Below are 71,311 nucleotides of genomic sequence, written 5' to 3' on the forward strand. Positions count from 1 at the left end.
GCTATCAAAGAAGACCCAATGAATAGGGCTCCTTCTATTCCAGCCCCCCGTCATGATGCCTCCCAGAGGTGACCGATGTTTCTCGATTCCTGTGTATCTTCCCAGAGATAGTCTCTGTATATTAAGGCATATATACTTTTCGTCATTTTTTTTTTTTTGGAAAAAAATTCTAGTACATCGTAGATACCATTGTACTTTGCTTTTTTCATCTATTTGAAAATATCTCTTGGAGATCATTTCCTATCATGAGGAACCTCCTCCTTGTTTCTGCGACTGTATGGTATCCACGGTATCCATGGTTGTGATTTAACTAATTGGTCTCCAATTAGTGGTCATGTAGATCCTTTCCAAATTTTTCCCATTATAACATACATATAAAATGTATAACATCCACATGAGTATAGCTGCAGGTTAAATTCCTACAAGTAAGAATTGTTGGCTACAAGGATGTGAGCTTTGAGAGTTTGATGGACACGTGACTGCCTTCCACTGAAGTACTAATTGACATGTCCACCAACAATGTGTTAATGTAATTGTACATTTTGTCACACTCTTCCCACCATAAGAATCAATTTTTTGTCATTTGCAATCCTGTAGGTAAAAAAAACAAAAGGTATCCCATTGAAATTTTAATCTTCATTCCTCGTGTTATAAGTGGATTTCAACATCCTCTGTATGTTTAAAATCTATTTTCATATTCTTTTGGAGGAATTTTGCTCCCCCCGTATCCATTTCTCTTTTTTTATTGGGTTACATTATTTTTTCCTTTTTATTTACAAGGAGCACTTTATATATTAGGCCAGATTAGCTCTTTGTTAGTGATGTGAGTTGCAAATGTATTTTTTCATTTGTCATTTAGTTTTACTTGCATTGGTTTGCTTCAGGGACTTTAAGAAATTTGTATACTGTTGAATGAATCAATCTTTTCCTTTATGGTGTCTGTTGTGTTTCATAGTTAAAAAGATATTCTTTATACCAGGATTATTATTGTTGCTATTTTTGAGACAGTTTCTCACACTGTTGTCTGGGCTAGAGTGCAGGGGCGTATCATAGCTCACTGCAGCCCCAAACACAGGGATCCTCCTGCCTCAGGCTCCTGAGTAGCTGGGACTACAGGAGTGCAACATCACACCTGGCTAAGTTTTTTTTTTTTTTTTTAAATTTTGTAGAGATGGGGTCTCAGTATGTTGCTCAGGCTGGTCTTGAACTCCTGGCCTCAAGCCATCCTAACACCTTGGCCTCCCAAAGTGCTAGGATTACAGGTGTGAGCCATTGCACCCAGCCAATACTAAGATTATTAAAAATTTTTCCCATAAAGTCTTTTAACACTTTCATAATTTAATTTTTTATATTAAAAATTTAAATCCATATTAAATTTATCCTGGTATAAGATGTGAAGTGTGAATTCATCTTCTGTTTTTTTGTTTCCTTTTTCCATCTGCTTTTCAATATTTCCTAGTGAGGTGTGAATTCAAATTCATGTTTTCCTCCAGATGGTTATCCAGTTATTTCAGAAGCATCTTTTCTGCACTAATTTGAAGTGCTGTCCTTTTCATATACTACATTTTCATTTATGTGTGGATTTATTTATGGATTTTATATTCTGTCCCATTTATCTATTTATCAATATCCTACTATTTCAGTGATTAATTGTAAAATGTCAATATTTGGCTGGGCTGACCCATTATTACTTTTTTTTTCCCAGAAATTTTTTGACTATTTTGCTTGTTTATTTCTACATATGATTTTTAGGATCAGCTTATCTACTTAAAACACCTCATTATTTTATTGGGATTTTTTAATTTATGAGCTATTTATAGAGTAAAGGAAAAATGGCATTTATGATGTTTCCATTCCAAGAATATGCTATGCCTTATTATTTGCTCAGGACATTTATTATGTGTCCAATAGTATTAATAACATTTTAAAGTTTTTATTTCATATAGATCTTACCTATTTCTTGTTATTTCCAAGTAGATTTTCTTTTTGCTATTGTAAATTCCTGTTTAGTATATTTTCTAACTGGTTGTAATTTGTATTTATTGAAGGATATTGAGTTAATCATTTCTGCATGTTAATTTTGAATTTTCTTGTTTGTGAAACAGGCAAACTAAATGAGGGTTTTAAATCATTAGAAATTAATTTGTTCCCTCTTCTTTTTAATATTTATTCATACAGTAAATTCTTTCTTTATTACTGGTCAATTCAGGTTTTCTTGTGCAGTAGCTAATGTTGAGTATCCTTTACTTTGACAGAACTTATTAACAGATTTGTCATGGATATCCCTCTATGTGTATAGTGTATTAGGAGTTTTTTGTTATTTATGTTGATGCCACCATTTTGTGTTAAATCAACAAAAAATTTAAATATTTTTCCAATGAATCGTGATTGATTCCTCTTCACCAATTGAATTATCACCCAACACAAGAGCCTATTCATCATAACTCATTACTTCTACTATTGATCTATTTTTTTCCTGTTTAATGAATTATTGCTTTTGGTATGATCTGAAATTTGTTTTGGTTACAATTTCCTTCTTGATGTTAGAACAATTTTTATCAATTTCTTTGCTTCTATTTGTCACTTTTGTTTCATATGCCATTAATTTTATATGTGGATTTCCTCTAAGCTTTTTAATAAATTTAAAGATGAGAAAATAAAGTCCTTTTTATATATGCCCAAATCAGGAATATATAATTATGTTCCAAAACATCTTTCAATTATAGTGATAATGGCATATTTAAGCTTTTTTTTTTTTTTTTTCAGAATAAAGTGCTTCATTTATTGATGATTAAAATGTCCCCAGCCCCCTGCCCCAGGGCCATGGGCCTCACAGGGAGGTCAGAAGGGTTCAGCGCCCCCAACTATGCCCCTTGGGCCCAGGCCCCTTCCCACCCCGGCCACGCTGGGAAGGTGGTAGCGTGGGGGAGTAGTGGGAGTTTAAGGTGCAAAAAGTATAACAAACAAAACTGTATAAACACAAGAGGAAAGAGCTTAACTAGGAAACATGTAGTTTACGGAACCTTCCACTCCATCTTAAAAGCAGAAATGAAGACATTAAATGACAACAAAATAGGATTTCCTGTCACGCCGCACTCGCCTGCAAGGACGACGCAACAAACTGGAGTTCTTCCAACAGCAGTTTAATGAGGCATCTAGTCTAGTTACATGGCGAGAGACCCCGAACAGGAAGGACAGTGGGCTTATATACCATTGCAGGTAGTCGTGGTGAGAAGTGATTGGTAGAGGGCCCTGACAAGGCTCCCAGCAATGATTCTATTGGCTATGTGCTCACCCGTAATCAGAGACCGCTCCCAACAGCTCCCCCTTTTGTTTTGCAACACAAGCTTTGGGGACTCCAACCTCAAGGTCCGGATCCAGGGGGTGGAGTCCCTGAAGCAGGTGCAAAGGCCACCGTCTCCCGTGCAATGAGCAGAGACTCTGGGAGGTGCAACGGCTGGCAAGGGGGTGACACGCCACAATCTGGTGCAATGGGGAAACCCCTCAGAGTGCATGGGCCATGTCACGCTGTGCAAGAGGGGAGGCGGTCTTGACCTTCGGAGCGTAACATTTGTAGCCAGATGCCAGGGGATTGACCACACTCGAGGGCGGCTAGGGCTTGGGTAACCACCACTCGGTCCCTGCGGCGCTGTGCACGAACGCGCAGGAACCCCCAGATCACGAAACCTGCTCCCAGGATCCCCATGAACCCTAGGGACCCCAGGCCAGCCCAGTCCCGAAGTCCTCGGACTATTGACTGAAATGTAGGAAAGAGACCATTGGTCACTGTCAAGTCCAGGCGTGTGGAGTTAACTGCCGGGTCAAGGCGGTAAATTGACTAGACCAGTGTCCTGTCAACATAGCAGATAATTGACGAGACTTGTTGGCCGCGGCGGAAGCATTATCAAACGGTACCGCGGTAATGCATAGTCCTGTGAAACGCCATTCGCAGCCCAGCTGTGCCAGCTGCCATAAGGCATCTATTTGCTCCTGGACCAAGTCCACATGTTGGTTCAGTATCATGATACCACCCTTCAGATGCGCGTTGACGGCGGATTGTGTGTCCAGAGCTGTAGCCACAGATGCCGATAGGTTGTTCAGCGTCTGTGCTGTCTGAACAGAGCCTACCGCTGCAGCCGTAGTGGCTGCCAGTGCGGCAGTCACTGCCAATGTGGAAATTACAGCTGCAGTAACGCCAAAATCTCTTCGCTGTCGGAAAAGGGTCAAGAAGCTAGGAGCCTCCACCGGCCAAGGAATATGCCGAGGCATACGGGCAACAATTGCCATGGACTGGCTGGAGGCATTCCAGCAACGGGCATAGGAGCAGTTTGCCGTGGAGCAATTGAGAACACCAGGACCAGAGGAAGTAGCAGTGATCCAGATAAAAGGGGGCCAGAGGCAAACAGGTGTGGAGGGGAAAGACAGATTACGCTGCTGAATAGCGTGGACCGACGTCTCAAATGTTGAGGAGGAGTTCCATGTAAGATTGGCAAGGCCCAAAGAGGCATTAGTAGCGAACAGCCGGGGGAAGATCTGGGCATCATGGGTCACCGGCATCGGTCTCGGGAACACCGACAGGATGGCCCAGCGCCGGTCCGTCGTCACCGATGCGGCCAGCAGCAGAAAGGTCAGGAGCAGCAGCATCCCCGGCAGCGGACGCCCCATCATCTGCATCCTCCACATCCGCCAACCGCTGCACTCGCCGCGTTAAGCGTGCCGGGACCCACACTGGATCAGGAGTGTCCTGCGGGAAAACACAGACAGCTCCCCTGGACCGGCTCACAACCGGATCCGGGCCTTTCCATTTGTTAAGCAGGACATCCTTCCACAAGACCTGCTCTGATAAAGGGGAACCGGGGTTGGCGTGGCGGTCCGCAGCAGAGCGCCCCTGATCATCCAGCAAAAGAAAATTTAAAGTGAACAAGGTGAGAGAGAGCACAGGCTTAGGGGTACGTAAGCCCAAAGGGCTCGTCCCCGTCTCCCCCTTTTGTTTTTTGAGATAGGCCTTTAAGGTGCCATGGGCACGCTCTATGATACCCTGGGCCTGGGGGTTGTAGGGAAGGCCCGTGCGGTGCTCCACGCCTAGGCGTGTGCAGAATTGACGAAAAGCTTGTGAGGTATAGGCAGGGCCATTGTCAGTTTTGATAACCTGAGGTTTACCCCAGGCAGCCCAAGCCTCTAAGCAGTGGGTGATGACATGACTTACCTTTTCACCTGTCAAGGGAGTGGCATGAATTATGCCAGAGCAGGTATCAACAGAAACATGGACATAAGAAAGAGTGCCAAAGGAGGAGTAATGAGTGACGTCCATTTGCCACAAGTGGAGTGGCCGAAGACCACGAGGATTGACACCTACATGAGGTGCTGGACGAAAAGGTGCACAGGCCGCGCACTGCAGCACAATATCGCGTGCGGCTGCCCGCGAGAGGCCAAATTTGAGACGTAACGTCAGTGAAGGAGTATGGTATAGAGAATGAAACTAGCGAGCTGCCTCCAACGGAGAGTCAACCCAATAAGCGTGAGTGGCATGATCCGCCAGGGCATTGCCGCGCGCCATGGGGCCCGGCAAAAGGGAATGGGCCCGAATGTGCGTTATAAAAAATGGGGACCGGTGCGAATGGATGGCAGCACGGATAGCACAGAATAAGGAGAACACCGTGCTGCGAGAGTTAAGAGAATGGGCTGTTTCCAAGTGACGGACAGCCTGAACAACATAAGCAGAATCGGAGATTATATTAAGGGGCTCTGGCACGGTTCGGAGAACCAATTAAGCTGATTATTCTGCCAATGACCCTGTCCTAAGAGCATATCGGCATCCCAGGCAGGCTGGCCCTGCTGCGTGTTCTGCCGAGCTTGATTAATACAGGCTTCTTGATATATGGATTTCCAATCTAAATATTGCCCCATGGATAGACAGGCCCGCGCGGTACCAGCCCAATCACTGGGGGTCATGGCATGCGCACTTAGCCGTTCCAGTAGGCCACGGGTGTAAGTGGCATTGCACCCATAAGCCTTGACAGCTTCAGCCAAAGCTTTTAGTTGCTTGTAATCTAGGTGTTCGTGAAAGCGATGTTGATTAGCGTCCTCAAAGACGGGGAAAGCAAACTCCCTCTGTATCTTCTTTCTAGCTCGGGGAGGCACAAAGGAGGTTCCGCCCTCCATATTTAGAGGGGCGGATCCCGCAACGGGAAAAGGAGGGGCAGTAGCGTACGGGGGCGGGCGATTACGCTCCGCCTCATATCTAGCCGCCGCCTCCTCCAGCTCCGCCTTCTCCTGCGGAGACAGCCCCTCCTCCGCCTCGCGAGAACGCGAACGGGAAGAAGAGCGAGACGATGAAGAAGAACAGGAAGAAGAAGGACGAGAGGAAGAAGAAGCCGACATGTGGAGGGAGGCCATTTTGAGAGCCACCTCCTCCATGTCCCTTTCAGGCGGCGGGCGTCCCCGCCGTTCCTGTTTACCCGCGGACTTACGTTTCCTTTCCGGCCTTTTCCTCGGCCGCCCCGGCCGAGCCAGACCCACTTTGCCTCTCTCAGACATACTATCTTGATAATCACGGAGTACTTGCTGACCTTCCCGGACCAGACCGCTGCAACGGTCGTCCTCTAAACAGGCGCGCACCAGTGCCCACACAGGGAGAACACACTCCCAAAGGGGACCAGACTCTCGGGCACGGCGAAGGTCCTGCTCTAGCTTATCCCAACTCGGAATCGTTAAAGACCCCGAGTGGAGAAACCATGGGGCCACCCGGTCCACGTCCTGCACAAAATGGCGCAGGACACGGTCAGGGATAACTAGGAGAGTTCCCCATGGGGTAGGTCACAAGCACCCGGTGCCGGCGTCAGAAGAGGGCAGGGGTCCAAAATAAAACCGCCCCAGCTGCTGTGGTTCTGAACTCACCTCCAAAGAGGTCGTCTCCGCCGGTGCGAGAAGTTCCCGGGTTTCGGCACCACTTGTCGCGCCGCACTCGCCTGCAAGGACGACGCAACAAACTGGAGTTCTTCCAACAGCAGTTTAATGAGGCATCTAGTCTAGTTACATGGCGAGAGACCCCGAACAGGAAGGACAGTGGGCTTATATACCATTGCAGGTAGTCGTGGCGGGAAGTGATTGGTAGAGGGCCCTGACAAGGCTCCCAGCAATGATTCTATTGGCTATGTGCTCACCCGTAATCAGAGACCGCTCCCAACAATTTCCTATTAGTGCAGGCCTCATGAGGGCAAGCACCGGGCACAGGCTGGGGTCCCCTGTCCCCAGGGGTTTCTCTCACCAGCAGTGCTGTGAGCGGCCCACCCACCTGTGCAGAGGCCCGGGAGGAGCCAGGATGCTGGAGCCGGCCAGGGACAGGCTGTGGCTGCCCTAGTGCGGCCACAGGGGAGCAGAGATGGACACAGACAAACACATCTCCTTCTGGTGTGAAACACGTGCCAGGGTAGCTGGTGAGGAGCGGAGGTGCTCTGCGAGCAGCAGCCCTGCCCCCTGTCCCACCGATAGCACCTTGAAACCCCAAAACACTTGTCCAAGTGGTCCTCCTTGGCCCCTGCCCCTGGGGTCTAGCCTGTCTGCAGGGGTTCCTTGACTCCAGCCCCTGGGAGCTGGTGCTGAGGGAGGCACCTGTCTGCCCACCTAGGGCCTGGCCCACAGCACCAAGGCCTAGCAGCTTCGGGGGACATCGCCGGGACTCAAGACCCACGGTGCAGCCTGGTGCAGGTTGGGGGGCCCTGGGCCTGCCGGCAGGGATGTGGGTGGGGAAAGCAAGCCCCTGGGGTCCAGCCCCTGCCTCCCCCACACTACTTGGTGCAGAGCCCGGACTGCAGTTCCCGCTGCTCAACGCTCCCCACCCGCACCCGCCAGTGTCCAGTCTCAAGCCCTGGCGGGGTGTCCACAGCCCTCAGACTGGGTCCACAACTCTTCTACGGGGCGGCACCCCAACTTCTCCCCAAACCCTGCAAGAAGAAGGAGCAAATTAGGGGCACGAGCACGTGGGGCTAAACCGCTGAGGCCGCTCCAGGCTGGGCCTGACCAACCCTCTCCGGCTCCGGCCTCAGCAGCGTGACCGGCCACTACACCTGTCCCCGGGCCCCTCCGTCCCCGCCGGACCTGCCGCCTCCAGCATCCCCCTCGCCTGGAGGGGTGCTGCAAACAGTTTCCTCTCTTTTCTTTTTCCTTCACTTCCAAAAAAAACCCAAAAAGTAAAGGCTTCAGGGAGCCGCAGAAGGGGGGCACTTGCGAGGGAGGCGTCCTCCACCGGCTCTGGGGGCTGCCGGCCCGCGCCCCCCGGGTCGGGGTCTCAGGCGGAGCACATCCAGCCACCTCTGGAGGAGGGGGCGGCGGCCCAGGCCCGAGCTGCTGCCCCCCAGCAAGGGGGGAGGGCAGCGGGGTCCCCCCCGGAGCGGGCCCTGGGCTCCAGGTCGCAGCAGGTGTAGCTCGGCAGCTAGTTGGTGGCGTTCATGCCCCGCCAGTGCCGGCAGCGTTGGGGACGAGGGGCGGCGGGGCGGCGGGGTCTGGGGGAGCCCGGGGAGCAGGGGCAGCGCGGGCCTGAGGCTGGGCGGGGGGCAGGCCCGGGCCGGGGCGGGCGGTCGCCGGCCCGCGGGCGGCTGACAAGGAAGCATTTCTCCTTGTGGGCCTCGAGCACGTCGGGGCAGCGGCAGCGCGGGCCGCACACGTCGCAAGGCTCCGGCTTCTCCCCGTGTGCGGCGCCGGCGCCGCTTCACGCTGGGCGGGCTGGGGAAGCTCCTGCCGCAGATGTCGCAGATGTCCGGCCTCTCCCCTGTGTGGGTCTTCGTGTGCTCATCAAAGCACTGCTTCATGTTGAAGTCCTGGCCACACCACTGGCACAGGAGCTGCTTGTGGCCAGTGTGGATGCTCATGTGTGACGGCAGCTGGTACTTGTACTGGAAACGCTCCTTGCAGTTGTCACATCTGAATGGCTTCTCCCCGGAGCGCTGCAGTGAGTGCACCTCGAGGGACATGCTGCGCTTGAAGGACTTCCCGCAGGCTTCACAGGTGGAGGGCATGTCCTTGGTGTGGGCAACCATGTGCGAAACATGGGCCATGGTATAGAACTCACAGATCTCACATGAGAACTTCTTCTCTGCGTACCCATGCACAATCTTCTTGTGCTCATGGAGGGACCAGAGCTTCTTGAAAGCTTTGCCACACGTCACACACTGGATGATGCGCTCGCAGTCCGTCTGCCGCTGCAGCAGCCGCTCACTCTCTAGCAGGAAGCGCTTGCCGCACTGGTCACAGATCTGCATGTGGCTGTGGGTCACATTCATGTGTTTCTCCAGGTACCAGCGGTTGTTGAAAACTCGTGGGCACTTCTGGCACGGGTGGTGCTGCTTCTCCTCCAGCCTCACGTTGGCCCCCCGCCCATCAGTGGCTGGAGGCCCTCGGACTGGTGCAGAGGCCACTCTGGGGGACAGCTTGGGTCGCTTCCCACTACGTGGCCCAGCCTCCTCAGGCTCAGAGGTGCCTTGGCGCCAGGCATTCTCCCAGGACCGCGTGGCCATGCGACTGTGGGGAGGGGGGTCAGCACGGCTGCCCCGGCGCCCTGGCGGCCCCTGCATGCTGCCAGCTTCCCCCTCCTCTGCTTCTTCCTCCTCAGAGCTCTCTTGATCCTGCTCACTGGGCCCTTCCTCCTCCTCCTCTTCTTCCTCTTCCTCCTGCTCACTGTGCCCTTCCTCTTCCTCCTCTTCCTCTTCTCCCTCACTGCCACTTTCTTGATCCTCCTCCTCCTCTCCTCCACTGCCACCATCCTCCTCTTCCTCATCCTCTTCTTCATCCTCCTCCTCCTCCTCTGAGTGTCTCTGCAGCGCATCCTCCCGGCCCAGCATCATGGTGGCCGGCTTGTCCCAGGGCCTGGCTTCCCCTCGGCCAGTGGACACGTGCAGTGTCTGGTTGTTGAGGTTCACCTCCACAATGATCTGGGGCTGCTCCTGGCGGCTGTAGGTGCCAGAACCCCCAAGCTCTTCCTCCAACTCGCCCCCACCCTCCAGCTTACACAAGCTGGCCGGGGGCCTGCCGGCCTCCTCGACAGCACCCTCCTTCTCCTCCTTGAAGAAGGGCTGGGCTGGCCCAATGGTGGCAGGCACTGTGCCTCCAGCGGTCCCTGCCCGTCCTCCAGGCGCACTGAGTAGGGGTCAGGACCCTCGCGGGCACAGATCTTGGGCAGGCCTGGGGTGTCCGCCTCCTGCTTGATGTCACAGTAGTAGGGTGGCACAGCTGGGGTGCAGCTGGCAGCCGGCTGGGCCAGGGCCACAGTGCCGGGACCTGGTGGGCCTAAGGAGCGGGCGTCCAGCAGTTCCTGGCGGGACGCGGCGATGCCGGCCATCTGCAGCAAGGAGGCGGCACTGAGCACCTCATGGGCGCTGGCTGCGTTGACCAGCAGCTCGGGCGTGTAGATGAAGCTGAGAATCTGCTGCAGGCCACCAGGCGCCAGCGCCTCCAGGGACAGCTCCACACGCCACAGCTGCTTGTTCTGGGTGAAGAGCGAGTGGAAGAACCGGCTGTGGGCAGCGCGCGCGCCCGTGTGCGCCGGGAAGACGCTGCGCTGGGGCACCCGCACCAGGCCCACGTCGCAGGGGTCGGGCTGGAGAGGCGCTGCTGGGTCAGGCGGCCCGTCAAGCAGGCGAAGTGCGGCGCCCCGTGCTCCGCCAGCGAGAACTCAGCGCCGGTGAGTCAGTGTCGTCCCAACCTGCAGCGTGGCGCGTGCCCCGGGGGCGAGTCCAGCGCCGAGCAGCTCTTAGGCTTTAATAAGTTTTGAATAAGCGTTTTGCTTTTTGTTTGTGTCCAAGTTTCTCGTGCCTGTCTCTGAAAACACATTTTAGAGCCATGTTAAAATGTTGGTTGGTCACCTTGCAGGGCTTGAATGGCACATCGCTGGGACCCTGAAGGGAGGTGGGGACTCATCCGGTTTGAGTTTAGTGGGTCACAGTCACTTCCTCACTCTCAGCTCCTGGTGGCCGTCGTGGTCTGGGACGCCTCCCGGGAATGTCTCGCTGCGCGTCTCCGCTGCTGACCGCGGGCGCAGGAACCGGTCCTGTGGCCCCGCCCAGCGCCACCAGGCAGGAGTTAAAGTCAGCCTGAGAGACTGTTCCGAACTGACGACAGCTGAGCTGTCTAATTTTCGCAATGTCTGATGACACAGGGCCACGCACATGCTGTCGCCGGAGCCCTTCGCGGGCCCCGGGGCGCGGCAGGAGCGAGGCCGAGGCGCGGCCCCTCCAGCCAGGTCGCCCTGCTGCGGGCTGTGCCTGCGCAGCCCTCCGGCTTCTCCGGTTTCTCTTAGAAAATCCCCAAGTGCATCTCAGCTGGGTGACAATGAGAGCGTCCAGGCCTGCGGAACAGCGAAAGCTTCTAACTCCATTCAGGTCCCGCCAGCTCCAGCTTTTCCTGCCGGGGCCTCTGCAGGTAGGAACCTGGGTCGGGGCTCTAGCCTAGTTCGCTCCAAGTAGAAATTTCATTTTGAATAATTTTCGGTTGATTTTCTTATTCTTTTTCAGGTCAACAACCATACGGTCTGGAAATACAGTTGGCCCTTGAACAACACGGGTTTGAACTGCACAGGCCCAGTTACCTGTGGTTTCTCCTCCGCCTCTGCCGCCCAAGACAGCCCGACCACCCTCCTCCTCCTCCTCCTCAGCCTGCTCAGCATGGAGACGACGGGGATGAAGACCTTCCTGAGGCTCCACTTCCACTTAATGGATAGTAAATATATTTTCTTTTCCTTATGATTTTCTTAATAACATTTTCTTTTCTCTAGCTTACTTTATTGTAAGCTAATAATACATATAACATATAAGATATGTGTTAATCAACTATGTTACTGATAAGGCTTCCAGCCAAGAGTAGGCTATCAGTAGTTAAGTTTTTGGGGAGTCAAATGTTATACGAGGTCAGTTCCCTCACTCAACCCCTGCCATGTTCAAGGGTCAACTTAATGTTAATTTTGTGCCTCCTTTGCTGCCTTTTTTTTTTTGGAGACAAGGTCTCGCTCTGTCCTCCAGGCTGGAGTGCAGTGGCATCATCATAGCTCACTGCAACCTTAAACTCCTGGGCTCAAGCGATCCTCCTGCCTCAGCCTCCCGAGTAACTAGGACTACAGATGTGTACCACCACAGCCAGCTAATTAAAATTTTTTTTTTTTTTTTGGTAAAGATGGGATGTCATTGTATTGCCCAGGCTGATCTCAAACTCCTGGCTTCAAGCAAGCTTCCTGCCTCGGCCTCCCGAAGTACTGAGATTACAGGTGTGAGCCACCATGCCCAGCCCTTTGCTGCTTTTATAGTTATTGTTTCCTTCTCTTGCGTAATTGTTTTGGCTAGTGTGCAGGAAAGAGTTAACACAGCGATCTGAAATTGCTCTCCTTAGAAAGGCCTGCTTGCAAGCTTGGTCCTTGGCTGGCATCCGGGAACTTAGACTTTGGGAGGATCCCACATTAACTAACTGATGAGTGGCTCACAAATTGTACAAACAGTATGGTTTAGGCGGAGTACAAACTTCCCTTCTGGGATCTAGAATTTGGTTCTCTCCAGGCAGAGGGTGCCCATGTGATCAGCCCCAATAAAAACCCTGGGCACTGAGCCTCTACGAGGTTTTCCTGGTCAGCAGCATTTCCCACTTATTGCTGGGAAAATCAGTATGTTCTGCATGGCTCCCCTGGGAGAGACCTTGAAGCTTGCTCCTGGTTCCCTCCGGAATTTTGCCCCGTGACTTTGTCCCTTTGCTGATTGTGCATAGCATCCTTTTGCTATAACAAATCTCAGCCATGGGTCCAGCTCTCTACTGAGTCTTGGGAGTCCCCCTAGAGAATTATCAAACCTGTGGGTGGTCTTGGGGGCCCTGACTCAGCTAGACACTCTATTTGTGGTGAAGCCACCTGTAAATGGCGAGAAACGGCCTCCTCCTGCCCATGTTAAGATCAGTTATTGGCTCACAAATGGTGTTCTCTGAAGGCCCCACCTCCCTGCTGTTCAGCTGAAGCACTCCCCAGAGCCGTCAACACTGCCTGGGGTCCTGTTAGAATGCAAAGCTCGTCTCCCCCTCTCAGAGTGTCAGGTCCGGCCTCCTGGTGGACTGTTGTCCTGCTTCTTTGGCTCCTTGCTTGGAAAATTCACAAGCAGGGCCGGTGCCACCGAGTGACCACAGACAGGAAGCAATTCCATGCAAACAGCTTTTATTGCAGAAAAGAAGGGAGCTATACAAAGTGAGAGCACATTCCAGAGAGGAACGGGTCGGTCTCCACGAGTGGGGAATGACGTTGAGGACTCCCAGGTGGTTTCCTTTGATTGGCCTGGTCCGGGGCAGGGCTTACGGGGACTGTGGGTGTCACCAGATGATTGACGCATGTGATTTGACAGGTGTTCTTATAACAAAGTCGCAGCTCCGCAGCTGTGTGAGCCTCAGACCTCAAGTCCCTGCTCTTCGTGGTTGTCAGCTGCGCTTTCCTGCAGTCCCTTCCCCACTTCTCCATCCCCTCGGAACTGTCATCCTGGCCTCTATCAGCCACCTGCAGATTTGATCTCTGCCTAACAAGAGCTTCTGACCGAGGAGGTCTGAGGAGCTCACCAGCGCCCCAGGGATCCGGACTGCACGGTCCCAGACGCAGCCCAGCATCTGCCTTTATCTTTCCTTGGAGGTTTGTCCCAAAGGGTTTCTCTTCTATCCTTTTTCTCAACTTCCCTCGTCTAGTCCATACCTGGCAAAGTCCACTGGGGTGGACTGTGGGGTGGGGTGATTCCCTGTGCCATCCACTCACGACCATCCCTCTGCACAGGTTCCTGCTCACCACACTCTCCTGTCACACAGGTGTCCCCCAAAGCCAGTTCCACGCTCCAAGGGCCGAGAGCTGGTCTCGACTCTGTGAGGGCACCCGGGAGCCGCCCGTCAGCAGCTCCAACTCAGGCCACTCACTTCCTCTTCCCTTTCAGGCGAGCCAGACCCTGCGGGGCCCAAATGTGCGGTTCTGGTGGACGCTGCTCACACCCTGCCCTGAGACCCGTGTCTCAGACACCTGCCCTGAGACACCCTGCCCTGAGACCCGTGTCTCAGACACCTGCCCTGAGACATCCAGCCCTGAGACATCCAGCCCTGAGACCCGTGTCTCAGACACCCTGCCCTGAGACCCGTGTCTCAGACACCTGCCCTGAGACACCCTGCCCTGAGACCCGTGTCTCAGACACCTGCCCTGAGACATCCAGCCCCGAGACCCGTGTCTCAGACACCTGCCCTGAGACATCCAGCCCTGAGACCCGTGTCTCAGACACCTGCCCTGAGACATCCAGCCCTGAGACACCCAGCCCTGAGACATCCAGCCCTGAGACATCCAGCCCTGAGACCCGTGTCTCAGACACCTGCCCTGAGACATCCAGCCCTGAGACACCCAGCCCTGAGACATCCAGCCCTGAGACATCCAGCCCTGAGACCCGTGTCTCAGACACCCTGCCCTGAGACATCCAGCTAAGAAGCGTCAATTAATTCAGGGATCACGATGACTCATGGAAAGTTGTTTTCAAGATTAAAGCCTTCCGCCATGGGAGTTGATCCAAGGGTGTTGGAGCGTGGTGGGAAAGATGCTTCAACATCAAGGGAGACCGTAGGAAACCAGTACATGAATCTGAATGTGAAGTAATGAGACAGTGCTAATCGGGACCTTGGTGGACGAGGTCACATTGGATGACTTTTTCAAACTGTGGGTCCATTTCTCATTTTCAGAACCAATAGATACTCTTGTGTTTTTTTTTTTTTTTTTTTTTTTGACAGAGTCTCATTCTGTCACCTGGGCTAGAGTGCCATGGTGTCAGCTTAGCTCACAGCAACCTCAAACTCCAGGGCTTAAGTGATCCTCCTGCCTCAGCCTCCTGAGTGCCTGGGACTGCAGGTTCCAGCTAATTTTTTAATTTTTATTTTTGTAGAGATGGAGTCCTGCTGTGTTGCCCAGGCTGCTCTCGAACTCCTGGCCGCAAGTGATCCTCCCGCCTCAGCCCCTCAAAGTGCTGGGATTATAGGTGTGCGCCACTGTGCTGGCCTCTTTCATCTTTTTCAAACACTCCCTGCCTCCTGCCCATCTAAATGAGGTTAGGACCAAGGGGCCTTCGGGGTTAAAGAGATCCGTGTTAAAACCATGTGTGTGACTTCATTGAACCCTCAGAATCTGGTCACCTCATGTAAAATGAAAATGGTACCAGCACCCGCACGATGTCGGCAGAAGAGTGACGTGCAGAGTCCCACGAGAAGCACTCGTCACAGGGTATGGTAAATGGGGAGCTTCGAGACGTGGTCGCAGTCCTCCTCCGTTCCTGAGGTCCAGTGGGACCTGCCTGCCTCATGGGCTTGTTGACTTCTCTGGCCACACAGCAGCCGAGCCCTGCCGCGCTGAGGCGTGACATTCGGTCCTGGATTATTGTCCTTGCAGTGAGTGGATTAGATGTAGCTCCTGAGCTAGACTGCACACTGTGAGGACATAGCCTGTGTTTTCTTCTTCTTCCTTTTCTGTGCCCCTTGTTCTCAGAAATTCTCCTGGCTGGAGCTGAGGGGGACCTGGGGGATTTTCTTTGTCCACATCAAGTCCAGGTCCTCTAGCCCCAGGCTCCTCAGAGCCCCGCAGGCAGCCCCCATGAGATCTAGGGCCGGGGCTGCCCTCCTGCAGGGGTCCTGCCACCTGGCAGATGCCCAGGGCTGAATGTGCACCCAGCAGGCCCGTGGCCTGGGCACCCAGCTGCTCCCTGAGGGCACTTAGTCTCCCCTCATCTTGCCAGGTGACAGGGGCGACACAACTGTGGTACCCGGCCCCGGCCAGCATCTTGCTTTGCAGGCCTGTGGAGTCTCCATGGCAACACGCTGGGACAGGGTGCGAGGGGCTGCTTTAATGGAACAGGCGCGTTCTGTTTAGTGAGGGGCATTCGAGACCCAAGCTGAGGAGATTACACGAGCTGACTTCTTGACAATGTAATTATAGCTCATTTTCCTCACTCAACTAAAACCCCGTGGCCGGGCACCGGCCTGCTCTGGCCAGCGCGGGGGCAGCCGCCGCGGCCTGTCGTGTTGGGGCACCGGGCAGTGGCGGGTCTGCTTCCATTAGAATGTTCCTGAGAAACTGTGCACAACTGGTTTTCATGAGCATTTGCCTTGGGCTGGCGTCACGGTGTCGGGAAGGCTGCACGGCCGACTGATCGTGGAGTGCCCGCCGGCGTCCGCGTTGAGGTTCCCAAGCAGTTACTTGTCTGTAAACTCCGGGGAAGTTGGGGTTCCTATCCGAGGCGACAAGCTATTCTAAGTGAATCCTTTGGGAAAGAGAAAAATCCTTTTGTAGTGAAGAATGATCTCCCCTAATCGACGCCTCTGGTGAATCGGGCTTCCCTTGCCGTAGGGGTCTTGAGTGCACTGGGGTCAGCGGGGTCACGTGGCTCCGAGGGGCAGATGGGGGAGGGGGAAGGGGGGAAGCAGCACAGTGGGGGGCAGGTGAATTGAGCACCTGCTGCTTCCTGTTCTCACGTGACCCACTTGGGAGTCCTGTGCGGTAGGTGTCACTACCCCCTTTCCCAAGTGAACAAAGTGAGGCTAGAAGAGGCCAAGTAGGAGTCTGAGGTGGCCCCGCTGGCAGGGGCTGGGCCAGGACTCGGTCTGAGGCCACTTCACCGCCGGCCTGGAAGGAGGCCCTGGGCGCTGCAGCCCTCTGCCTGGGAACAACCTTGAAGGCTCTGGAATTTCAGGCCGCTCTTACTTCTAGCTCTTTGAAGCCATTCTCAGAATCGAGTCCCCTTATCCTTCAAGAGAGGAGATGAGTTTTCTCCGGGTGAGTGTCCTAAGCTCATTCCACGGTGGCCCGGAGGACAATGGCTTAGTGTTTCCCTCCCAGCCCTCCGGGACGCCTGGGGCTGTGCCGAGTCTTCCTCGACCTTCTCCTCTTCAGACAACCAGACTACTTAGAGCAGCAAACAGCTCAGGTTTCCCATTTTAACCAGAAGCTGGAGTTAAAGTTTTTAATGACCAGAGTGGTCTTTTATTTTTATTTTTTCATTTTACAAATGCTTTAAATACAGTTATAAAAATAAGCTTTGATTTTACAAAAAAGCCAATACATTATTTCTTATTTTATTTTTTATTTCCTTCAGCTAGCCTAGAAAAAGCAATATATTAATATTAAAAGACGATGGGATGGGAAGCAAATTTCCGTGTTCCAAATGCTAACTCGACACAAGATTTCCTTTAAATGGGGAACTACCTAAATGCATGTGATGTAGTTATGTTTCTAAAATTACAATTAAGTCTTTATTTAAATATTTTTAGATGCAATTTTATCTCATGCAAACTATTGCATAAAGTGTATGTGATATAAGTTTTAACCACAAATACAACCAGAGCCAGCCCAGATCTTCCTAAAGTACACTTCGGGTGCGACATTAACACCCTAAGGTGTTCATGAGGTGTTCTTTGAAAGAAATGTTGTGTAACAAAAGCATTTGCCAAACACTGAGTGAAAGCTGAACACGTTATCTGAAACTGCAGGACTCCCTCTAAGATCTCAACATGCTAGTATATATTTATATTGGCTATCTATTGCTATAGAACATATTATCCCAAAAGCCAGTGGTTAGAAACAACAATAAACTGTGAGATGCCACTCACGGCATCTGCGGGTCAGGAATTTATGAGCGTCCTGCTTGGGTGGCTTTGGCTCATGGTCTCCCCCGAGGCTGCAGTCAAGGTGTCAGCTGGTGACGCGTCATCCGAAGGCTGGACTGGAGCCGGGGATCCTCACTCGGCCCGCAAGCTGGTGATTGGTGGAGCCCTCGGTTCCTCTCCCCGGACCCCTCTGTACAGGGCTGCTTCAGGGTCCTCCCGCTGTGGTGGCCAGCTTCCCCCAAGGGACAAGGCAGAAGCTGCAGGAGGCATCACCTCCCCCAGACTCTATTGGTCACCCCCGCCAGCCCCACAGCATTGTGGGAGGGCTCCACAAGCCCTTGAAGTCCCAGAGGCAAGATCTTTGGGGCATCATGATACCTTTCAACCTTGGTGTACGGTTTTCTCCAAACTTGCTTTACCTCAGATAGTCACAAAATCCTTTTGTCTTTCAAGGAATGCATATCCTGGTGTGTGTTGATTCCCGCTGTTCTAGCCCAGGCTGCTCAGTCTGACCCCTGGCCCAGATGAGCTATTGCCCACCAGCCTGTGTGGTGCCAGGAGACTTCTTTGTATTTGGTGTGCGTGCATGTGGGCGTGTGTCCACACGCGTGTGCGCACATGGGTAGGTGCACATTCGGGTGTGCATCTGGGTGTGTGTGTACATGCATGGGTGCACCTGGGTGTGTGTGCATGCATGTGTGTGCACGTGGGTGGGTGCACATGTGTGTGTGTGCACGTGGGTGGGTGCACGGTGCTGGCCAGGAGCTCTGTGGGCAGAGCCTGAGCTGAAGGACTTCCTGGGTATTTAAACTGCACCCCCAGGGGCTCTTCCCTTGCTGCAGTGCTGAGTTCCCGCCCACGCTGGGGCCACTCCCTCCCTTGCTGCCACTGAGTTCCCAATTCAGAGCTGGGGTTTCTCTCCACTTCTTGGTTTCTTCCTCACCTTCCTCCACTTTGTGCCTGGATCCCCCTTTCTCTTTCACATCAAAGCCATCTTCCTGGCTTTTCTTTCACAAAAAGCTATGGTGGTCAAATCAGAAAGAACTTCTAAAACAGGATTCTGAGCCGTTCACGACCGAATGTATCTCCCCCTTCTTTGCCGAGAGGAAGGCTCTCCCTGCAGACCCAGCCGCCTGGTCAGCACGTCCCAGGGAGGGTCACTCTCCCTCCCTGTCCAGCCAAGGACGGGCCAAATCTAAGGCAGGAAAAAAGAGACACAGGGACTTGAGATTTCATATCCCGTTACAGGCAGCGTTTGTCCTTCTATCCCAGACCTGCCTCTGCCTGCATCTAGCTCGGGCAGGAACGCAGCCTTCCTGACCATCGAGCTTCTCTGACATGCTCTTGCCCTCATTCCAGGAAACCACGTCTTTCCTGCTTTGCTTTTGTGGCGGCCCTCCCTCCACCTCCTCGCCCCCTCTACACCGCAGTTGCCTCGCACGTCCTGCCATGGACTTGGCTCAGCCACGTGCCTGCTGCCCTTGTCCTAGCGACAGTGTGAGGTCCCTGAATGAGCATCCGAAGCCGTGGCCCTGGCTGGATGTGGGCAGGGGCTGCATCCTCAGGCAGCCAGGCAGAGGGTCTGGAAACACAGCACGCTGTTCTTGTTTCTCCGTGAACTCGTGTGGTGAACACGAGAAGGCTCATAGGCTGCTCAGTGTCCTGGTTGTCCAGTGCTGGGATGGGGAGGGACACACACCGCATCTGACGCGCCGTCAGGCGGGGTTAACGAGTTTCTCTCTCTCCCCCTCTCTCTCTCTTTACTTTTCCGTCCATGTCCTGGGCAAAGCTTACTTATTCGTAGAAGTCTTGTCCATTGTGTCATTTCCTTCCTTCTCTGAAGGGCAGATTTCCATCTGGGTATCTGGGAAGAGAGGAAAGGAAAATAGTTCTTGGACAGGGTGGTTCTGGAAATTAATAGCTCCCTCCTCTGTGTTGTCAATCTCCAGACTTAAAGGATACAACTTTTTTTTTTTTTACCACCCTGCACAATTGGTGATTAAACACCAGGGTTGTTATGACAGAGAAAAAAGGTTAGATTCTAATTTTGGCAGCAAGAATAAAGACTGACCTTGTCAATAAAATGTAGTCAGGGAGTTTAAACTCTTTTGCCAAAGGCCTGGTTTCCCAATTAGAGGGCCGTCCTCTGCCTCCTCCAGTGAAGTTGCTGATATTTGCCCTTGTTGATACGTTGTCCTAAAATGCTGTGCAATTATTTTCCCCTTAATTGTCTCCTGGAACTACTTAGCACATTTTCTCTGAGTGAGGGATGGTGCAACCGAGGCACGGAAACACGACAGCGTGAACACCGTGCTCCCAAGGAGCTCTCCCCTCGCCCGCTGACGACCCCTCTTAAAGTAGCCTCCGTGGATCCAGGGGCAGTGGGGCTGAGACACAAGACCCTCACCAGCCTGTCGTGCCTCTAGAGCTCAGCCCGTAGGGGAAAAAGGACCCTCACCACTAGCCAGTCGCAGGCAGATTACAGAGCGTGGGTGAGGGCACGTGACTTTTTGGAAGCAAATACTCCTCTCTAGTGGCCGGGACTGGTTTGCTTCCAGATTCATGCAATGGCAGCCACCCAAGCCCCAGGTAGACGGTGGGATGGGGCTGTGTGGGGCGGAGTGGCTATCTTCATTACCTGAGTCATCTGGGCCAGGTAGACAAGTCTGCAGGGCACTTGTCCCCAAGCAAAGCTAAGTGAAGATAAATGTCTAAATCATCTTCACTTCCTTGCCAAAGCCACTGGGTGTCCAGGATGCAGCTGTAGCGGGATGTGTCAGGAATTTTATGCCTGTCTCTTTGTCTAGGCTAGATGTCCCTCTCTCTGGGATCCTACCCCCATCCCTGTCCTGACTGGTGTCAGCATTCGTCACTCTGTTACAGTCACCCGTCTGCCCTACAACACTATAACTGGCTTTACTGCAGGAACCGCGTGTGTGTGTGTGTGTGTGTGTGTTTCTGTAGCCTTAGTGTTTAAAATAGAGCCTGGCACCCAGTAGGGACCCAAAGTGTGTTTTCTGGGAGAATGAAATTGTCCTGCAGCAGAAAAGCAGCAGCAGGTGTCGCTGTCCCCGGTGAACTCAGGAGGGCTCGGCGGGATGCCTCCTGAAATGTGGAAAGACCCGGGCCCCTGAAGCAGACACGCAGCACTGGCAGGGCCAGTGGGGGCTGGAGGGAGGCTGGAGGGAGGGGAAGAGACAAGTGACTAGGGCGAGGGAGAAATCTCCAGTGCATTAGCACACTCTTTATTCTTGTCCAGTGAACATTTCTTGTTTCCTCTGGAGTCCCAGCTAGATCAGATGCTGGCAGTTGAGGAAGCGAATGATCATTGAGGGCGGGTGGAGACCTGTAGGAGCCTCGCTCAGAAGCAGACGTCGCTCCCTCCTGGCCGCCCGTCCCACGGTCGTTGAAACAACCAAGAGCAGGAGGGTGGTGGATGGGCGAGTCGGAGGCCGCAGGGAAAACGGGCCCCTCCCAGACACACACAGGCCCGCGGAGGCTGGAATCACTGCTGGGCAGACGCCACCTTTTCCATACCGGGCTTTTTTGCAGAGAAGGGCAACTGATAAGAAACCAGTTCATATTAGGCATTTAGTAAACAAAGGAAGGAAGATGATTTCTAGGTCTCAGCCGATTCAAGATGATCTCCAACAGCAGTGTGTAACAACACACTGTTTTTAGGAATGGAACTTCTGTTGTTTTTTTTTTTTTTTGAGACAGAGTCTCACTGTGCTGCCCAGGCTAGAGTGAGTGCCGTGGTGTCAGCCTAGCTCACAGCAACCTCAAACTCCTGGGCTCAAGTGATCCTCCTGCCTCAGCCTCCTGAGCAGCTGGGACTACAGGCATGCGCCACCATGCCCGGCTAATGTTTTCTATGTATATATTTTAGTTGTCCAGATAATTTCTTTCTATTTTTAGCAGAGACGGGGTCTCACTCTTGCTCAGGCTGGTCTCAAACTCCTGACCTCAAGCCATCCACCCACCTCGGCCTCCCAGAGTGCTAGGATTACAGGCATGAGCCACCGCGCCCGGCCTAGGAATGGAATTTCTTAGTTGCACAAGATCTGGTATTGTATCCTAGCAAATAAAACGATGCACTTGGGGTTCCCCACGTCTAACCCCGCAGCAGACAACCACCCATGAACTCAGCTCGGGACCCACTGCCTGCTCCTCCCCCTTGGCTCAGGCCCCTGGAGGTCACGTGAGCCACCGCGAAGCCCCCTAACACTGAAAGAAGATTCCACCTGGTCCTCCGTCCTACACGTAATCTACCAGGAGAGTGAACTGGAGACTGACACCTGGGAGGGCACCGAAAATCCCCCAGTGCTTTGGGCGCTTTCCTTGTTCAACGCCAGTTGGTGGGTCCTTACGGTTCTCCGGCATCATTCCTCACAAGGTCTCGTTGACAGTCTCATCCTCCTGTGTGTCCCCGGCACTTAACGCTGGGAAAGGCCATGGTAAACCCCCAACTGCGGGGAAGCAGCCTTTTGTCCAGAGCAGTTACCTTTTAGCGCTGGTGTCTGAGCTGCAGGTGGCACGTGGAGGATTTGAGACTGAGGGACAGACAGGAAACCACCCAGAGAAGAGGCTTCTGTTTGGCCCAATCGGGTCCTGCGGGGGCCCCGGCGGGAGGGTGGACTGTCCCCTCTTGGCGCCCACCAGGTCTGCGAATCTCTGTCCACCCTGTGGGGGGCCAGCCGGGCCTTTCCTCTGGCAGAGGCGTCTCACAGTGGCAGGGGGACTTGGGGACATGCACACTCAGGGGAGCACAGACAGGGGAACTCTCAGGCCTGACATCCTTCGCACAGGCACGAGACCACCAGGCGCGGGACTGTGACCCTGTTTGACAGTGCCATGTGCTTAAGGAGGGAGTTCTGTACTTTCACAGCTGCAGCAACGGAGAACTGAACAGTCTCTGCAGCCGGCCAGTCCGCAGACACCGCGGGAGACGAATCCCACCCGGGCTCGTCTGGACCAGCTTGGGACACACAGGAGGACAGAGACAGGTAACGAAGGCAATGGGCCTGGACAAACCAGGGCCAGGCCACTGGCGGGGGCCAGTGGGGGTGGAAGTTAGTAACAGGCTCACAGCGCAGTGTTGTACATGCAGGGTTAAAGTTGACGCACAACTGCAGTTCTCCAGAATTATGTTTAACTTAGTTGCTCAATAACCTGCCGATATTCTATACCTTAGTATGAATTCAATTGTGTTCACCCCGCTATAGCGTTGCTTTGCAAAGTCACCAGTTCAAAGAAGTTCGTTCCCGTGTGTCGGGAGTGAGAGCAGCTGAGTCCTAAGAGCGCAGGGTCGGGAACCAGGTGTCCAGGGGACAACTTCTGAGCCTCTTGGGAGAGATGAGCCCAGAGAATGGTTCTAGGTATGAGAGCACTTTATTACAAGGTGACACTTTGGCGCTGTCGTCCCGCGGTATTCTCTGGAAATTTGCTAAACCACGTGGAGTGGGAGGGTGTTCTCTTGCCTAGATTCTGTCAGTCTCAACAGCTGCCTCCCCCCGTGTCACTTTCAGATTTCTTCTGGGCTTTGCACAGAGGGTGGAGGGGAAAGGGCCGGTCCTGACCTGCAAAGAGTGGAGACAGGAGAGGTGAGCCGGGAGGGGTGAGTGGTGAGGAGGGAGAAGGGAGCCTGGGAGCGAGAGTGCTGCACTAGCTGGTGACAGGCAGAGGGTGGGAAGTGCGAGACTGCCACCTTTCTCCTTCCACAGAGACCCACGTTCCAGCTTCTGTGTCTACTGTCGTGGGTGCTCCAGCGTGGAGACAGGTCTGAGGCCAAGCATCTCACAGCACCGTTCTTCCTCCCTGGAGGTGGGGTTCATTCCGAGGGCTGTTTTGCACTGATGTCGTGTTGTGGGGGGAGTACAGTCTCCCATCTCTCTCCCTCTCCTCAATCCTCCCTGTTTCCTGAGACATAAAAAAATAGAAATTAGGGCAATTAATAACCATACAGGGGCCTCTGAGTGTTCAAGGGAAGGGAAGTTGCACGTCTCTCGCTTTTAGTCAAAAGCTACAAAGGATTAAATTTAGCAAGGAAGGCAAGTCTGAAGCCAAGACAGGTGACAGCTTGCTCCGAGGTCAGCTGTTGAGCCTAAGAATACTGAGTCATAGAAATGCCCCCTGTATTTCCGGAGACAAGATTTGATTTCAGAAGTCACATAACGCTTTGCCTTAAAGAAAAAAGAAATGTGTTAGTTCAAAAGCTGCCTCGTCTCAGGAGGGCGTCTCCTTGGTCAGTAAAAGCTGCACTTCAAAGAGACAGCTGTAAACTGGGCCTATGGTTCTCACCTGTTTTGAAAGACAAGGCAGGCCTCTCCTAGAGCCATGGGTTGCCAGAGCTGGCAAGGACCCCCGGAGATGAGAGCTGATCAGAGAGATATGCTAATGCCCACGCCGGGCCCAGAAGGAGCCATGCGGTTAAAGTAATTAACACAAAGCACAGCTCATGTTGACTTCTGAGATCATCTCTGTCTCCAAGAACACAATCACCGGAGCCAAGATGTCTCTGGTTTTTGCTAAAGTAATAGCCTTATCAGAAAACTTAGAAGTTTGTCCCAAGAAGATTTTACAACTCATTGTTCCCCTAGTTAGAGTTAGTTAAAGGATCTGTAGTAGCCTTTTAGAAGACTTTGACCCTAAAGCAAACTGCCTGTTAGTATGTAAATCCCGTTGCCCTGGGCAACAGGAGCTTGTATCTACCCTATATAACACCTGTGTGGATTTCCAGTTTGGGAGATATTTCTGGCAGGAGGAAATATTCGCATCCGGATACCCTCCTTTATCTATTTTCATAAACCTTTACTTTATAAACTATATCTTTGGCTCTGTGTATTATTACTATTATTCTGTTTCCTACTATTTTTTCATCCTTTGCGATGACCCCTGCCTGAGAGACCTGGTCGGAAGGAAAAACCTCTTTGCGGGGAGCGCAGCTAACTCCCTGCAAACTGGCGTGGTCAACTTAGAGACCTGACCCGAAGACAGAGACAAAACCTCCTTGCTGGGAGCGTAGCTAACTCCCCGCAAACTGGCGTGGTCAACTTAGAGACCGGATCCGAAGAAAGAGACAAAACCTCTTTGCGGGGAGCGGGAGCGTAGCTAACTCCCCGCAGTCAGCCAAGCTGTGACTGCCAAGGAAAGTTCCTGAGGGAAATGAAAACTGCTGCTCCAGCGATCACACAAGTGATGAGACAGTGAAATAGTCTCGCTGACACGGAGAAAGTGTTAGCGGTGGGGACAGAAGATCCAACCGGCCACAGCGTTCCCTTAGGCCAAAGCCTAATCCAGAGCGAGGCCCTAACTGTCTTCAGTTCTGTGAAGGCTGAGAGAGGAGAGGAAGCTGCAGAAGGGAAGTCAGAAGCCAGCAGAGGTTGGTTCCCGAGGTTGAAGGAGAGAAGCCGTCTCCACAACATTAGTAAAACTCACGGGGAAGCAGCCGGTGCTGGTGCAGAAGCTGCGGCAAGTTGTCCAGACGATCTCACCAAGGTACCTGCCGGCCACGCTCAACGCAGATTTTTAATGTGAATGAAACAGCCTCCTGTCGGGAGCAGGTGCCATCCAGGACTTTCACAGCTGGACGGGAGCAGTCAATGTCCGGCTTCAAAGCCTCACAGGTCAGGTGACTCTTCTGTCAGGGCCAATGCCGCTGGCGACTTTAAGCTGAAGCCGGTGCTATTTGCCACTGTGAAAGCCGCAGGGCCCTAAGACTTAGGCCGACTCGGCTCTGCCTGTGCTCTGTCGGCGAAACAGCAGTGACAGCACATCTGTTTACAGCGTGTTTCAGTGAATATTGTAAGCCCAATGTTGAGATTTACTGCTCAGAAAAAGAGATTCCTTTCAAAATGTCACTGTTCATTGACAATGCAGCCAGTCAGCCGAGAGCCCTCATGGAGATGTACCAGGAAATTGATGTTGTTTTCATGCCAACACAACGTCCGCCCTGCAGCCGGTGGATCAAGGAGTAATTTCGACTTTCAAGTCTTATTATTTAAGAAATATATTCTGTAAGGCCACAGCTGTCATAGGTAGTGATTCCTGTGGTGGATCTGAGCAAAGTTAATTGAAAACCTTCTGGAAAGGATTCACTATTCTAGATGCCATTCATGAGAGAAGATCAAAATACCAACATTAAAAGGAGGTTGGAAAAAGGTGATTCCAACTCTCGTGGATGAGTTTGAGGGATTTAAGACTTCAGAGGAGAAAATAACTGCAGATGTGGCAAAAATAGCAGGAGCACTAGGATTAGCAGTGGAGCCTGAAGATGGGACTGCGTTGCTGCGATCTCATGGCCAAACTTGAACGGATGAGGAGCTGCTTCTTATGGGTGAGCAAAGAAAGTGTTTCTTCAGATGGAATCTACTCCTGGTGAAGATGCTGTGAGCACTGTTGAAATGACAACAAAGGATTTAGAATATTACAGAAACTTAGTTGATAAAGCAGCAGGAGAGTTTGAGAGAACTGACTCTAACTTTGAAAGAAGTTCTACTGTTACCCACAGTGTCATATGCTACAGAGAATTTTTTTTTGTGAAAGAAAGAGTTAATGTGGCAAACTTCCTTCCTTGATTGATTAATTGATTGACAGGGTTTTGCCCTGTCACCCAGGCTGGAGAACAGTGGGGTGATCATAGCTCATTGCAGCCTCGAACTCCTGGACTCAAGCGATCCTCCCAAGTAGCTGAGACTACAGGTGTGCCCCGCCATGCACAGACAATTTTTTTTTTTTATTTTTGGAAGAGGCAAGATCTCACTGTTTTGCCCAGCTGCTCTCAAGCTCCTGGCCTCAAGTGATCCTCCTGCCTTGGCCTCCCACAGTGCTAGGTAGGACTGCAGGCATGAGCCACCACACCTGGCCTCATTGTTGTCCTGTTTTAAGAAACTACCTCAGCCGCCCGCCCTTCAGGAACCACCACACTGATCAGTCAGCAGCCATCACCGTCAAGACAAGACTCCGCACCAGCAAAAAGATTGCAACTCACTGAAGGCTCAGATGATCGCTACCATTTTTTAGCAATTAAGTGGTTTTTAATTAAGGGATTTACGTTTTGTTTTTAGACAGTGCTATTGCACACTTAATAGACTGCAGTCTGGTATAGATACAACTTTTACATACACCGGGAATCAAAAAATTGGTGTGACTTGCTTTATTGCGATGTTTGCTTTCTTGGACGGTGTGGACCAAACCCGCACTATCTCTGAGGTGCCTGTGTGGGGATGTGCTGGCAGGTAGGACTGGCTTCCTGTTTAAACGCAGCTTCCAAAGCTTTTATTTTTATCTTCACACCTTGCTTTACATGTGTCAGAGATCAGCTGGACCTGCTGGAGTGACAGCAGGTGTGCTGTTGACCCTGCAGTGAAATGCCTTCCACCTGCTCTCAGGCCCAGAAGATGTGGACTGTCAGGGCCGAGTTCCTGCTGTGAGATGAGCCCTGGGGGGCTGGAGAGACCCAGCCCTGCCCTCGTTGCCACCACCCAGGCTTCTCACCTCCCTGCCAAAGGGAAGGCAGTCGCTGGAAATGAAGGAGCCTTTCCCAGCACTGTCCTCATGTGGCTTTGAGTTACTGTCTAGTTTTCTTTCATTTTAACTTAAAGAACTTCTGTTAGCATTTCCTATAGGGCCAGTAATGAGCTCCTTCAGTTTTTGTTTATCTGGGAATGTCTTAATTTCTTGCATATTTTTGAAAGACAGTTTTTGGAGTATAAAACTCTCAGTTGACAAATTATTTTTCTTTCAGTACTTTAAACTACTGTCCCATTGCTTTATTCTTTTTAAAAATCTTCTTACTGCTTTCTGACATCAAATGTTTCTGATGATTAATCTGCTGATAATCGTATGGGGCGTCTCTTGTATGTTATGAGTCCCTTCTCTCTTGCTACTTTCAAGATTCTTTTTTTTCTTTTTTTTTGTCTTTTGACAATTTGAGTATAATGTGTATTGGTATGGGTCTCAGACTTTATTCTACTTAGAGTTCAAGTTTCTTAAATTTGTGAATTCATGTGTAGAAGCAAATGTGGGCCATTTTCAACCATTATTTCTTTCAATCATCTGTTTTGCTTTTCTCTCTCCTCCTTCTGGGAATTCCATAACGTGTGTTTTTCTGCTTGATGGTGCCCCACAGGTCTGTTAGGCTCTGCTAACTTTTCTTCCTTCTTTTTTCTTTCTACTCCTCAGATGAGATAATTTCATTTGTTCTTTTTTCAAGTTCACTCATCTTTCTTTTGTCTGCTGAAATCAAATTGCTGTTGAACACCTATAGTGAATTTTTCATTTCAGTTGTTGTACTTTCAGCTCCAGAATTTCTGTTTGGTACTTTCAAAAATTCTGATCTCTTTGTTAATATTGTCATTTTGTTCATATATCATTTTCCTGATCTCCTTTAGTGGTTTTGCTTATGTTTTCCTTTAGTTATTTGAGCACGTTTTAAACTTTTTTGTGTAGTAAGTCTGATGTCTGGGCTTCCTCAGGAATGGTTTCTGTTTAATATTTTTTTACTTGAATGAGCCATGTTTTCCTCTTTGTTTGTACACATTGTGGGGTGTGTGTGTGTGTGTGTGTGTGTGTGTGAGAGAGAGAGAGAGAGAGAGAGAGAGAATTGGGCATCTTACTGTTATAATGTGGTAACTCTGACATTCAGAATCTTTACCTTCTCCAGGGGTTGCTGGTTTTTGTAAAAATTGTTGAAGCATGTAGCAGCAGTCCATTTGTTTGAGACTTTTCCAAACTTTTTTTATAAGACTATTCCTTGTCATGTGTAATTGCTGAAGTCTCTGTTCCTTGACTTTGTGTTCAGCTAATGTTTGGACAGAGATTTCCTTGAAGGCCAAGGGGTCTCCTGGTCTTTGCAGACTGTCTTTGTGAACTCCTTCCAAATCAGTGAAGCTTGCTCAGAGCCCAGGGATCAGCATGAGGTGAAAGTCTAGGTCCTCTCAGAACTTTGTGAGCACACGTTGTCCCTGAGCATGTAAATTCCCCTGCAGACACAGCTGCTTTTGAATATCCCAATTTCTCAGAGTCTCACTCCAGCTTCCAGTCTGGGCCTCAGGTGGTCTATTGTATGTCTCCACTCATAATCTTTCACCCCAGGCATCGGTGAGTCTGCAGTCATCTTGCAGCTTTCATGAACATTGTCCCTCTGTGTTCCCACCTGTGTGTGTTCTGTGCTATGTGACACAGACTAGTGAGTCAGTCCTTCAGGTATCTCCCAAACAGTATAGAAGAGATGTGCATAACAATTTGCAAGTAATATCTGCTCTGATTCTTTCAGCACCAGGGAAGGAACTGGAAACGAGGCTGGTTGCTGCTGCTTCAAGACTGATACAGCCACCACACTGGGAAGAAGGTGGGACCAGGGTAAGTAAAAACACAACAGAAATTTTCACTTTGAAGATGGCATTTTCTTGATCGGGCATTCACTTGGTTGCTGTAAACCTTTGACTGTTTTCCAGTACTCAGACAAAAGTGGTTCAAAAAATTTCTTTTTATTTTTTAATGTTCTGTGGAGAAAGGAAAGCTTAGAGCTTCCTAGTCTGCCATTTTCTGATGTCTGTCCTTCAGCAAACTCTGTAATCCTGTGTTAGCATGTCCCCGTACCTATTTTGGCTGAAAGCCTCCTCAGACCATTGTGGCGTGCGGCAGAGTAAACACAAACCCCCTGGGTGGGCTGCTGTGTGCACGGCAGTGACCCGCGTGGACACGCCAGTGTGGCCGCCACCCAGATGCCATTTTGGTGTTTCTGTGGAGAAGCTGAAGGACGGCAATTGTAAACGGGCCCAGAATCCTTCTGGAGAAAGCCTGCTGTGCAGCCACACTCCTCCTTTCCTTGAAACTTTACCCAAAACCATTTTGAATTTTCCACAGCTAGTTTACCAGTCTGGTGGATTACTGTTTTTTACCCGTTTGTGTGTGTGTGCTTGTGCACACATGTAGGCTAGGGAGGGGGGGGGTGAATAACTCTTCTTCTTTGCCTAAAATGGCAGAGAAATGCCCACCTCGCCCCCACCCCAACCCACCCCTTTCTACCTCCCACACTAAGAATCTCAAGACCTGACCTCATTGTTCCTCCTGAGGAGCTCACGGTTTGGTGGGCTCCTTCCAGAACCCTCACAGCCTCCCGCGGAGCAGGTCTTCCCACCCAGCCTCGCTCTCCTGCCGGCCTTGGCTCCCGTGTTCCCTTCCTGGGATCCGCCGTCCAGTCAGCAGCAGGGCTGCAGAGACGACAGAGCTTGGTGTCTTTCCGGGTCAACGAAGCTTCTACTGTGACCAGGGACAGTGCCCAGGGCCCTCCTTTTCAAACACGAAATGTAGAGAATCCCGAGAGAGATGCAGCGAAGGAGGGAAAGTCGGCCGGATGGGCTCCGCCCTTCCAGTCATCTGTCCCTTCGGCGCCTGTACACAACGTGGGACCTGTTGACAATGAGCGTCAGATGTAAGAGCTGACGGAAGAACACCCAGACAGGGAGGGGGTGAAAGGAGGAGACTCTTGACAGGGAGCTCCTCTTTCCCCCAGCCTGGCCTTGTGAGACAGGGAGCCCAAGGGCTGTTGGGGTCACATTTAGTGTTGCGGCCTGAAAACCAAAGGAGACACAGAGGTGTGCGAACCATTAGCACCAGGACGAAGAAAGCTGAGCCAGGCACAGAGGGCAGCTCTGCATTGGGGCCACCACCTTCTGGCTGAAGCTGAGGCCCGGCCACCAGGGCGGCTGCTTGCCCGACCCGTCTGCGCCTTCCAGCCCCAGCCCCACAGGGATCCGGGAAGGGAAGGAACCTCCCCAAGGTGTCCAGGACTGGACACTGGACGGTCGGATGGAGGAGGGGAGAAAGGGATGGAGAGAGGAAGGGGAGAGAGAAGGGAGGGAGGGACGGAGGGGCTGGGGCAGGGACAGAGGAAGGGAGAAAAAGAAGTTGTCTCAGCCCCGGCAGGAAGGCCACGCTCACCTTAGGATGAGTGGGGCTAGGGCTGGAGGTGACCATCTAGTGTTGGTTGGCCTCAGCAGGTGAGGGGGTGGCAGGGTTCCCTCCTTTTCCTTCTCTCCCTCCCTCCCTTTGGTCTCCCTTTGATGCTTGGGGCTGAGCACAGGAAGAGAGCAGAGCTCTGGGAAACAGGAAAGCTGAAGATAAACCCCAAAGCTTCCTTTGTCTCCCCTTAATCTGCTTTAGGCTCCCGCTGGCTCCTCCTAATCCAGTGAGTCCTTGCATGAAAGGCACTTCGGGGTGTTAAACTGCTATTTACCGGCAAGTGGCAGGTGGCAGGTGGGGCAAAGGGCAGGAGGAGCCCGTCTGTGGGAACAAGAGCTAGGAAGCCTTCCTTCCTCCCTGCCCCCTGGCGAGGGCCCCTGACGCCCTGTCGTTAGTGTCTCGGCCGGCCGGTGCTTTCCAGACTGCTGCCACAAACCGCTGGGGGACTGGGAAATCAGTTTAGTGGATTTCAGCCAGCATTGCTGAGCTGTGGGGGTTGGTGCCCCATGGGAGGGTAGAATAGAAAGCAACAGGAGGCTTTGCTCTTGGCCGTGTGACAGAGAAGGCAGCGGAGAGGTGGGAGGTGGGAGGGCAGCCTGTAGGACTCAGTGTCCCAGCATCTGCTGCTGTGCCTGCAGCCGGGACCCCTCCCCGCAGGGACAGGGACAGGGACAAGGGGAGGAGCAGATGAGGGAACCAAAGGCCCCTGTGGCGGCGCCGTCCCACACACATTCTGACGGGGTCCAGGAGGGAGAAGGGCAACAGAAAGGCGGTGCTGGGGGGAACTTTAGTCCCCGCTAGCAATGACCCTCAGAAGGGAGTTTCGCAGCAGCTCAGCCCAAATGAGCTTTGTAGAGGATGACCTTTCTATTTCGAGTTTTAAAGATTCCGTCTTACTGTTTTGCCTTCCATCTTTTATGTGTACGTTAGGCAAAGAGCAATACAGTGAGCGTTTAGGATTCATATTAACGCCTTCATTTGATTGTTAAAGCTTTTTCCCCACATTTTTTTGGGTTCCGCTTAAACAGTACCACTAGCAAACCCAAGTGGATCAGAAAGTGGGGTGCTTGTGGGAAAAACAAACAGAACGCTGAGGCCCAGGCTGAGCTGCGGCGGCGCTGCGGGAGGGGGCGGCTCGGTCCCCGCGCTCAGAGCTAAAGGGACCTCCCAGCGCTTCGCGGGCCGGGCGGGCAGCTCCCAGCTTTGCCGCTGCCTCTGGGGTTACGGGTCATTATCCAAGGTCCACACTGTCCCTCACACCGTGCACGACCCTCGGCATCTCGTGGGGAAAGAGGGCTTTAGCTCCAAGATGGACTTTGGAGTTTAAAAGTAAGAGCAGCGCGAGGTCCCCCAGGGCCACCGCGGAGGCTGCGCAGAACCGGCTCTTTCTGCGCAAGTGAGCAGCGTCCCGGCCGCCCCCGCTTCAGGTGACAGCAGCCTCTTCCTCTGCGGCTGGCCGGGGTGGAGGGGGGATTACTTGGGACTAGCGTAGCGACATCAAAGGAGAAATGTTTACAGATGTTTGTCTTACGGGGAAGCGGAAACCATTCTTTTCGGATGGGGGAGGCGGCGCCCGCTGAGACTGCTGGGTTTTGGCCGCGGCCAGGAGACAGCCAGTCGCTGAGAAGTTACCTGCCTGTCACCACTCACAGCGGTCGGAAGTTATTACAAACCTCCATGCGGTTTGTTTCCCCAGGGTCCCAGGGGACCAGCCGGGGAAGGCAAGGCAGGACTGCGGCAGCGAGCTGTCACCCGCGGCCCGCCCAGCAGGGTTTGTAGCAGTTGCTTCCCGGTCAGGTGCGGGTGTCCCCTGCCTGCACCTGGCGCATCCCAGGGACGCAAGTGAGTCCAGCCTGGATGTTTCTGGGCCGTGTGGCGATGCCTTAGTGTGCTCACATCCACGCTGGCGGCTGCTCCTAGCCCCGGGCCTGTGTCCTGCGACCTTCCTGGGCCTTCACCCCACACGGCACGAAGGAGAGAAAGGCCCAAAGACGCGAGGCCCTGCACGGGCAGGGCCGGGGTGGAGCCGGCCACAGGCGGGAGGGAAGGACGCTGGCCTCCCTCGCAGCACGTGCCGTGTGGAGACCGGGAGCTCCTGGGCTGCCCCTGCCGACTCCACAGCCTCCCGGGCCTCTCAGAGCGGCAGCTTTTCCTCCAGGCCCGGGGGGCTCCCTGGAGGGGGTGGTGCCGCCGCCCTTTCTGGCAACCCTGGGTCTGGACGGCGGGCTCGGTGGAGCCAAGTGTCCCGGGCCACGGCTCCTCCACCAGAGCGGGTTCTGGGGACAGGATCGGGACAGCAGATCCTGGGAGGTCAAAGGAGGATGCTGAGAGGCCCGCAGCCCCGGCGTGGGGCCAGGGCAGGCGAGGGGTGGGAAGGTGGGCTCAAGGCTGAGCCGGGGCACGCTGCCAGGAAGAGTCAGGGGACGCGACGGCAGCGGGAGAAGCCGAGGGCTGGAATCTCCTGCCCTGGGGACCGGTGGGCTGCTGCCGCCGGGGCCATCAGAGCGGCAGGAGCAGCGCGGGCAGGACCGGACAGGACGCCCTTCTCCTCCCCGGGGGGCTGGGCGGCGGCAGGAGGGCGGCGGGCTCGCTGGCCGGCCGGGCGGGCCCTGGTCACACTGCTGTCGGCCAGGCTCCCGCCTTGCGCTGCGGGTGCCGTCGGCACGCACTGAGGGGCCCTGTGTTCCAGACGCTTCTAGCAACATCGCCTGCACCAGCTCATGCCCTTCGCACGGCAGCAGTGGAGCAGCACCTGGTTCTGTTTTCACTTGAGAGGTGGGTGAGGAGACGGAGACCCGGAGAAGGCGGGTGACTTGCCCCGGGCCACAGCGGAGGAGCCCACGCTCCCTGACCGCTGAGTCTGCGGTGACCAGATCCCGCAGGTACGGTGACAAGACCAGACCACGCTAGAGTTGTCAGGGGCCCAAACTGACCAAAAAGGTGAATCAAAAGACAGACGGGCGGGACTCAGCGGCTCACATCTGTAGTCCCAGCTACTCGGGAGGCTGTGGCAGGAGGATCGCTTGAGCAAAGGAGTGTGAGGCTGCTGTGAGCTATGATGGCACCACAGCACCTTAGCCTGGGTGACAGAGTGAGACCCTGTCTCAAAAAAAAAAAAAATGTTAAAAATAAGGTCTGTGGGCTCCTGTAGAAGGAGGAATGAATTCTGAAGAGGAGAACCAGAGGAGGAAGGCTCCCCCCAGAATGTGGGTTAGTCTTCAGCAAGGCCCCATCTGTCACCACGCATCGCTCGAGCGAACCCTCGGGAACCACTAGCTCCTCAGACACTTCTCGTCCTGGGTCACCTCCTGGAGACCCTATCAGGAGCCCCGAAAATAGAAAGGTGGCCAGCTCAAACAAAGGATGACAACTTCCGGAGAGCAAAAGTTTATGTCTTTCGGCTTCATTCAGTGCTTATAAGGAGAAGAGGTTAGTTTCTGAGAGTCCCACAAATCACTCACTACCACCTCAAAAGATTGATTTTATTTTTAAAAATATGTTCTCTTCACAGAATGTACAAGACGAAAGGCAGCAGCCAACCTGCCACAGAGAGGCCTCACACGACGCAGAGGTTGGGCCCCGCTTCCTCCTGCGAGGCCAAGGCTGTCTCGGTCTGGTAAACACGGGCAGTCGCAGGGCATGGCACCTGCAGGGGAGAGACCCTGAGCCAGTGTCAGTCTTAGGTTATTACAGCTGTCCAGAGGTTTACAGTTAAGAAACATTTTTTTTTTTAGGAATATAAAAATATTTATTGACCGCTGTTCACCAGTATTTACAATAAACAGTATACAGTTGGATACCATTCTGATTACTACAAGGCTGTTCTTCCTGGCTTCTGCAGAACCAGTAACCCAAATACTGAAAAGATTGAGCCTACATGTAAGAAATGAGTTGGGGTAAGAAAAAACATGCAGGTCAATAGTTTAGATTACAAAAAGTTTGTTTACTCATTTATGTCAGCAGGTCTGAAACTGCCAACATTTCTAACCATCTGAATAAGTTTCCATGGGCCAAGCCTTAGCTATTCCATTAATCATGAACTTTTAGTCAATGCAGCACAGGGATTTCAAGTTTTTGTAAAAGAATTGCTCACTAGGGGAATCTTTAATGTTCATTTAACTAAGTCTTGTTTACTGTATTAGAACACACCAGAATTTGTCTAGTTTCCTCATCTGGGTGGGGAGATTTTTGGTAGTGATAAAGATTTCCTTTTAGGAATTTTGCAAACACAATGTTGCATTTATATGAATATACATGTAGATACGGATTCTAATATGGCTGCCTTTAAATTATCCAATTAATTATGAACCAACTATTTAGTTTGAAATGTTACAGCTTCAGGAAAATTTTCAGTTCTTCGGTTGCTCAGAATGATAGCATCACAGACACATGGGCTTACCCATGATTTTTGTTTCGGTGAATGTTTAAAAATAAAGAGAATCATTTACATATGCATTTTACGTATACACACACAAAAACAAATTTAAAAAACCCAGAATGGTCCTTAGGCATGAGTTAAACACAAGTTCTGACTGAAAAATGGCTATGGAAATTTCCCCTAGCATTTAGAAAAGCTGTTCTCTAGTGCAGAGGAAATAATATACCATGGTATCATATGTTCTTTTCTGATAAAGGAAGCAACTACCAAAAGCTTTTGTTTGCTCAAAGTAACCAGTGCTATTGATGCACCCCCCAACAATTCTCTCAATACTACTTTCAAAACAAATGTATCAAACTTGATTTATTAGATGTAGTTATTTCTTCACATTAGTAAATCAAAAACCAAGCCCCAGATTGTGTGTGTATATACAAATATATATAAAAAACAATGCACACAATTATTGAGCTTCATCTTCTGGACAAGAATGCCAAGTTAGTCTCTCTTCATAAAAAGCAATTACAATTTGAGGACACTTCATATTTGCTTCTTTTGCCAGCACCAAATCTGCCTCATCTGAATCTTTCCATTTCATAAGAAACATTAATTCCCCACTGCTATCCGTGGCACCAATTATTCTTTCAGGATCAAGACCTCTGGCAAAGCCTCTTGGTTTGTCAGCACCATCTCTTTTTTTCTTTGATTTGCTATCGTCAGATTCACTGTCAGATAAAGATTTTCTTTTTGTACCATCTTTTTCTTTACCAGCTCTTTGAGAATTAAGAAATGCTTCAGGCCGGGCGCGGTGGCTCACGCCTGTAATCCTAGCTCTGGGAGGCCGAGGCGGGTGGATCGCTCGAGGTCAGGAGTTCGAGACCAGCCTGAGCAAGAGTGAGACCCCGTCTCTACTAAAAATAGAAAGAAATTATCTGGCCAACTAAAAATATATATACAAAAAAAAAAAATTAGCCGGGCATGGTGGCTCATGCCTGTAGTCCCAGCTACTCGGGAGGCTGAGGCAGGAGGATCGCTTAAGCCCAGGAGTCTGAGGTTGCTGTGAGCTAGGCTGATGCCACGGCACTCACTCTAGCCCGGGCAACAAAGTGAGACTCTGTCTCAAAAAAAAAAAAAAAAAAAATGCTTCAGGGAGACTCGCCGTGACACGGGCCTAAGCCACCGCGACTCGGGCGTCTGGACAGCTCGGACCCTCGGGCCAGGCAGGTGCCGCCCCTCAGAGGGTGGGCCAGGGCCAAGGCGCCCACCCGCGCGGCCCCCCACCGTGGGCCGGAGCCGAGTCGCCGCCCCGCCTGCTGGGGGACAGCCGGCCGGAGCTGCGGGAGCCGGGGGACCCCACGCTGGCTGCGTGCAGGAGAGGAGGGAGGAGAAACTTTGCCCTTTATTGTTTTTAGCCGTTAAGTGCAAGGAACTCTGTGTTGGAAGGAAAAATGTCCTTCTTCAATTTCCGTAAGATCTTCAAGTTGGGGAGCGAGAAGAAGAAGAGGCAGTACGAACATGTGAAGAGGGACCTGCTCCCCGAGGAGTTTAGGGAGATTATAGGAGAACTGGATGACGGAGCCTTTGGGAAAGTGTACAAGGCCCAGAATAACGAGACCAGCGTTTTAGCTGCTGCAAAGGTGATTGACACCAAATCTGAAGAACTTGAAGACTACATGGTTGAAATTGATATATTAGCATCTTGTGATCACCCAAATATAGTCAAGCTTCTAGATGCCTTCTATTATGAGAATAATCTTTGGATCCTTATTGAATTTTGTGCAGGTGGAGAAGTAGATGCTGTGATGCTTGAACTTGAGAGACCATTAACTGAGTCCCAAATACAAGTAGTTTGCAAACAGACTTTGGAGGCATTGAACTACTTACATGATAATAAAATCATCCACAGAGATCTAAAGGCTGGCAACATTCTTTTTACTTTAGATGGAGATATTAAATTGGCAGATTTTGGAGTATCAGCTAAAAACACGAGGACAATTCAAAGAAGAGATTCCTTTATTGGCACACCATATTGGATGGCTCCTGAAGTAGTCATGTGTGAAACATCTAAGGACAGACCCTATGACTACAAAGCTGATGTTTGGTCCCTGGGTATTACTTTAATAGAAATAGCTGAGATAGAACCACCTCATGATGAATTAAATCCAATGCGAGTGCTGCTAAAAATAGCAAAATCTGAGCCCCCTACTGAGCACAGCCATCAAAATGGTTTTCAAATTTTAAGGACTTTCTAAAGAAATGCTTGGAAAAGAATGTGGATGCTAGGTGGAATACATCTCAGCTACTGCAGCATCCCTTTGTTACTGTTGGTTCCAATAAACCAATCTGAGAATTGATTGCAGAGGCAAAGGCTGAAGTAACAGAAGTTGAAGATGGTAAAGAGGAAGATGATGATGAGGAAGCAGAAAATTCTCTGCCAATACCTTCAGATAAGCATGCCTCCTCTGATCTTAATATTGCCACCTCTGAAGAAGACAAACTTTCACAAAATGCGTGTATTTTGGAATCTGTCTCAGAAAAGACAGAACGTAATACTTCTGAAGATAAATTCAACAACAAATTTCTTATTGAAAAACCTACCACTGGTGAACCTGAAAAGGCTATGGATAGAATTAATGAACTTGGTGACGATGCTCATTTAGAAGCTATGGCTGAACTCCGTAATAGAACAACAGTAATCAAAGAGAATGGGAGAGAGAAGAGACCTGAGTCTGAAAATCTACCTGATACAAGAAACCAAGAAACTGTGAACACTAATTCAGTCGGTGAAGGAAAAGAGAATAATGCAGTGATAACTTTAGAAACAAACATTGAAGATAATCTAAAATCTGAGGAAGAAAGGGATCAGGAAGAGAAACAGACATTTGAAAATAGGCTTATAAAATCTGAAGAAATTAAAGATACTGTTATTCAAACAATAGATTCAGTTACTCAAGAGACTGCAGAAAAAGAGGAAGATATTCAAGCAATTGATAGTGAAGTTGGCCTTAAAAAGGAAGACAGCCAAGAGAAATTAGGAAAAGATGACAAAACTCAAAAAGATGTCATCAACGATACAAGTAATGTGGTAGAAATAAACGAGGGAGTAGATGTTCAGAAGGTTGTTGAAAACAGTGCTGAGGATACTCAGAGTAATGATGGGGAAGAAGTGATTGAAGTAGACCAGAAATTAATAAGGAAGCCTGAGGAGGATCTTGAGGCTGGTGGTACTAAGGAAGTTTCTATTAAAGAAATAGTTGAAACTAATGAGATAGATCAAAAATCTGTAGAAGGTAAAAATAAGGAACAATTAATAAACAGTTCAGAGAACATATTGGAGACCAGTGAAGAACTAGGGACAAATGAGGTTGAAGAAATTACTGAATGAAGTAGCACAGAAAAAACAGGTTGGAAATGTAGTGATTGATGCTGACCAAAAGACTTTAGGAGGTGAAACTCAGGATGTTCATAAAGCCACTACTCAGATAGATACAGAGGAAAAAGAAATGCCATGTGAAGTGCCAATTAAAACAGAACCTCAGGTTACTGCAGTTTCACAGCCCAGTAAACTTCAGCCTGTTCTAATACCCAGTATTAATATCAACTCTAGAGATGCAGAAAATAAAGGAGAAATCAGTGCTTTGTCAAAAAATGAAACCATGCTGCTTCCAGAATCTGAGAATCAAAAGGAACATGATGCTGATTCAGGCACTGGTTCTACTGCTGATAACAGCAGCATTGACTTGAATTTATCCGTCTCTAGCTTCCTCAGTAAAACTAAAGACAGTGGATCAATATCTTTACAAGAAACAAGAAGACAAAAGAAAACATTGAAGAAAACACGCAAATTTATGGTTGATGGTGTAGAAGTGAGTGTAACAACGTCAAAGACAGTTACAGATAGTGATTCCAAAAGTGAAGAATTGAGGTTTCTTAGATGTCAGGAACTTCGGGAATTAAGATTTCTTCAAAAAGAAGAGCAACAAGCCCAACAACAGCTTAATAGTAAACTGTAGCAACAACGAGAACAAATTTTCCGGCGCTTTGAGCAGGAAATGATGAGTAAAAAGCGGCATATGACCGGGAAATCGAGAAACTAGAAAACCAGCAGAAACAGACTATTGAACGTCTGGAACAAGAACACACAAATCGCTTGCAGGATGAAGCCAAACGCATCAAAGGAGAGCAAGAGAAAGAGCTGTCCAAATTTCAGAACATACTAAAGAACCGAAAGAAGGAGGTTATAAATGAAGTGGAGAAGGCACCCAAAGAGCTGAGAAAAGAGCTCATGGAATGCAGGAAAGAGGAACTTGCAGAAAGCCAGCATGCTCAAGAACAAGAGTTTGTTCAGAAGCAACAATAAGAATTAGATGGCTCTCTGAAAAAGATCATCCAACAACAGAAGGCAGAGTTGGCCAATATTGAGAGCAAGTGCCTGAATAACAAGCAACAGCTCATGAGAGCTCGAGAAGCTGCAATTTGGGAGCTTGAAGAACGACACTTACAAGAAAAACACCAACTGCTCAAACAGCAACTTAAAGATCAATATTTCATACAAAGACATCAGCTACTTAAGCGCCATGAGAAGGAAACAGAACAAATGGAGCATTACAGTCAATGACTTATTTGAGGAACTGAAAAACAGGCAGACTCAAGAAAGAACAATATTACCCAAGATTCAACACAGTGAAGCTAAGACTCGAATGGCCATGTTTAAGAAAAGTTTGAGAATTAACTCAACAGCTATGCCAGATCAGGACTGTGACAAAATTAAACAGTTTGCTGCACAAGAAGAAAAGAGGCAGAAAAATGAGAGAATGGCTCAGCATCAGAAACATGAAAATCAAATGTGGGATCTTCAGTTGCAGTGTGAAGCCAATGTCTGAGAACTGCCTCAGCTGCAGAATGAAAAATGCCACCTGTTGGTTGAGCATGAGACACAGAAACTAAAGGAGTTAGATGAGGAACACAGCCAAAAATTAAAGGAGTGGAGAGAGAAATTGAGACCTAGGAAAAAGACACTGGAAGAAGAGTTTGCCAGGAAACTCCAGGAACAGGAAGTGTTCTTTAAAAGGACTGGGGAGTCTGAATGCCTTAACCCATCAACACAGAGCCGTATTTCTAAATTCTATCCTATTTCTAGCTTGCATTCCACTGGATCATAACATGGGAAGCATTCTGTGCTTGAGTTGGCTTTTTAAATATGTCATTCTATTCTCTTCATCTTCTGCCACTGTCTATATCAAATAGCTCATGAAGACAATCACCTGCCTCACCTTCTAGGTGTTTTTTTGTTTTTAGTTTTGGGCTTTTTTTTTTTAAAGCAAAGATGAAGGGAAAACAAACTAAGACAAATGCTGGGCCATGCTGGCAAAGTAGCATCTTGCAGTAATTCCTTAAGGTGATTTTGTATATTAATCTTAAAAATTGTATTCTTTAGACACTGTTACCTGAAAAATTATTAAGAGAAATAATGTTTAAAGTTATTAAAAAAAACTGTTATGTCACTAAGTATTAATAAATGTCTTTTTACCTGTCCTAACTTCTCAGTGATGCCTAAATTCTATAGCTGAAGTTCTGCTGTAGAGGATTGAAATGATTTTCTTTTGGTGAATCAGCTCTCATAAAAAAGCTATGAGTTGCTCAAAATGTTCTATTGATTCAGTGAATAAATATATTTTATCTTTAAATAGGAACAAACTCTTTTAAAAGAGAGAAATTATTTCAGTAATTTGTTGAAAGTAACCTATTTAGGCATGAGCTAATAATTGAGGGTGCTAGTTTTATTAAGATAGTGCCTAAAACACTAAATTTTAATCAAGTCTAAGATAGGATTTTCTTTTTGATCAACAGAGACATAACATCCTTAGCATTAAACATTATTGTGTTAAAAATCTTGCTCCTGTTACCATTTGATGGAAATTTTCATCCTAAAATATATGTTGTACAGAATTTGGAAGACAAAAAAAAAAATAAAAGTAGCTTTTAGATGTGCAAACTGGAAATGTAAAACACCAAACTAAAAGTAAGATAGATTTAGCCATCTCAGTTTATTTTCTAAAATAATACATGAGTTAAATGACTTCCCTCCATCTTAGTGAATTCTGTTTGTTCAAAACTCTATGAGAAGCTTGCAGGCTCTGAGTTATATTTATAAATATATTTTCTGAAATTAATTTTAAAAAGCATTTGTTCAGAATACTTTTTTTAAAGGATTTAAATATTTAGGCAAATGTCAGGAATGACTTTTCATTGTTTTGAAATGAGGCAACTTACATTTTGGTGTTATTTTGTTTCATATTTAAATTATTTACTTTGAATGGGAAAAGCCTGAAACCTTTATCATGTGGTTGCTGATATGTGTAATTATTAATGAAATGTTCATTCTCAGTCCCTTTTGAGGCTTAGAATTTCAACCATGTGTCAGGTCAAACAGTATTATGAACTGGACTTTGGTGTGTGAGACAGCACACTTGTAAATGATGCTTGTTGCCTGCCATTTACAACCTATTCTCTCTTAAGAGTGCTAGGTACTAAATTGTAGAAGTTTGTTTTTAGTTGTATTACTTTTGAGGCTGGTAAAAAATTTAAATGCAACTTTGTGGGAACACTGACTTATACTAAGAAAATGTAAATGTCTGTAGCACTTTCTTGCAGTTAATTTGAAAACTTTAGATGCTGAACCTTATTTTGTCAGTGGTTTAGATGATTTAAAAATGTATGTGTGATTTTAATTTTGTAATTGTTTTGACAAGCATAATTTACTTGGACAACTTTGTAGGTAGCCTTAACTTCTGGCCAAGTTTGTTTTTTATATAAATATATATACATATATCATCACTTATCACATGTATGTGTTACTATATACAAAACTCTTTGAATGCTTTATTCTCAAATGCTGGGTTGAAAAATGTTTTTAAAGCCTCTTGAAATATATACCTTTATAAAGTAATATTCAGGATGATGGAAATTATTTATATTGTTATGATAAAAATGACAGTGTATTTAATGATTTATTTGAAGAGGGAGTGGGAGGAAGGTTCTCACAACCACTTTCTCCTTTGAAATTTTCAGTTTATTAACTTCTTAAAAATGAATACTTTAGGCAGTAGGTATTTTTTCAGTATCATTGAAATGATACCCTGAGTGGTAAAGTTTGTGGCACCTAATTAATTTGGTCTGAATATTTGATGCTTTCCCTTTCAGTTTGACATTCAGAGTATTGACTCAAGGAGAGAGGCTCAGAGTGGCATGGTTGATGCTCTGGGCAAAGTTATTAGCGACTCGCATCTCCCGTAAAACTGCCTTTTGGATTCAGTGTGTGTGCTTGAGTTCTCTTTCAAACATGACCATATTCATATGGGTGCAAGACTATACAATGATACCTATATAGAGGTGAAGCATTCATTTTCATACTTAAAGTTACATAAATCTTTTCAAAAAGTGTTTTGTTATAGAATATAGTGTTTGTACCCATACTGGCCCACCTCTTCTTAGGCCCTATATTCAAATAGATAATAGTGATCATTCTTTCTTGCATGAAGTGTAGGTAGGGAGTGGATGAGGGGCACAGACTTTGAAATCTAAGAGTACAGTCAAATTTCTTCCTGATTTGGTTGATTTGTTGCTGTGGCAGAATGTGCCATGAAATGCATAAAAGAACTTCTCCATATGTGCACCCTAATCAGTCCCCTCTCCTCCTTTTCCTGAGTGCTGTGAGCACACCAGAGCTCCACACTTCTGTAGGTCCAGCTCCTAGAGCTTGGGGCACCAGGCTGCCTTTCCTAGTCCTGCCAACTATAAGGTATGAATTGCTGAATTAGCTGCTATTTTATGTGGAGTCACATTAAGCTTTTTCTTACCCTTCTCTATGGGGAAGCTATAGGGTGGGTAAGGAGGAAGTTTGTGCTTTTACTTTGCTGAAAATGTTAGAACTTTCCTGTTACAGGACACAGCAAATTGTAATTAAATATAAACCAGAACCAGAGCTACCTCTAAGTAGTATTTCCTCAAGCACAAAGCTCTCAGGCCTATGGGACCCACTTTAATAGAGAGCCTCTGATGTCTTGAGCACCAGTGAGTTTCAGAAGTGACTATTTTTTGTACTCTTCTAGTTTCCTCGTATACACACTTTTTCCCATTCCACACTGTGCTTAAATGACAGACTTCTGAGAAGCCAAATTCTGTCAAAGTATTAGCTAGAGATGTTGATTAAAGGCAAACCTAGACTGAAGTGGAAGAAGAGTATTCCAGTTCTAACAGTCTTTTGATTAAATAAATAAATTCTTTTCTGGGAAATGACTTTTTTATAGGAAATGGGATGATATTTTAAATGCTTTTCTTAAGTTGAAGGCACAACAGTTAATGCCTCTATTGTTGCTATTCTGTGGCTGATGTGCTTTTGATAAAGCTTCAAAATTTCTGCTACTAAGCCTAGGATAGAGTGTTTTACCAGTTTTAAATGTTGGCTGCAGCTTTTTGTTGATCCTTCTCTGATTTGCAGTGTAATGAGTTCATAAGCTAAATTTTCAGAAAGAATTTTGTTTCAAATTATGCCTCTTGTCTATCTGAGAGCAACATGTCTTTTCAATCATGAGATTGACACACAAAAAATAAAGTTATTTCTTAATCTAAAAAAAAAAAAAAGAAATGCTTCAATTAACTCTGGACAATCCAAATTTTCTTCAGGTTCCCAAGTGTTGTCAGCATCTGTAAATCCCTTCCACTTCAGGAAATACTCCACTTTCCCATTTACTACACGTTGATCCAATACTTTTTCCACCACAAATTCTTCAGGCTCTGCCTCTTCAACCTTTTTACTCTTCCCATTCTGTTTCTTTCCCATTTTTTGCAATACAGTTTTATTGGAGGCCATTTTTTTTTTTTTTTTTTTTTTTGAGACAGAGTCTCACTCTGTCACCCTGGCTAGAGTGAGTGCCATGGCGTCAGACTCGCTCACAGCAACCTCAAACTCCTGGGCTCAGTCGATCCTCCTGCCTCAGCCTCCCGAGTAGCTGGGACTACAGGCATGCGCCACCATGCCCGGCTAATTTTTTCTATATATATTTTTAGTTGGCCAGATAATTTCTTTCTATTTTTAGTAGAGACGGGGTCTCGCTCTTGCTCAGGCTGGTCTCGAACTCCTGACCTCGAGCGATCCTCCCGCCTCGGCCTCCCAGAGTGCCGGGATCACAGGCGTGAGTCCCCGCGCCCGGCCTGGAGCCGTTTGTTACTCAGACTTGAAGAGCTATTATTCACCGCCTCCGAGCTGCTCCGGGTCGCGGTCTACGGCGTCTCTCAGAAACATCTTTGTATAGACGAGCTCAGCTGGGTGGGGACGCGCTGGTCCTCATTCTGCAGGCGAGGTGAGTGGCTGGCCGAGGCTCCAGTGACTCGTCAACCCTCCCTGGGAGCAGGCCCGACCGCGTGGTTCCTGGGTTCGTGTCCATCACCGACTTTTCCGCTCAAGCGCTGGCGTCTCAGACAAGGCGAAGCCACCGGGGACGGGGGTAGGGAGACCGGCTGTGAAAGCGTCTCCACCCGGCTGACTTGTGTGTCGGCAGTCTGCAGGGACACACGGTTTGGACAGCCGTGTGACAGCCTTCGCACCAAAGGGGTCCAGCCTTCACTGAGCGTGTCTTGCGCACGTTCTCATTCACCCCTGAGAAAACCCGTTAAATATGTTCTAAATCCCCATCTACAGACGTGGAAATGGCAGCTTTGCGACTTCAATAACCTGCCCAAGGTCACACCAGTGGGACGCTGTGGAGTCCCAGTTTAAGCCCGTTGTCTGGTGTGGGGTCTGTGTCCCTCCCACTGCCTCCCTCGAGTCCCCTCTCCTCCTGCCGTGTGTGCCTGCTGTCTGCAGGGCCACATGCTGCTTATCTGGAACCAGGAGAAGAGCTGTTGTCTTCCCAGGGACCTGACAGTGGATGACGTCCCCCAGGACAAGGAAGTCCAGGTAGGCAAGGGAGCGACATGGGTGGGAATAGAGGCAGTGGCCCCTGGCCCCTGGCACTGAGGAGACTGGAGGAGCTGTGTCCGCAGGAGGCTGCTGGCCTCCTGCTGCAGGGCTGCCCCGCGCTGCTGCCTTCTGGGCCTGGCGATGGTCTAAACCTGCCACGGCCACTCGGGAGGGAGGCTGAGGCGGGAGGATCGCTTGCACCCAGGAGCTTGAGTCCAGCCTGGGCAACGTAGCGAGACCCCGTCTCTATGTACATCATGATCTTCCTGTCCCTGGTTGCAAACTCCTGGCAGGCGAGTGCTGCTCCTCTTTCTTTCCGAGCTCATTTCCGAACCCGCCTCTGCTCTCTCCGAATGAGAAAGAGGAGGACGCTTCTCCGTACCGACGTGCCCACACTGGAGCACACTTATCGCCCCCCGGGGCCGCCCCTCGGTTGAGGGTGGAGGGAGAAGCTCCCCCGGAGACACAGGGGACTCTGCTCCAGACAGGCTTCCCTGCTCAGGAGACTGTTGACAGTGTTGACGACAGCACTGTTCCTGCCAGCCAGGACACACTTCCTGCCTCCCTCTGCTCGCCATGTATTATGCACCTCCTGTATACCAGGGCCTGTTACAGGCCTTGAAGATACAAAGACAAATTTTAAAATGCTTCTGCCTGAAAGAGCCATGGCTTCTAGTAGATTCCCTGTCGTAGGCCTTAGCTACGGCTGTGTTGCATGGAGTAAAATGCATTTTTCATAATCTGTGTTTCCTCAGGCCACAGCAAAGGAGGCTGAAAATAGGGCTACTCTGACAGCAGCGAAGAACATTTTCCTGGTCCTCATCTCCACCTGCTGTTGTTAGAACTCCAACCCCTGGGCGTCCTCCAGGAGGATCTCCTGTGGACTGTGGATGAACACCATTCTTTCTTTCTTTCTTTCTTTCTTTTTTTGAGGTCACAAAAAGAATTTTAATAGTAGCTAATAAGGACAATTACCTCTTAGTACTCATCAAAAACATGGCTTTCCCGCTCAGATTACAACCAGACAGAATTAACATCTCACTGCGTCAGTTGTTCCTGCATGTTAATTATCAATACAGAGGAAAGTGAAACAGGGTACAATATATAAAAAATAACATATATGTGTACACGTATATACACAAAAACATATACACATATGTATACATAGTTCACATTTCCCAGTCAAGTGTTCAGAAAAACTAAAATAAAACAAACGCAAATATAACTTATTTGGTCTTGGAGAGGTATACATTCTACACATACATGCATGCATATATATATATACATATATATATATGTATATACCTTCATATATATATATATGTAATGCCTACACGCATGTTAGCACACTGGTATACACACGCAAGCATGTCTACTCGCTTGTCTATCACATGCTACACCAGCTCGATTTTTCAGATGGTCATTCAAGTTTCACCTTTGTTCTGGGCTGTCTCTACTTTGTTTTCTGTCAACTGCCAAGCCGTGTTCTATCAACACTTTACAGAGTGGGCCACGCCAACAGGAAGGCCGGGATCAATATGCAGGCTGCGGTCTGGGTGCTGTCGCCTGCCCAGCAGCGTGGCCCGGCGTGGGCAGGGAGTGCAGGACACGTCCTCCCTCACCCGTAGGAGGGCAGCCCAAACAGCTCGGGCAGGAAGTCCTGCAGGGAATCCAGCACCGGCGTGGACTTTGCCGTCAGGTCGCGGCTCAGGGGTCCGTCTGGAACCGTGACCGCCTGCATCCCGGCTGCCAGGGCCGCCTGCAGCCCGTTGGGAGCATCTTCAAAGACAAGGCCCTGCTCCACGGGAGGAGGCAGGGACAACGTCTTGGCACAAGCCAGGAATATGTCGGGCTCCGGCTTCCCGCTCTTCACTCCCGGGTCTTCTCCCAAAACGAGGTGACGAAACAAACCAAAGAATTCCTTGTTCCTGCTTGTCTTCATCTCGAGTGATGCAGACCCGGAGCTGGCGGCGGCGGCAGAGGGTATGTTGTGTTTCCGCAGGTGGCAGACGAGTTTTTAGCCCCTGGCATGAGCGCGGCCGTGGGGACAGCTCCTTTAACGTCGCTTGGCTTTCGTCCCACGGCTCCTCCTTGGATGCGGGGGGTCAAGACGTCCGTGACGATCTGCGCGGCCTCCGGCGCCTTCTTACCCTGACCAGGGACTGCACGTCCCAGGTGTGATTCCTCCCAGAGCGGCCACATGTTTCTCGAAACACCACTGAACACAGCCGTGCAGTACCCAGAAGAAGGCCGTGCGTGTCACAGAGGAGGCGGGTGACGGGGCGCAGCATGGTGCCGCCTTCTCGGTCTAAACACTGTCCTTTAGTCGCAGCCCGGAGCTGGCCTTCGCCGCCCCCGACCCCGGGGTCTTGTTCCGACCTGGGTTCATACAGGCGCAGGGCCCGAGAGGAGGAGGAATCAGGTGCCTGGTGGCACCTCCACTTGTCGCCAGCCACCTGGGCCAGCACCTGCCAGAAGGGGCCCGGGAGCGCCACGCTGGCCCTTCCTAGATTGGCTGTTTGACCCCAGAAGGCTCTGAGCCCTCCGAGAGTCGCGGGCCACCGGCAGTGCTGCTGAGGCGACATGGTGCAGGCAGCAGAGGCGACAAGAGTAGACGGGAAGGCAACTTCCAAACTGCAGTGGCGCAGAGGAAGTTCTCCAAAGGCGGGTCAGAAAGTCCCACATGAGTATTTGCTGCGTGTCGGGGACGCGCCGGACCCCACACGCCCCTGTGACGTCTCAGCTCCCAGCAGCGACACAAAGGCTCTCAGGAGCCCCGTGGTGACTCCAAAATGTAACACGCGAGCGGACACACCCCTGTTTAAAATCAGCATTTTTCTGAAGTTTTTTTTATTGGACCGAGGGCTCTTTTTTCTCACTTAAAACCTCTTCTTCCCATAGCACTGGGGCCTGGGGAACAAAACCTAGTGCCGGTGCCCCGGCCCTGGGTGACACGCAGGAGGGTGGCAGGTGGGGGGGTGCTCTTCACTTCTTCTGCCTCCCAGGGGGTCTGTAACCCTGGAACCCGGGACACCCCGGTCCCCTCTCCCCTGCTGGCTCGGGTGGCACATCCCACATCCAAAGCAGCGATAGCTGTGGACTGACGTGGGACACCTTTTCTACACGCTGTCAGCTGAGCCAGCTGGGTGGGGACACACGTTGGGGAAAGAATCGCGGTTGGGGAATCAGCAGACAGGGCCGGCACTGCCGACTATCAATCATCTGTGGGATTCTGGGGGATGCTGAAGTCCCCGCAAGCCTCAGTTTCCATCTGTGAAATGGGGACAACACACATTGGACAGGCTGTGCCAGGATGAAATGAGATAACGTGGGAGAAAACCCGAGACTTGTATCAACGTGCTGGAAGGATCCAGAAATTTCTAGCCTAACACACACCCTCAGCACAACACACACACCACACATCACACTCACCACACACTCATACACCACACATCAAACACACAGCACAGCACACTCATTACACTCATACACCACACATTGCACACACCACACACCACACTCATCACACACATTCCACACGCCACACACCACACTCATCACACACATTCTCACACCACACACCACACTCATCACACACAAACATACACCACACATCACACACCACATACCACACTCATCACACACACCACAGATCACACTCATACACACTCATATACCACACAATATAGACACCACACACCACATGCATCACACACCACACTCATACACATGCATACACCACACATCACACACACCACACACCACACTCATCACACACTCATACACCTCACATTACACACACCACACACCACACTCATCATAGACAAATACACCACACATTACACACAGCACACACCACAGTCATCACACACACTTATGCACCACACATCACACACACCACACTTAAGACTCATACACACTCATACACCACAGATTACACACACCACACACTACACTCATCACACACACCACACCTCACACTCATCACACACACTATATACCACACATTACACACACCACACAGCACACTCTTCACACACCCTCATACACAACACATTACACACACCCCACATCACACTCATACACATACACACACCCATACACCACACATTACACACACGACACACCACACTCATCACACATTCATACACCACACATCACACACCATAGTCATGACACACACTCATACACCACACATCACACACACCGCACGCCACACTCATACACACACCACATGGGCTCTCGCTCATGCACATGCTCCGAGCCGTCCCTGTGTGTCACTTGCCAGCGCACCGTGAGTTGGGAGCATTTTCAAAGTCCAAGACAGGCCTGGTGGCGGCACAGGGGCGGGCTGAGGGGCTGTCCCCCGCCCCCGTGGGAAGGTCCGTGGGCTCTGAAGCCCCCCCCACGGAGGGAACTCGGGTCACCGGCGTGTGCGTTGGAGCCGGTGGCCCTTGTCCCCGCCGGGCCTTGGTCGCGGACAAGAGCAGCTGAGTGAGGCGGCGGTGCCTGTGCGGACTCCCGGCCCTGCGCCCCCCACGCCGAGGCCTGCCACCTGGTCCCATGCGGGGACAGGGACCTCCCGCTCCCCCAGGCTGGCAGCACCCAGCTGCCTATTCCTAGAGGATGGTCTTTCGTCTGGAAGATGCATCACTTGTGGAACGAGAGGCCGGTACGCTCTGTGTCACGGAGAAGCAGGGACAGAAAGCAAAGGCTGCTGTCGCCCCGCCCCCTTGTCTCTCTCAGCCGCGCTGCCAGCAGCCTGGGACACGCGATGATCCCAGCGTCACCGAGGCTGTCTCTTTCCTTAATGCCACACGTACGTTTCACACTTTTAAAAGAGAAGCCATGTCACTGTGATGGCCCCGGCGCCTCCCGTGCGAGCTCCCGTAACGCTGTGCTCGGGCCGCAAACCCCTGCCGGGGACAGCGTCCCTCACGCTGACGCCCGGGAGGCCACGGAAGGCTCCGGTGTGAGTCCCTGCAGCACGGGGGTCCGACGCGGTTAGAAGGCAAAGTGCCCCCGGAGAGGACGTAGCACCGGAAACACCTGGTGACACGAGGCCGTGGGGCCGCTGGAGGCCGAGAGCGGGCCCAGCTGACACTCGGGGACGCGTCCCCGCTGCGTGAGATGCGTCCGTGCCAGACTGCGGGACGCGCGTTGCGGGGACCGCGGGCTCCGTGCCGGGTTCATCCGCAGCTCCAGCAAAGCCCAGGGAAGAGACGGGGGCAGAGGAAGGACTCGGGCCTCCTCCTGCCCGACTAACGACGCTGCAGCCGGAGCGGCTCCCGAGAGTCCGGCCGGAGCTCTGCGACCTCAGGAGGCCGGCAGGTACTCGTTGCTGGACAGACCCCTCTGCTGGTCTTATTGCAGACACACACGGTGCCTGCCCCCGCCGGCCAGCCCCCAGTGTGGCCCTGTCAGAAAACACAGGACAGTAAACCCAGACGGATGGTCTGTCGGGGAGCGACGCTGTCGTCCCTTTGGTCGTTCTCCTGCCAGCTGTGCCCTTCATTGAAACTGGGCACAGACTGAGTGGCCTCCGCCAGGCCGCCGGGCACAGGGACCGGAGGCTGCTGCTTTCCTTCCTGCCCTCCCTCTGCCCAAGGTGGGGCAGACAAAGGGAAACCCTGCTTGGTGTGGGCCGATCGGTCACCAGTTTCACACCAGCCTGGCGGGGCCCCGCCTGAAATTTCACAGTTAGCAGACGCGCTTCTGGTCATTCGTCAGGACCTCAGTGTGCTCTTGCAACGGACACCCCCAATTTCCAGATGCTCCGCTGTAGGGGAGTCACACGACGGCTGGGAGGCAGGAAAGGTGAGGCTGGTCCGTCCGGGTTCAAGTGTGTTAACACGTGAAAAATGAAGAAGGCCAGGGGTTTAGACACCCAGCCAGGAGAAGAGCACTGACTGCAGCAAAAGATGACTCCATGGGCTGAGTTATGTCCCCTAAAAATCACGTGTTGCCTTCCTAACCCCACAGGAATGTGAATGTATTTGGAGATAGTGTCTTTAAAGAGGTAATTAAGTTGAAATGAGGACATCAGGGTGGGCTAACCCAATCTGACTGGTGTCCCTATGAAAAGAGATTGGGACACAGACACACATAGAGAGACCAGGTGAGGATGCAGAGAGAAGACGGCGTCTGCAAGCCCAGGAGAGAGGCCCCAGAGGAACCCAACCCTGCTGGCACCTTGGTCTCACACTTCCAGCCTCCAGAGTCATGAGAAAATAAATGTTTGTTGTTTAAGGCCCCCAGTCTGTGGTACTTCGCCATGGCAGCCCCGGCAGACTAGCACAGAGACCCTAGTATTGCTCGAGGAACCTTGTCCTTTGTAGCGGGGGACGCGTCATGACTTACAGCAGGTGCTCACGCCTGGTGGCTCTTGGCATCCTCACCGCAGGCCTGAAGGGCAGGTCAGGAATTATTACAGGGCTTCAGCCCCTTATCCAAAACCACTGGGGACAAATGTACTTGGATTCCAGAATTCCTCAGATTTCAGGAAGATCATGCATGTATACACCATGCGTTACCTAACACACTGAGTGCGTCTGCCAGGGCACCCACAGTTAAACACACGGCCACTTCTGAAATGAAACAGAACCACATGTGTGTGGAGATATCTACAGATACGTATTTGCACTAAAAAGGATACATAAAGCATACATGTAACCTCATATTTGTTCAGGTCAGATTGTGCCACCAAATGAGTTAGTGTCAAGTGGATAAAGACTTGTTTGGGTTGGGGGATTTTGGAAATACACACAGGGTGTTACAGACTTGCCTAATTCTCCCACCCTCACCTTCCGAATTCAACTTTCAAAGAAGAAGAAACCAAGACTCAGGGGAAAAGCCCCTCATTAGGGATCACCTGGCTCACGGAAGCCCAGCTGGGCTCTTAACTTCTGCCTCCTAACTCCGAGGTCCGGTTCTTTCGATGTGAACCCAGAGGGCCTCCCTGCAGGGCTCGCCCACCGGCAGCTCCTTGCAAACGCCCCCTCCCACCTGCTCTGCCCTCCCCCTCCATCCTGGCTCTGCAGCCTTTCCGGCTCCACCCGGGCACTTGGCGGCCGTTCATAGACATCATCTTCCAGGCTCCCTTCCCTGACCTCTCAGAGTCTCATAGTTTCAGGACTGGAAATGACTTTGAAGATCATTTCTGGAAGAGTAGCCTGCTAACTTTTTTAAAGAATCAAATGTTTTATTTTTCCACTGTAATCACACATCTCAGATTATCAGACAGGTACAAGCAGAGCTGCTCCTGCGAGCCTGGGCTCCTCCTCCCCTAACCAGCCAGAGAGACCCGAGGGGCCTGGGCAGAGCTCTGCGGATCCTCGAAATACAGTCTGACACCCTCTGGTGTGGCAGGACGCTGTTATACTATGGGACAGAAAAAAATGAGATCCACCAGGGGACAAAGGCAGCCAAAGTTTACAAGATGCTCACTAGTTATTGCCAATCTCATTGCAGAGTCACAAACTGAGGCCCCAAAAGGACTGGGAAAAACCAAGTGCAGACAGACTGCGGCCGGCAGCAGCACAGCAGTTAGCCTGCCTTGCAGACCTACGTTCCTGGCATTCCATGCCCCTTCATATGCTAAACGAAAGAGCAAGGTGTACTGTTTGGAAAGCTGCCCAAAGGTGTCCGGGGCTGATGAGACTTGTGCTCGGGAATTCTTAGCAGCAGTGGTTTGCATAACATGAACCCCGAACTCCAATGCCTACCCTAGGCCGCAAATGTTCATAATAATTCGGTGACTTCTGAGTTAACTGAAAGTAAAGAAACCCCAAAATATGTTACATAAGAGAGATTTTTGTTTCTCTGCTCTAGAATCTGCCAAATGGAACTTGTTCAAACTTCCTGTATTAAAAAAAGAATCCCTTCTAGACTAAGATCCAAAATGCAAGAGTTCAATCCAAAAAGGATAAATTTTAAAAGGTCATGATCCTGGGAACTACTGGATTATAGTGAGAATTGAAGTTTTCATGGCATGAAAAAAAATCTAAGAATAGTATATATTTTGGAGACGTTTCACCAAAAAACTTTGACCATCTCTTTGAGTTTTCCAAAAGCGACCCCTATCTTTTCCTTTGCTGTCTGGATTCTATTATGAGGGTCACCTCTGTGTTTGAGGACAGCTCCAGGGACTTCAAAATTTGGTCAGCTACTGTCTGAAAGTGAGATAATGACTATAAAATTGTCCTTCCACATTCATCGCCCCTCGCTCTCGATGACAGAATCCCTGGGCATTAGCAGGACTCCCGTCTGCTTGTGTAGACATGACATTTCTCAGCCTCCCTGACCACAGTGTGGCCATCGAGTGAAGCCTGGGAGAAGGATGCAGGTAGAAGGGACCCTGGGCAAGTCCTGAGGCCCATTATTAGAAGGACGGCGCCTGCCCCTCAGTGACCCCTGCTTTATGTGACTGAGAACAGCCCCCCAGGCCTCTGCAAAGGAACTGGGTCCTGGATGACACCCTGCAGCAGCATGACCCAGCTCTGGGCCACACATTTTCAGGCCTCTGTGTTATAGCAACTCTGCCACTAACTGACATGAGAAATGACATGTGGGTGTGATGACTGCCAGCAACAGTGTCCAAGGCATTTTTCCAGAGAGACAGTTGGGCCTGTAATGGCCACACAGGGTCCCAGATGCCCAGTGGCGAGCCCTATACCCCTCTGTCCCTTGTTGACCTGGGAATGGGCCACCTCCTGCCTGGGGCTGACGGGGTGAGGCTGCAGGCATGAAGTCCCTGGCCTGACAGTCACAGGCCCACAGGTGTTGCTGGGCCGGGCTGCACCCAGACAGGAGGACAGGAGGGCCTGGGCAGTGCTGCAGACAGACCCGGCCTGTGCCTGGCATACTGAGGATGTCCAGTCAGGACTGGTTAAAACGTCCTCTTGCCGTAGCGCCCCCCCCTTGCTGTCAACAGGCACTGCCAGCTTGTCCCATCCAGACCCACACCTGCTTTCTGCCCCAGCCTGCTCCAACCTCCTCTGTGTTTCCATCTCAGTGAGTGGCACCTCCCCACTATTGCGGAGAGGGGTTCCTGGCATCTTGCCCTGCCAGCTCCCCCTCTCTGGGGGCATCGGAACCATCAGCACCTCCCCTGCGGCTGCCAACAAGGCTCCTGGTTGCCCTCCGTGCCTGCAGTGTGTTCTGCAAACACAGCAGGGCGAGCCTCTGTGAGTGTAGGTGACATTGCACAGCCTTCCTGCCTGCGCCCCCCGGCTCCCCACTGCTCTGCAGCCAGACCCCAGCTGCCCGGCACAGCCCCGGGGCCCTGCGTCCCTCCCGGACTGCGGTCCTTCCTGCCCCGGGCGCCTGTGCTCCTGCAGCCTGCAGGGCTCCCGTCTGTCCTCGACATTCTCATCGCTTCCTGACCCCCATGAGGGAGTGTCCCCCACCCCACCCCCGCCACCGCGTGCTTGCCTTTTTATTCTTCGCGGCCATTACCATCCAATGCGGAAGTGATCATTGTTACGGTGTTAGTTGATCATCAGCCTCCCCGACAAGAACGAAAGCCCCTAGGTCTGCCCGGCTGGCACCAGTGGGCTCTTAACAAACATTTCTCGAAGGAATGAAGTGAGGTGAGTTGAGCTGGACAGGTTCTATCTTCCAAAGTCACCGCAGTAGAAATTCCCACCATTTAGAGACTAACAACTCCAGCCCAGTGGGCTGAGGCAGGTGACAGTGAACTTCAGCATTGACCCGTGAGCTCCCCGTGCTCATGCGCCGGCCTCACCACGAGCCGAGTGACCCACTGAGGTCACCAAGCTCTCCCTCCCCTCCTGCCAGCCGAGCGTCCCTCCAGTGGGTGGCCGTGGGACTGCAAGGGACCTTTGTGAACAGAGAAAGGAAGAGGCAAGGTAAAGGACGAGGACTAGCCCAGCAATGGGACTGTTTTGTTTGTTTACCTCTGTTGTCCGGTGATTTTATAGTGACCATGTATTTCTTTTATAATGTTTTAAAAAGGAAAAATATGATCATTGTAAAAGAAATTATCATTCTGGTGGATTAATACCATCAGAAGATAGAGAAAGAGAGAGAGAGAGAGAAATAGTAATAACAATTTTCCTCTAAAATTTCCTAGAAATAGACTGGAACCACGTACAATAATCCCTCCCCCAGTGTGGGGCTCAGCAGCCTATAACCTACAGCCCCCCGCCCGTTTGTATAAATAAAGTTTCATCAGAACACAGCCGTGATCCCCGATGCCTTCCGACTGTGCAGCGTTAGAGTTGAGTTGGGACAAGGACCGTGTGGCCTGCAGAGCCGAACACAGCTACTGCCTGGCCTCTTCCAGACAAAGCTTCCGCCTCCTGCCCCGGACAGAGCTCCCTGTGCTCCCCTTTCCCGGGCTCCTTCCGCAAGGCCAGCACAGGCAGCTGCGGCTGCTTCTGTGTCCTCCGCCCGCATCTGGTGTCTCTGTCTCTCGGCTGAAGATCAGAAACTAGATTCATCTTTATATTTCCACAGGGCCCGGCACAGTTTTGGCCTTGGAGCATGAGCATGTTGTGGAAATATTTCAGTTCTGCTTGAGTGAGGAAGTCGGAGTGGATCCAGTCTTCAGCAGCCCGTGTGGCTGCGCAGCCAGGGCTGCTCCCCCGGGCACCCTCCCTTGCCGCGTCACCACCTGGCGACAGCGGCGCCCTGTCTCTGAGGGCTCTTGGCCACACTGGATGGCGTGAGGCTGCCCCTCCTCAGCACCGCCCGCCGGACTCCGGACGGGCACAGCAAGGCCTCTTCAGAGCCAGGAACAGGAAGCAGTAAATGCCCGACCGAGGACAAGCTGAGGGAGGGGTGGACAGTCTAGATTTGGTAAGTCTGAGGTGCAGAATTTCATTTTTCAAAAAAGGCCATTTTGTTCCTTCCACACAAAAGCTCCCGGACTCATGCTTATGAAGCATCGCTAAGCCAGCACCACGCTGGGCGTGACATGAAAAGTGTGCATCCGTCTGTGGTTTGCAGCCAACACCGGCGGCACAGGCGTCTGGTCCCGCACAGTCAATCTGCCCGGTCCCGCGTCTACTATGAATCCGCGTTTTAGCGACCGTCGTCCTTGTGAGCCGCGAGGGCGAACGGCAGGGAGCGGCTCCGCAGGCCCTTTGCTTTCAGAGGCCCCAGTGCTAGGCTGGCGCCACTTCTCAGGGAGGCTGTGATCGCAGCGACAGGCCCCATGACCCCTCCCCCGGGAAGGTGAGCTCTAGAAGGTCAGAGTGCGCGCGCGCGCATGGGGAGCCCTGTGGGGGCGTGGCTGGGAGACCCCGAATTTTTTGAGAAGAGAAGAAAGGACTGAGGCTGCCTGTGAACTCCCCCCACTGTGCCGCCCACCCTGGAGAAACGGCCACTGGACTCACGACCGCTGTCCCGCCCGAGCTGGGTGGCAACGGGACGGAGCGTCCCTTTTCCCAGTGAGAGGCGACCGGTTCACATTAAGATCGTTTCCTGGAGAGCTAATGGCCCTCTCAGGTTAAAGACTCAAGGCGAATGAACTCATCTGGTCACGACTCTGTGGGGGACACCTGGTGGGGGGGGTCTCATCGCTGTAGCTTAATTAAAGACCCCCAGGCGCCGGGTCAGCTGGTGGCCCTGCAGGCTTGATTAATTGTAATATTTTTCTCATTAAATTTCTGGAAGGAGACAAGCTTGGTCCCGCACAATCCCTCAATCCCCCAAATAATCAGGCGGCGTGTGGCACACTCTCCACACGGCCGGGTCCCGGGGAGCCGCCGCCCGGCGACAGCGGACGGCTGACTGTCGCGGGGACTCTCGGTTCTCGCCCCGCTGGACTGCGGGTGTTGCGGAGACGGCGGCACAGCGAGGGCGACCCGCTCCGCCCCTGGGGAGTCCTCCTTCTTCCCTGACTCGCGCGACAAGCAGGGACAGTGAGAGCCACACGCCTCCCTCCGTGCTTCCGCCCTTCACGTCCGGAAGCCGCTTCCCCGCAGGCGCGGGCCGAGTCACGCCCGGCGGGTCCCGGGTCTGCGCTGTCACAGGGCGGCTCTGGAGCGGCCACGCGGGCCGCCCGGGAGGAGCCGCCGCACACAAGGACGCTGGCTCGGCCGGGCAGGTCCTCGCTTCCGCCTGGGGAGTGGCTGTCACGTCTGCACAGCCCCCTGGATGCTGGGCCTGTTAACCTGCACTCTCCTCACATTTGCCACCCGGCATGCCCATCGCTTGTCACACGCTGTGCGATGGCTTTAGAAACATTTCCTTTTAATTTTTACGGCAAATCCAATGAGGTAGACAGTTTTACTCCAGTTTTACAAACGGGAGAGCTATGGCTCCGAGGTGAAGCAGCACGCCCAAGTTCAACAGCTGGCCAGTGCAAGAGCTGAGTTTGCGGCTCTGTGACCCTCAAAGCCCTGCCATCCGCAGAGCAAAGTCAGAGCTCTCTGCATATCCCTTGAGCTGCTGACCTGAGCTCCCCTGGGGGCACCGGCCGCCTGTACTTCCCCACTGTCGTGGGCTAAATTGTGTCCCCCTCCCCAAAATTTGTGTGTTGTAGCCCTAACTCTCAGTACCTCGGGATGTGATCTGTATTTGGAGACAGGGTCTTTGAGGAGGTGATGAAGTCAAAATGAGGCCTTGGTGATGGGCCCTAATCCGGTGTGCCTGGTGTCCCTATAAGAGGCGCTGAGGACACAGACACACACAGAGGGATGACAGCTGTAAGCCAAAGAGAGAGGCCTCAGATGAGACCAACCTGCAGGCACCTGGATCCCAGACTGCCGGCCTCCAGGACTGGGAGACAACGTGTCTCTGCGTGCGACTCGTCCAGTCTGCGGTTCTTTGCTGTGGCAGCCCAAGCGGCCCGAGACGCCTCTCCCCGTGTGCTGCCCGGGCCTTTGCTCAGACCCGGGCCCCACGCCTGGGGTGCTCTGTCCACTGTCTCTGCTCGGTCGGCCTTTGCCAGTCTTTTGAGATTCACTTCATGAGTCGTTTCCTCTAAGAATCCTCTGGATTGGGCTAAGAATTCCTCTTCTGGTCACCTGTACCCCCTTTTGCGTGGTGCTATCTTAGCAGATAGCAAATCATGTTTAGTTGTGTATCTGTCTCTCTGATTGGAGAGCAGGGACCAACTTATACACCACTGTGCTCCCAGCAGCTGGCGCAGGCCCTGGCACTTGGTAGATGACAAATAGATGTTGGTGGCACCATACGCTGAGTGCTGAGTCCCCATCAGAGCACATGTTGGAACCTGTTTCCCATATTCTTTCTTTCCTAGGCTTGTGCACAGAAGCCTCTCCCACCCCCTGGCAGGATCCGTGGAGGCCACATTTCCTTCTTTCACTCCTCTCCACTCAGCCTCAGAGTCACCTTTGCTCCCACGCCTCAGCAGAGCACGAGGGGCCTGAACCCAGCAGGGGAGCCTGGTTCCACTCTCACCTGGCGGAGCTGTGAGCGTCTCTTTGTCTTGAGACTTCCAAAGTCCCCCTGGTCCCCTGGCCCCTCCTTGGTGCTCTTAAATCCTGGAGGCCAGTGAGATCTTACAGAGGCTGGGCTCACCTGTCCTCAGGGCCTGGAGTGGCAGGTGCGTTGACACAGGAGACAGGCCCTCCACTCCCCACCCCCTGCCTCCGCAGCGCAGCTCTGCTTCATGAGTGGAGCAGGTCACTCCAAGGTGAAGTCCTGGCTAAATCCGATCCTGTAAAACAGCAGATGAAGAAAAAGTGGCTTTGATTTGGATTGAACATGTATTACATCCAATGTATTTTTTTTTTTTTTTGCAGCACTGGTAGCATTTTGCTATCTTGATAATTTTTTGCATATGCTAACCTTAAACTGAATTACATTTCCAGAGTCCACGTCAGCTAGTGTGTGCTTGTAGGCACATGGGGGTGTGCTAAGCCCCCACCCCTTGATCGGTGTGGATGTCTCCCAGCCTGTGAGGGTAGTTTCTCTGAGCTGGCACTTCCTCCCCTTTAAAATGGGGATAATGTCTACACTGCAGGGCTGTTTTGAGAAGCGGAGATTTTGTGAGAGCTGTTCTAGTGATAGCTCTCCCTGACAACTACTGATACTAACAGTACTACTCTTTCTTCCCAACTTAATTTTCATAGCCTGGGGCAAACACCTACCTCTTTAGTATTCTCTTTACTATCTATTGCTGCTGTTGTTGTTTTTAACTAACTCCATGAGAAAGGGAGACAAGAGATGTCATGTTTGGGAATAAAACAAAAACAGCTTAAGGAAATCAGAAAGGAAGTAACTACGCCATTGCCTGTGTTATGCGTTGCCTGGAGGACAGCAAGCGTGTCTCGTGAGGCCAACTACCCCCGCTGGGTCCTCGCACCGGCTGTCTTCCCGCAGCACCTGACCTGGGAAAGGCAAGCCTTCACTGTGCCCTTCCTTGGTGCTCTCTGTCTTGCCTATAATGGGCATATGTCATTGCTGTTTGTTGCCTTGCTTGGAGCCACTGGCACAACACACCTTGTGCACGGTTTTTAATTTACCAATTTACCGAAACAGGAGAGCCTGTGAGGAGCTGCCTCCTGCTGGGGGCGCACACCCCAACAGAGACAGGTGCAAACCTCACTGCCCTGCCCTAAAGCACCCGACAATCCAGTCAATGAGGATAGTTAGTATGAACAGTGCTAGATGAGTGGCATGGAGACATTGAGTGCTCCGTGAGGACAAGGGAGCGATGGCCTGGTGGGGGCAGGGGAGAGAAGCCATCCCTGAGACAGGGAGTCCAGAGGGAGAGCAGGCAGGGCTAGGGGAGAGCTGGGTCACCCTGGGGGGTGCCTGCTGTCGCTTTCTCCAGATGCACCGCCTACTTCTCCCCCGCAGCCCCCAGAGAAGGAGTGGCTTGCTCCCCTGGCCATGGAGGCTGCCTTGCCTGGCTACCCCCTGCAGAGCGAGCAAAGCCCCCTTTCCCAGGGTTGGGACGGCCTCAGGACACATTCAGAACCCACCTGATCCTGATCTCAGGGCAGATGGGCCCTCATCCCTAACAGGAACTCACGCAAGACCCCTGTCCACCAAGACAAAGGTGGACAGATGGTTTTAGCAGGCAGGATGGCTTGGGGGGTGGTTCTTCCTCAGCTACTTTTTAATGGTGACGGTGATAACAAAATCAATATAGTATGATTATTATATAACATCAGTGCATTTGAGCAGATCAAGTACATCCGAATCAATGCGCTCATTATACAACTTACAATATGCAGTCTGAGGGACAATGCACCACACAGTGTACAACACGAACCACTCCATGTACAGCTCGACACAGTCAGGCATCGGGCAATGATGGGGTTATGTTCTGAGAAGTGCTTTTTTTTAGGTGATTTCATTGCTGTGCAAACATTACAGAGTTACTTACACAAACCCAGACGGTGCAGCCTACTCCAAACCTAGGCTACATGGACAGCTTATTGCTCCCGGGCTGCAAAGCTGCACAGCATGTGACTGTACTGAACACTGTAGGCAACTGTAACACAATGGTAAGTATTTGTGCATCTAAACATATCTAAACTTAGAAAAGATATGGTGAAAATACAGCACTAAAGATGAAAAATGGACACTTGTGTAGGGCACTGACCATGAATGGAGCTCCCGAGACTAGAAATCGCTCTGGTTGAGCCAGTGAGTGAGTGTTGGGTGAAGGGGAGACCTAGGACATTCCTAGTGTTTATAAAGTCTGTAGACTTTATGGAAACACTGCACACTTAGGCTACACTAAATTTATAAAAAAAAATTTATTTTTTCAATAATATATTAACATTAGCTTACTGTAACATTTTTATTTTGTTTTAATTTTTTTAACTTTTGACTGTTTTGTAATAGTACTTAGTTTAAAACACACATTGTACAGCTATACAAAAAGTTTCTTTCTTTACATCCTTATGCTATAAGCTTTTTTATTTTTAACTTTTTTTTTTTTACTTTTTAAACTTTTTGTTTAAAAACTAAGACACAAACACACAGTAGGCCTACACAGGGTCAGGATCATCGATATCACTGCCGTCCACTCCACACCTCGTCCCTCCGGAAGGTCTTCAGGGCCGACAGCAGGCCTGAGGCTGCCGCGCTGTGACAGCAATGCCTTCTGGATGCTTCCTGGAGGACCTGCCCGGGGCTGTTTTACATTTACTTTTTTTATGTAAGCAAAATGAGCATACTCTAAAAAAAAAATAAAAGGTTAATAAATATACAAACCAGTAACCTAGTTGTTTATTTTTATCAAGTGTCGCACACCGAGCGTATTGCATGCGCTTTACTTTCATAGCCCTGGCAGTGTTGGACTAATGTGTCACGCTCCACCGCCACTGCGTCACTAGGCCACAGAAATCATTCATCTCCGTTTTGACCTTGGGGACCACTGTCATATGTGTGGTCTGCCTTGACAGAATGTTTTCACGCGCTGCGGGACTGTGTAGCTGGACACCAGCTGGAGGGCCGATGCGCAGTGCATGTTATGTACAATATAATGATCCGGGTGTGAATATTCACTCCTCCTACACGCAGCCCAAATAAGAAACACTCCACAAACGCCAAAGCCCAGGGCTGGAGAAGGCCAAGACGCGCCGTGGGTCACAGCGTGGAGCGACACAGCGTGGAGCGACACAGCATCGCCCTCGGCTCGCAAACGCGCTCCCGCCGCGGCGTCTTCCCGGCCGCCTCCAGCCTCTTCTCCGGGCTCAGCCCGACCTCCTCTGCCGAATGGCCCGGGCCACCCTTCGTCCCCTGCTCCGGCTGATCCAGGTTCCCCCCCCCAGGCCCCCCAGCCCCCCCAGCCGCAGCTCCCGGCTCGGGAGAAACCCCTGCCGCAGAGCTCAGAGCCGCACACGCGGCCGCCCGGTTCTCAGCTGGCTCCCCGTGCGGCTCCGCAGCCTCCTCGCACTGCTTCTCGGCCCTTAGTCCATCAGGAAATCGCTGCAGTGAGCTGTGGTCAGCGTTTAAGGAAAGAAAAAGAAGAGAATAGAACAAAATAGGATGCATCGCACATATTGATAGTATGGATCGGCCTGTTTTGTACAACTTTTGTTTCCTCCATGTGTCTCTGTGTGTGAATGTGTGTTTCTGTGTGTGTGAGTGTGTTTGTGTCTGTGTGAGTCTGTGTGTGTTTGTGTCTCCGTGTGTGACTGTGTGTGTGTGTGTGCTGGATCACCATGAAAAATGTATTTTTTACATTTTACTGTGGATTATGATCAAAAAAGTTGCAAGCCCTGAGTTAGAGAGCTGGCATTTTCCTGCTCATTCTGTTGCCCTCGGTGCCTACAAAGTGGCTGGCCCCAGGGAATGGGGACCGGATCAATACCTGAGTTAACAGTCCAGGAAGGAGCTCAAGCCAGAGCTCGGGGGTGTGGCTGCCGGTCCCTCCCGACTCCTGCTCCAACACTCCCAGTCCGCGCCGCCCCCAAGCCTGCAACCCGTCTCCCCACACACGACTGCCCCCCCACCCCCACCCCCTGCAGGAAGGGGCCCAGCCGGGTTGACCTCATTAGAGCACTGACACCGCGTGCAGGGTGGTGCAAAAGCGAAATCCTTCCATTCGGGCATTTACTGAAGACCCAAACTCCACTGCGTGCCTCAGTGCGTGGCGTGCTGTGGGGCAGAGTGGTGCCCGGTACCTGTCCCTACACTAAGCACCAGCACCCCTCGCCCCGCCCCACCCCTTAGCTCCTGCGCAGTGCGGGGAAGAGCATCCTGGAACCTGCCCTGGGCAGCTACCTGCAGACACACACCTGCGCCCCCTTTCCTTCCCTGGCCAGGTGTCCGCCTCCCCGGGCTCAGTGCGGGCCGAACAGGCTGGTGTTCCACGGCGGCGAGGCTGGAAGGTGACCCCCGCTGTTTCCCGCCCGGAAATGCAGGCTGCCCTGGCAGCGGCCGCGTCTCAGCTGGCTCTGGGGGGCGGCCAGAGGCCTTGTGCGGCCTGCGCCCTCGCTGCCCTTCCAGAAGGTCTGCGGGGTCCTCCCTCTGGAGGGAGCGCTCCCTCCTGCTGCCGTCTGCCCCACTGCCGCTCTGTTTTCACTCCAGGGACTGGGACTTTGGGAACAGCTGGGCTCAAACATTTGGCCTGAGCTTAGGCCCTCGGCAGACTCACCCCTGACACGCTGCGTCAGCAAACCAGGGCGGAGCACGAGTGACCACGGCCCAGGGGAGGCCAAGCAGCCGGGAAGAGAGTGAGCAGAGGGGAAGGCTGGCCGCTGGCAGGGACACTTTCCCAGGATCCCTCTAAGAGCTTCCTTCACGTGGGGAAGGGGTGGAGGACATGGAGATTTGACAGCCAGCTACTTAACAAGAGATGAAAGGAAGCTTTGGGGACACAGGTTGTCCGGTGACAGCAAGCAGAAAGCAGGGCAGGGCCACCAACATTCCTCTTAGTTCCTGAGGGTAGGGGACTACTTTCCATTTGCACTTAGCATGTAGGCTGTGTAGTGGCAGGGGTCTCACTCTACTGCCCAGGCTGGTCTCGAACTCCTGGCCTCAGGTGATCCTCCCACCCTGCCTCTCAAAATGCTGGGATTGCAAGAGTGAGCCACTGTGCCTGGCTAGGAAGCAGAACTGCTAAGTGCTCCATTGATTCCAGAAAGCAGAATTATGTTTCCAAGAGTAAAGCCATTAAGATGTAAATTTAAAACAAACAAAAACGCTAAATGTCCCAAGAGGCTATAGTCACCCTGTTTATCAGGGACCTTTGAGCTGCAGATCACTGGTAAAAGCCAGGAGGAGGGACGGAAGAAACAAAGGACTGTCTTCCTGCCCCTGAGGAATCGACTTGCTAAGACAGAGACAGGTAAAATGCACGTAAAAGACAGTATGTAACCATGTACATTAGAAAACACAAACTCCTCTGGGATGAATGATATCCCAAGTCTGGGGGTTATGGGATTTGAACATCGTAGACCAGGTGACTCGGGAGAGCTTTGTGGGGTACTGAGTCCATCCCTGCCCCTACAGGCAGCGATGGTCAGGAAAGGCATGCCCTCCAGCGTGGCTGTGGGGTGGGCGTCCCATGGCAGCAGCCTGTTTGCAGCCTCTGGAGCAGAGAGAGAAAGGGAGAGGCACGGACGAGCCATGCGGAAGGACTCACTCGTGCTGTTCCCGTGACACCCTTCATGCATCCTTGCATTTAACTGGCCTGCATTGCCTGTTCTACCGCGGTCCCGGGCATTCATTCACGCTGAGAACTCCGGTGAATTCTGACAATCGGGAACCAAGCAATGGCACAATCAGAGTAGCCTAGGACAAAGAGGTTTTTGGGACAACATACAGGAAAGTGTATAGGATAACAGAGGCTGAAGTCCATAAAGTAACAAGATTTAGCAGACTTTTATTTAGGAAAAAAAATGACACAAAACTTGTAAAATTTTGGCCTCATTGTTTTGTGATCTTTCAAATTAGCCTAAAATGTTTGAAGTGTGAAAAATAGAGAGAAGACAGGCACCGCGGCACAAGGCAAGAGTCCCAGCTACTCCGGAGGCCGAGGTGGGAGGATCACTTGATCCTTGAGGCCAGCCTGGGATACTCCATTTCTAAAAGAGTAAACAAATCAAAAACAGAGGGGATGAGGTAGCCATTCACTAATAGTAGTTTATTAAAGGCATTATTTTTCCACCAAATTCACTAAGGCCTGGACACCAAAACCTGGGCACCGTACAGTTCAAAACAAGTGACATTACCCAGAATAGCCATAGGTCCAACAAGCTGTCCAGCCACCTACCAGTTTCACCTACAGTCCTTGGACCAAGCTAAAACAAAGTGAAACAGAGACAGTAGCTCCTGGCTGGTGGAAGAGCCCACTCTCATGTCTGGAGCCTGGCTTCCAGCCTTCAGAATAGCTCCGTGGCCCACATTTCATGGCACTTGCCTTAAATGCATGGGCCACACTCCCTAAAGCTCCTACCACCTGGCTGCTCACAGCCTTCCTCCACCACAGGCCTGCGTCCCATCTGGGCTGCCCAGCAGAGCCTGTCCTGAGCTCTCCACATGCATAAACATTAGCACCGTGAGGAATCAGTGGCCACCACACCCAGGCCAACCCACAGGACCAGTTCCTGCTCCCATGGGGTGTCCCCTGGGCCTGCCCACATCATATGGCAGTCTCTCGTCTACCTTTGTGGGGTATCTCCTCAAACACTCTCAGGCAAAGCAGCTGCCTCTCTCCCCGTCTGAGCTGCTATGTTTTGAAACACATTGGCCAAGAAACAATATACTTAAAAAAGTCTCGCAGGACTCTGTGAGCTTGCAAACTGCAAGGAAATAAAACAATATTTTAACAGGCTGTCCAGCCAACAGGGATCCTGGGAGTCTTATATCAGGACTCCATGACTAATCCTGTCAAAACTAACACAGGCTACAACAATATTTAGCCAGGAATACTGCTGAAAGCTGCCAGTGTGTGGTCCTCCATGTAACGATTTCTCAGGTTTTTATGCTGGGCAGAGGTTTGGGGAGGAGATGGCGTTTCAGAGACTGTTTTACCTTCCGTGGAACAGTTCCTGATGCACACCAAGAAAAGTCCCATTACTAGTCAGAAGCCAGGCTGCACCTTTGCATGGGTCTTTCAGGCACTCACTTTAGAAAAGGCAAACCAAAGTTTCCCCAAAGAACACGTTACTTTGTTCTTACAGCCTTGGCGGTGGCAACTTCTACGTCGTGTGCCAAGATTCTGAGCCTTCCCCCTAAGCCTGGGAAGGAAGGCAGGTGGGGAGCAGCCATGGCTCCCCCCAGGAAGAAGTGAGTAAAGTCCTTTCTGAGCTCCCAGGGCTGCTGCCAGCTCTCCAAATTCCACGGAGAGTGGGAACAGCGTTGGCCGGGAGACAAAGGCCGTCAGACATAAACTCTGCCCACGGCAGCCTCAGCCCTCCTTTGCACTGTTTCTGTTCTCTGCTTCATGTCTTTTCATACACAAACACATACATGTGTACACACATGCTCACACAAGCACATGTGTGTACACATATGCTCATGTAAGCATATCCTTGTGCACACATGCTCAAGCTAACACACACCCATGCACACTTGCACACACATGCTCATGCAATTATGCCACAGGCACCTGTGTTCTTTATTTCACATCTTCTCATACTCTGAACACATGCATGTGCACACGTATGTGTACACACATGCTCACACAGGCGTGCACACATCCCCTGCAGAGGCAAAATAGCAGAGATGGATGTGAGTGCACAGAGCTGAGAGGGGAGGAGCAGAGAGTTTGGTCGTGTCTACAAAAGCGTCTGCCCAGGCAGCCCGAGTCGGGGATCTGGGTCAGGTCACGTTGGGATCCCAACTCCACCACGGGCCAGCTCCGTGTTGCTGGGTTAGTAACTTAATCTGAGGCCCAGATTAAGAGGGTTTTTTTTCTTTTTTTCTAAAATGAAGATGACACCATCTACTCACAGGACTTTTTTCCCCAGAGGATTAAATGAAATGATAAATGTTAAAGCTCTTCGTAAATTTCAGTGTCATAAGGAGTCATATGGAGCTGACAAAAAGGAACAATGTGCATCTCTAAATGCAGCTATGGGAACATCCTCACATACTTAGAACCAAAGGTAAAAAGTTGATGAAAAATGTACAGAGAACAGAACACTGTCTAGCGCCCAGCATGTCCCAGGCTGTTTGCGTGTTCTGGCCGACGCCTGTACGTCACCTGGTGACTGATGACACAGCTCCGCAGGTCTGGAACCCCGGACTGATTAGAAGTGACTGTCATTTAGACAAGGATACAGGGCCATAAAACAAACAACAACATCTTGTCTTTATTTAAAATTCTGGTATTCTGTTCATCAAGACTTTTGCATGGAAATAACTTTTATTTTTTAAATATTGCATTAAACTATTACTTATCTTGATTACTGAGTTCTTTGGTGTCCCCTTAAATTTTGCACGGCAGCCAAGCACTTCCCTTGCCTCCCTCAGCTGCAGCCCTGGTGAACTGTAAATGAACGTCACTCGTCATTGCCATGTTTCATTTCAGCAGATTTTCTGTGCAGCCGAGTCACTCTGTCTGTTTTCCCTGTCTGCCCAATCTATAAAATAATAAAACTGTTGCAAAGAGTATAAAAGAAGCAAGAAAGTTGGCCCTTGGTGTCAAGGACCTTACAATCTGGTTGGGAAGCCAACCTGGCCTGCTTCAAGCTACTGAGCTACACAAGACAGTGTGATAAAAACTGTTTTTATAAATTTTATAGGATTTCAGACTACGAGGAAGACTTGTGGGAGCCATGATCTCATAGGTTCATTAAAGTGAATCTTGAGTGAAGTGCAGATCCGGATTAGCATGAAAAATGGAGAGAAACATCACACAGCTGAGATGCTGGGAGCCTCTCTCCTCTGTCTTTGGGTCAGATTCCAGCTCTCGTTAATTAACATAGTAACCCTGGATGCACAAAGCTGTGGTGGTCAGAGCTCTCTCTAGAAAAAGGTTCAAGCCCCCCCACACCAGTTGCTCCCCAAATCTCATAACAGCTGGCAATATTTTTTGATCATTTTGGCCATTTCAGCACCAGAACTTAAAATGGATCTTAATAATGGGTTTGGGATTTGGGGGCTTTGCTGTTGTTGTTGTTGTTTTGTTTTTTGGCCACAATTTAAAAAGAATGGTGAAGGAGAAAGCTAGCTAGCTGTCTAGGTCATCAAAAACAAGGACAGTCTGAGAAATTGTCACAGCCGAAAGGGGCCTAAGCAGACATGACAGCTAAATGTAATGTAATGTCTGGATGGGACACTGGGACATAACAAGGACATGAGGTGGAAGCTAAGGAAACCTGGAGCTAGATGCCAGTTAATAGTAATGCCCGAGTCCGGGTTCGTTCCTACTCCAGTGATGTGAGCTCTGACAGGGCAAACTGAAAGGCATATGGGGGCCTCTGTCCTGTCTGTGGAACTTTTCTATAAATCTAGAACTATTCAAAATACGAAGTTTATTGAAATTATAAAAAAAAGGTTCTTAGTGGCACAGTAAGGTTAGAATCCGGCAGAGGGATAAAAATGAGTCCTGAAGATATCAAAAGGTAATGCAATCGGGGCTAAAACCTCTCTTCCAAATCCCCCCAGAGGGGTGTGCACGGGGTAGTGTGGGGAGGCCTCTGAGCTGGAGTGAAACGTCTGGAGGAGTCCAGGGCTCAGGATTCTGTCACCCAACAGAACCTCAGGTCGTTAACCGCAGCCTGGGTGTTCCCAGCTGAAAATGCCTCCTACAAAACGCCCCAGGCCAAAGCACAAGGCATCAGAAACCGAGTTCCCATGTCCCCCAGCAAGAACCCGAGGCCCCCCAGGGCTGGATTGGCTACCTCGGGGACTCTGGGATCCTCCCGCTTGTCCTCTGGGCCTCCTCCCGGACGGCCAGGATCAGGGCCACCTGAGAAGCTGCGACCCAGGACACACTTGTTCACTTATCCATGGCAGTCTGGACTCAGTGTACCCTCTTGCCTCCTTGGCCCAATCCAGAAGTAGAGGAGCATAGTGCTGATAAGTCTCAAAATTGAATTAAAATGAGAAGTAACTGAAGTAACAACACAGCTCAGGGCACACGGCAGTTCCACAGAAGCACAGTCCCTAGTCCAGCCTCTGGGGCCCACCGTGTGTCTGTAAGTTTCTCCGTTTGGAAAACCCTAACAAGGCAGCAGCCTTCACGTGGCGGGGTGAAAACACAGAGTGTGTTACTGGAAGGAGGCTCACTGGAACCCAGGAGTTCGAGGCTGCAGGGAGCTATGATTGCACCACTGCACTCCAGCCTGGGTGACAGAACAAGACCCTGTCTTTAAAAAAAGCAGAAACTAAAATAAATGAAAATTTGTAAGAAGTGGTCCCATAAGGTGGAGCCAGCCTGGAAAAGAGAAGGCTGCGGAGGGAATGTCTTCAGTCCACAAGGGACCCTCCCCGCAGTGCTTCTCACCAGAAGCACAACCCGAGCGTTGACGTGCACACACACACACACACACACATACACACGCACACACATGCACACACACACACACATGCACACACACGCACACACACACACACATACACACGCACACACACGCACACACACACACATGCACGCACGCACGTGCACACACGCACACACACGCACACGCACACACACACATGCACACACACATGCACACACATGCACACACACATGCACACACACGCACACACACATGCACACACGCGCACACACACGCACACATGCACACACGCACACACATGCACACACACGCACACACACGCACACATGCACACGCGCGCACACACACGCACACACACACGCACGCACGCACGCGTCCACACCCCTGCTCACTGCGGGCTCAGTGTGCATGAGCCGCCCGTGCTGGCCATGCAGAGAGAGGCCGGCCAGCCCGGGGCCTCCCCTCCTCCGCCCTGTGGGGGTGCTGCCCACGTGCACGGCCCACAGGCTGCACCTCCAGGGCCCCCCGCTGCTCACCAGGTCTTTGCCTTCCCGTTTCTCGGAACCGGAAGGGAGTGCAGAGCTCTTCAGCTGCAGTCTGTGCTGCTTTCTCCCATCTGACTGGGGGCTCCCTGAGCACCCCGTGCCCAGCAGTGCTCGCTGGGAAGCAGTCAGGGACTCTGGGCAGGAGCGCAGAAGCCCGCCGTGCAGGGAGGCTGCCTGTGGGTGACCCCCGCAAACAGGCCCACCTGATGCCACAACAGTGGGATGGGGACAAACCACTCAACTCAGCCAAGAGCCTGGCCAGTGGCCACCCCCGTCTGCTGGTCAGGACACTGGCAGCCGGAGGAAACGTTCTCAGACCGGGCACTTTAGGAGCCAGCATGTTGGTCAAGACCCACAGAACCAACCCAGTGGGCCCTGTCCTGCTGCCCTCGGCCCTGCATTGTCACGTTGGGGACACACTGATATTAGGGCCTCACTGTCCGCATTTTCCCTCAGCACCGCGCCTCTCACCAGCTTCAGTTCTGTCTTCCCCAGCACTAACTGAAGCTTTTCCTCTCTCGCTGCCAGCAACGTCTTTCATCTGCCTGTCTTCCTGCTTCTGAAGCCACCAAATAGTGAATTTATCCTGTGCAATGTATGAGGGTCCCTTGTGGACTGAAGACATCCCCTCTGCGGCCTTCTCCACTCCAGCCTGCCTCCACCTTATAGGACCACTTTTTAAAAATTTTTATTTATTTATTTTTTACTTGTTTTAGAGACAGGGTTTCATTCTGTCACCCAGGCTGGAGTGCAGTGGTGCAATCATAGCTCCCTGCAGCCTCGAACTCTTCCCAAGTAGCTGGGATGACAGGTGTCAGCCACCACGCCCAGCTCTGTGACCACTTTGTTTACCTGCTCTGAATGCTTTGATTTATCAACATCCCTTAAAATTAAGAACTCTGCTCTTAGAGCACAGTTTGGAGTTTAGAATAGGAGTAATGCCAAGATAATTGATCTATCCCATTGCTATAGTTTGGACGTTTGTCCCCTCCAAATTGCATGTTGAAATTTGATCCCCAATGTTGAGGTGGGGCCTGATAGGAGGCGTTTGATTCACAAGGGCAGATACTTCCAGAATAGATTAATGCCCTTCCTCGAGGGTGAGTGAGTTCCTCAGAGAGCTGGTTGTTAAAAAGAGGCTGACACCTCCCTGCCCTCTCCCTTTGTCTCTCACCCTGTGATCTCTGCACACGCCACTCCCCTTCGCCTTCCGCCAGGAAGCAGCCTGAGGCCCTCACAGATGCTGGCTCAATGCTTCATGTATACCCTGCAGAAACAGGAGCCAAATACCCCTCTTTTTTTAAAAAAAAAAATATTTTTAGGTATTCCTTTATAGCAACACAAATGAACTAAGACACCCATTCTGACTTTTCCTTTTTTTTTTTTTTTTTTTTTTGAGAAAGAGTCTTGTTTGTCATCACAGCTAGAGTGCAGTGGCATTATCATAGCTTACTCCAATCTCAGATTCCTGAGCTCAAGTAAACCTCCTGCCTCAGCCTCCCAAGTAGTTGGGACTACAGGTGTCTGCCACCACACCCAGCTAATTTTATTTTAGTAGAGATAAGTTCTCTCTCTTGCTCAGGTTGGTCTTGAACTCCTGAGCTCAAGTGATCCTCCTGCCTCAGTCTCCCTGTGCTAGGATTACAGGTGTGAGCCATCGTGCCTGGCCACTTTTCCTTTTTTAATGCTACTTGATAATGATTTCCTTAGAAATTTCAAATCAATGATTTTTCTAATTCTATCATTCCTTCTACATTTATTGCCTGGCATTCTTCTGTAAAGCCAAGCTTTCCTTTATCAGCTGAAGTTATTTGGCTACCATGAAATATATTTCCCATTGGAAGGGTAAGATTAATAATTATTATGCTTTAATGAATTTCAAATAAGTTGATTATTGCAAAATAGTGAAAATGGAGGACTTTTTTCTTTGCTCTCTTTTAATTATTATTATGAATTCATAGATTTTTTTCCATTTTAGAGATTAAAG

The 71,311-nt window shown here is 50.9% G+C and overlaps 1 protein-coding gene, 1 long non-coding RNA gene and 2 pseudogenes across 2 annotated transcripts; 2 read left to right on the plus strand and 2 right to left on the minus strand.

Moving 5' to 3' along the window:
* Positions 1-8,198: 8,198 nt before the first annotated feature.
* Positions 8,199-11,161, minus strand: LOC123627650 (zinc finger and BTB domain-containing protein 47-like). Its single transcript, XM_045537324.1, is given in 7 exon segments — positions 8,199-8,532; positions 8,534-8,566; positions 8,568-8,692; positions 8,694-10,114; positions 10,117-10,596; positions 10,599-10,665; positions 10,949-11,161. Coding segments are annotated over 7 exon segments (2,673 nt in total).
* A 121-nt stretch (positions 11,162-11,282) lies between these two features.
* LOC123627711 lies at positions 11,283-11,732 on the plus strand. Its single transcript, XR_006731461.1, has 2 exons — positions 11,283-11,412; positions 11,505-11,732. It is a non-coding gene; the product is annotated as an uncharacterized LOC123627711 (long non-coding RNA).
* A 24,422-nt stretch (positions 11,733-36,154) lies between these two features.
* LOC123627685 lies at positions 36,155-40,413 on the plus strand (annotated as a pseudogene).
* Positions 40,414-46,461: 6,048 nt separating this feature from the next.
* LOC123627699 lies at positions 46,462-47,231 on the minus strand (annotated as a pseudogene).
* Positions 47,232-71,311: the final 24,080 nt, after the last annotated feature.

This window comes from Lemur catta, chromosome 26, assembly GCF_020740605.2.
Source record: "Lemur catta isolate mLemCat1 chromosome 26, mLemCat1.pri, whole genome shotgun sequence".
NCBI classification, from domain to species: domain Eukaryota; kingdom Metazoa; phylum Chordata; class Mammalia; order Primates; family Lemuridae; genus Lemur; species Lemur catta.